At 39.4% G+C, this 72089-nt stretch overlaps 2 protein-coding genes across 5 annotated transcripts; one reads left to right on the forward strand and one right to left on the reverse strand.

Moving 5' to 3' along the window:
- Positions 1-12600: 12600 nt before the first annotated feature.
- On the reverse strand, positions 12601-49238 carry MAPK6 (mitogen-activated protein kinase 6). The gene is made up of 6 exons (XM_077764391.1): positions 49035-49238; positions 28515-29704; positions 27190-27334; positions 20875-21039; positions 16865-17066; positions 12601-14855 (listed from the first exon to the last, which is right to left on the reverse strand). Exons 2-6 carry the CDS (start codon positions 29067-29069, stop codon positions 13754-13756), a joined length of 2169 nt encoding a protein of 722 aa, XP_077620517.1. The 5' UTR covers positions 29070-29704; positions 49035-49238; the 3' UTR covers positions 12601-13753.
- Positions 49239-49251: 13 nt separating this feature from the next.
- On the forward strand, positions 49252-51741 carry LOC144231829 (uncharacterized). Of its 4 annotated transcripts, none has more exons than XR_013335206.1 (3): positions 49252-49548; positions 50378-50722; positions 51538-51741. XR_013335206.1 is itself a non-coding variant. In XM_077764392.1 (3 exons), the coding sequence occupies exons 1-3, from the start codon at positions 49266-49268 to the stop codon at positions 51574-51576; spliced, it is 474 nt and encodes a 157-aa protein (XP_077620518.1). In that variant the 5' UTR covers positions 49252-49265; the 3' UTR covers positions 51577-51741. The 4 variants fall into 4 exon arrangements, 1 of the variants encoding a protein (XP_077620518.1); XR_013335207.1 differs by having other exon boundaries at positions 50378-50601; XR_013335205.1 differs by having other exon boundaries at positions 50378-50542.
- Positions 51742-72089: the final 20348 nt, after the last annotated feature.

The following is a 72089-nucleotide window of genomic DNA, read 5'->3' on the forward strand; positions in this document are numbered from 1 at the left end:
TTTGCAATGGGTAGACTATTCAGTATATGGTGTTAGAGCAATTGGCTTTCTATTTAGAAAAAAGTAAGAGTCCCACCTTAACATCACACACAAAAATAAATCTGATAATTAGTAATTAATTTTAAAGTTTATTTCTTTATGGGGTGGGGGGGCAGAGAGAGAGGGAGAGATATAATCCTGAGGAGGCTCCATGATCACTGTGGAGCCTAACACAGGGCTCGGTCCCAGGGCTCCGTCCCATGAACCATGAGATCATGACCTGAGCCAAAATGTAGAGGCTGACTCTCAACCAGCTGAGTCACCCAGGTGCCCCAGTAATTTATTTTAAAACTTCCCATAAAGAAAAGCTTAGCCCCAAATGACTATACTGATGAATTCTACCAAACATTCAGACAAGATCAGGCACATTCAAAGTGGTGTGGCCATAGGCTGTAACAAACATTCAAAGAACAAATACCAATCCGTTCCAAACTCTCCTAAAAATAGAAAAGGAAAGAATATTTTCCAAGTAATTTTATAAAAAGACAACCCATAAAATGAGAGAAAATATTTGCAAATCATATATCTTAAGAGAGTTGTATCTAGAATAAGTAAAGAACTTTTACAACTCAATAATAATAAACACAACTTAAAAATAGGCAAAGGATTGGGTGCCTGGGTGGCTCAGTTGGTTAAGCGTCTGACTTTATTTAGCTCAGGTCATGATCTCACAGTCCATGAGTTTGAGTCCCACATTAGGTGAGCTCGAGCTCTGCTTTGGATGAGTCCTGCTTCTCTCTCTCTCTCTCTCTCTCTCTCTCTTTCTCTCTCTCTTTTTCTTCCTCTTCCTCTCTCTTTCTCTGCCTCTCATGGGATTCTCTCTCTCTGTTACTCTCTCTCTGCCCTTCACTCACTTGTGCCCTCTCTCTCTCTCAAAATAAAATTTTTAAAAAAGGCAAATGATAGGTAGACATTTGTCCAGTGAAGATATACAAGTAGCCAATTATAGACATGACAATATTTCAATATCATTACTTATTAGGGAAATGGAAATCAAAATCACAAGGAAATACCACTTCATACTTACTAGGATGGTTATAATAATTATTTTTAAAAACAGGCAATACCAAATATTAGCAAGGATGTGGACAAATTGGAACCATCGTACATTGTTGGTGGCAAAATGGTGGAGTCACTGCAGAAAAGAATTTAGCAGTTCCTCAAAAAGTTACACAGAGAGTTACCATATAATCCAGCAGTTCTACTCATCTGTAGATATCCAAGAAAATTAAAAACATATGTCCACACCAAAAAGTATGCAGCCTCATTCCAAATAGCCAAAATGAAAACAAGCCAAATTGCCTGTGATCAATGGATAAACAAATGTAGTATATCTTCTTATTTAAGGAAAAAAGGAAATGACGTACTCGACATGCTGTACCATGTTAAAACATGTTGTTAAATGGGGGGTACCTGAGTGCCTCTGTTGGTTAAGCATCTGATTCTTGATTTCCTCCCAGGTCATGACCTCATGGTTCGTGGGTTCAAGCCCTATATGGGCCTCTTTGCTGGCAGTGGGGAGCCTGCCTAGGATTCTCTCTATCTGCCCCTCCCTCACTCATGCTCTCTCTCTTAAAATAAACTTAAAAAAAAAACCATGTTAAATGAAACATAATGTAAAACATTATGCTAAATGAAAGAAGTCATTCACAAAAGACCACATACTGCATGAATCCATTATATGAAATGTCCAGAATAGGCAAATCTAGAGAGACAGGCATAGATTAGTGTTTGCAGGGGGATGGAGAAGGGGTGGAGGCTGGGGAGTGACTACTAACAGGAACTGGTTTCTTTAGGGGAAATGAAATGTTCTGGAATTAAGAGTGTGGCAATGGTTGCCCAGCCCTGTGAATACAGTAAACAGCATTTCATTGTACATTTTAAAAAGGGTGAATTGTATGGTATGTAAATTCTATTAAGCTACTAAACAGATTAATAAATCTGAGGTAGATTAAATATACAAATATAAAATAAGCCTTAAAAGTTAAAGAAAATAGAGAAGACTGGTTTAATAATCTTGGCATGAAGAAAGCCATTTCAAGTATGATGCAAAATCAGAATATAATAAAAGACAATGTTGGGCCATCTGCTAGCTCAGTGAGTGAAGTGTGTGGAACATACAACTCTTGATTTTGGGGTCATGAGTTTGAGACCCACGTTGGGCATAGAGATTACTTAAATATATAAGACTTAAAATTTTGGGGTTTTTTTTTAGAGAGAGAGAGAAAGGGAGAGTGTGGCAGTGGGGGAGAGAGAGGGAGAAAAAGAGAGAGAATCACAAGCAGTCTCTGCAATGTCTGCACAGAGCTGATGTATGGCTAGACCCCATGAACCCTGAGATCATGACCTGAGGTGAAGTCAAGAGTTGGGTGCTTAACCTACTGAACCACCCAGGCACCCTCCAAAATTTTGTTTTAAATAAATAAAAGACAATGTTAACAGACTGGGTACTTTGAAATACACAATCTTCAGTGAAAAAAAGACACAATAAATTCTAAATATGTATATATAATATAAATATATATAAATCAGGAAAAACTTTTGCAACATATGTAATACATTTAGAGAAACGGTCTTTAAAATCATTATGAAAATGATGAACCCCCCAATAATATGCAGCACTGGCCAGAGTGAGGAGAAAGGGGCACTTGTATGGAGAAATTTCACGGTGAGTGAAAATTGGTGAGGCCATTTGGAAGGCAGTTTGGTACCCCGGAGTGATCTGCAAAACATTCTAGTCCTGATGCTAGCACTGCCCAAATTTGGGCAGGAAAATTTGCATTTTATCTCCTTATGTATCCTTCATTTGCAGATGGGGATAATAAATCTGCTCTACTTGACTTTATACAGTTGTTATGAAACTCACACAAACTATAGAAGTATGTTCTAAAAATCAGTAAGTACTATACACAAGTCAGAGAATTGTGATGATGGAGGAGACGTATACATTGTCTTGATGAGCTCAACAAGAGACAAGCCGTTGGAACTAAAGCCTGGAGGACCCCAGTGGGTCCAGTTGGACAAACAGCACCCTTCAGAATGGTTGAAAGGTGAATAAAAAATAAGAAGAATGAGATAGTTGATCACCATGTATTTCAGAGACATTTGGGGACAGCCATTTAAACACAACTCTCCTCCCTGTCTCCCATTCTCCATCAACAAGAGTTGATTCTGGCAGTAATGTTTCCTCAACACCACTCTACCACCTGTCCATAGTTGACTGGACTAGGGGTGGACCACTATGATTTCCTTCTGGAGAAACTCTGAACTGGAAGAGAGAAACAGAGGAATAGACAGCCAGACAGAAGACTTCTATACAGCCAGAACAGTTGCACTTGAATTTGGAGTTATGAGCAGGCATCTTTGGGCGAGGAAGCCCAGTTGGTCTAGAATGAGGCAGAGATGAGAACAGCCCAAACTTTTTTGGGCTGCCAGTGTCCTGTGGCCTGGTTCTGGTATTTCCTAAAGCCTAATTCTTGGGCTCCCTTAGTCACCTTCGAATTCTGATAAATTTCTCCTTTTTTCAAAAGCTAGCATGAGAAGGTTTCTGTCACCAAAGATCCTTAACTAGTATACAATCTAGGCCTGGCTCATTTAGAAGGGTTACAATGAACAGGAATAGTACAGAGGCAGTTAAGAAACAAACCACCTTGGACTATCTTAACTGGGTCATGAACATATTGTGCAAGCTGGACAGGTATAGTCATTCCAACAAAGGGAACAGGGAAACAGGCAAGCAGCTGAGTCAGGAGCAATACACTCATTATCCTAAACTGCACCCACAGTTTACAACACAATTTAGGATAATAAACCTGCCAGACAAGACAACGTTTTGTGAGAACTTCTAACTACTCTTAGGACTGCAAACTTAGAGCTTGCTGGTTTGGGAGAGTCACACCTAAGGAATCCAAAATTTATAGACACCCGCTGCAAATTTTAGAAAGTGGGAGAACTATGAAGACTATAACTTAAACTCAAAACTAATAGGCAAAACCCCAGAACTCCTGCTCACTGCTCCTGAGCCCCCATCAATCCAGAAGGAATTTTTTAAACGGCAGTTATCATTTGTTTCCTTCATGCCTTCATTCAACAAATACTGAGTGCTTACTATGCACCAAGCAGTGTGTTAGGGGCTGAGGATACAGGAGTGAACAAAGCTGATGAAGTTCCTACCTCAAGGGGCTGATATTCCAAGTGGAGGGAGAGGAATAATATAGATAAGGGATATAACATGTCAGTGTATGTAATGGAAAGAAAAGTCAAGCAGGGCACGTGTGTAGGAGTGATAGATCTGTTATTTTATATGCACTGGTCAGGCAGAGCCTCTGTGATGAGGTGACATTTGAACACAGACTTCTCAGACTTTCTCAGAAAGCCAAGAGCTTTCCAGCCAGACTGAGGAGCTAGCAAGTGCCCTGAGGTGGGAGCAACACTGGTGGCTGGAGACCCATGAGCTCAGTCAAGAGTAGAGGAGAGAGACGCTACAGGCCTCAGTAAGGACTTTAACATTTACTCCAAGGAAGTCATTCAGATTTTGAGTAAGTGGAGGAGTGATCTGACTTGATTTACAAGAATCATTCTGGCTGCCATATTGAGAATATGGCCGGGGTGCCAGTTAGGAGGCTATTGCCATAGTTCAGCAAACATATGATGGTGGGTTAGATCATGTGGCAGTGGTGGAGATGGTGAGAAGTGGCCAGATTCTGGATATTGCCACAGGATTCACTAAAGGACTGGATGTGGGTTTTCAGACCAGGGAATACAAGATGAATCCCAGGCTTTTGTATCCCAAATGAACATGCTTGTTTGGGGTGTGGGTGGGGTAAGGCAATGAAATCTTTAGGTATCTGAGAGCTGCCTCAGCTGAAGTACTTCAGGCAAGGTTATAGGCTGGAGGAAAGACCAAAAATTGGAGCCAGGAGTTGGGCAGAGCTGCGGAGCACTATGGCTAGAACAGGAAGCCATCGTAGGTTAAGGCCGGAATGAAGATACTTAGATAAGGGCATGCAGTACTGAAAGCAAAGTCATGGATCGTCAGATTTTCAATCCAATTTGGGAGACAATGGCAGTGATTCAAACAGGGCAAGAGTAGTGATAGTTTATAAAATACTAGGAATGATGCTAAAAGGCTTTGTGTGAACATCTCATTTAATTCTTACAACAGCTGCATGAATTAGGTGTCATGAGCCCTATTTTACAAATGAGGAAAACCAAGAGGCTGAATAACCTATATGAGGCTGGTAAGTAAAACATAGTCGTAAGCTAGTTTGGAGCTGCTTCTGAAACATGTTTGCTTAAAGACTATGCAATACTGCAAGGTTCAATGTCTCTCTTGGCAGTGGAAGTCATCTCAGAGGTTCAAGTTAGGTTGGTGTGGGAGTGGTAAGGTCAGGGGAAAGCAGAGTCCAAGCATACACACAAATATGGATCCAAGTTTGTGGTTAAATCTGGGTATGATGAAATAGGCTTGGGCAGGAGTTGGAACCAGGAGCCCAGGACCTGGCACCCCACCACACTCACCCTACTGCGGCAGCACCAGGAGCCAGGCGAGGCATGGCAGATGCTGGTGGTTGTAATGGAAGGGGGCTATTCTGTGCGGCTAGGTTTGTAATATAGCCACTGCATTATCCCAAGACATCCAAGATAAACACGCAAATCCAATGGAATTTTGCTTGTTAGGTCTCTGCGCTTGAACTGAGTTGGTGCTGCAATATGGGTAATCAAACATCCCTCTCTCCTGTAAGGTACCTGTTACATACCAACCATTGCAAGAGCTCACAAAGGCCCCTCTCTTTGCCTGGCTTATTTAAAGAGAGCCCTCCAGGCAGTAGGAGGAAAGAGCAAGGTGAATTCGCACTGCTCTTTCAAAGGTAAACCACCTTGGTGTTCTGATATTTTTGATTCTTCTTTTCCATCCAATGGTTAAGTGTGCAGTGAACAAAAAATTTCATTCTCGATCTACTTAAAAGACATATTAACACGCCCAGTCCAATACAGCTGTTATAGAAATAAGACATATCGACAGTATATACTAGTACAGGCTAATGTGGCTATTCCGGTGGGTTAGAATTAACTAGGCAATGTCCTGTTCAGTTGTCAGGTAGACTATATTGTTAGGCTCAGTAATTTGCATCATCTAGTTAATAAGAAACTTAGGCTCATAGAAGTAAGAAGAACCAAGTGACAAAGAGTGAAATCAGTGGTGAAAATAGATTCAGAACTCAGATGTCCCAACTCCCAGTTTGTCCTTTTTCTTCTCTATCCAGAAGATTTCTTTATTATTATTATTTTTAAAATAATTTTTAATGTTTATTTTGATAAGAGAGACAGAGCACAAGAGGGACAGAAAGAGGAGACACAGAATCTGAAGCAGGCTCCAGGACATCGGCACAGAGCCTGACACGGGGCTCAAACTCACAAACCGCAAGATCGTGACCTGAGCCAAAGCCCCGACGCTCAACAGACTGAGCCACCCAGGCGCCCCTCTCCAGAAGATTTTAATGTAAGATACTAGACTTGAATGATTAGCAATCCTAATATGAACAGGCATAGGGTAAAACTACATGATATATGATAAACTCATTCAGGGCAAAGCCTCTATTAGTTTTGAATTCAACAGGAAACAGGAACTGAAAAGGCTGACATTAGGAGGTGAGCAATTCAGATAATACGACCAGCCACTAGTTAAACACGCTATAGAGTATTCACCACAGCATCTGATAGAAAACAGTACTTTTGAATAAAACAGTAATTTTATAAGGAGCAATACTGTGCAGAACCTGCATTATTTTAGCCTTTCGAAGCAAAAGGTGATACCAGGCTGAATTTTATTTTGAAGACACCATTTGAGTCACAATGCTCTTCTTTTACTCTTTAGGTATAGGTCCCAGTGTAAATCAGGTAATTGGCTCAGCCTTTAAGATGTGAACCACCTGTTCCTCAATTACAACAACTGCAAAGGGAAGTAAGAAACAAGACTATCTCGTCATAATTGAAGCAGCTGCCTAAGGGTCCCTAAGGTGTCAGCATGGCCGTCATGCAGTTGTTTGGAATTAGAAATTTCGATTCTATTGTTGTTAAAGTAAACTAAACACAGCAAGCCTGCTAGGGTTAATTGAATGGAAAAGACTTGGTTTCTTGTGTGGGAGGGTGTGGATGGATAAGAACTCTCATATACTGCTGGCAGGGTGTAAATCAGTACATTTTGGACAGCAATATGGCATCTCATAGACTTGAAGATATGCATTCTCTGTGACCCAGCAACTAGATCTATACCCCAAAGACACTTATACATGTTCACAAAAATTTTCCCTGCAAACATGTTTACAGGAGCAAACTTTTGAAAACAAATGTCATTTTGAATAAAATGTAAGTGACTAAACGTGGATTAAAAACATTGCAACACAGCAATTAAAATGGAATTAGAGCTACATGTATCAACAGTTATATTTCAGAGACATATTGAGTGAAAAATGCAAGTTGAAAAAAGATGAACAATATGCCATATGGAATTTTAAAACATGCAAAATATGTTTACAAAACCATATATAGTAAAAGTATAAAACTGCATGAGAATGATAAAATTCAGCAAAGTGTCTGCCTCTGAGGAGAAGCAGATAAATGTGATGTGGGGGTGTTAAGCAGAGGGGTTCAATGATATCGGTAGCTGTTTATCTGATGCAGATCAACACTAGATGAACAAAGCAAGTGATGTATATATGTTCATTAAAAATTCCAGGGGCACCTGGGTGGCTCAGTCCGTTAAGTGCCTGACTTCGGCTCAGGTCATGATCTCATAGTCCATGGGTTCAAACCCAGTGTCTGTGCTCTGCGCTGACAGCTCAGAGCCTGGAGCCTCCTTTAGATTCTGTGTTTCCCTCTCCTCTGCCCCTCCCCTGCTCATGCTCTGTCTCCCTCTCTCTCAAAAATAAACAAACATTAAAAAGTTTAAAAAAATTATATACACCTTTTCTATATGCTTGAAATTGCATTTAAAAGATGATCAAAATAGCATAGGGGTGGGAGGGTGCTGAGGGAGTGTACTGGCTCCAAATTAAGCCTAATATCGAAGCTTAAGAAATAGTTCTAAAAATGGTGATGCCATCCATGCCATCAGTTCAGTGACATGACAAATCTACTGACATACATCATCCCAAAAGTCTGAAAGTTGCACAACAGGTAAAACATTCTTTTAATTCAGAATAAGTCACTTAAAAATTATTTTTGGGGGCGCCTGGGTGGCTCAGTCAGCTAAGCATCTGACTTCGGCTCAGGTCAAGATCTCACGGTTCGTGGGTTTGAGTCCCACGTCGGGCTCTGTGCTGACAGCTAGCTCAGAGCCTGGAGCCTGCTTATGATTCTGTGTCATCCTCTCTCTCTGACCCGCCCCTGCTCACGCTGCCTCTCTCTGTCTCTCAGAAATATATAAAACAGTAAAAATTTTTAAAAAATTATTTTTGGACAGAAGATGGTAGAATAGGAAGCCCCAGAACTCACTACCCCACAGAAACACTGATTTAACACTATATGGTCCCAAAAGACCTCCAGAAACCAGTTAGTAAGTCAGTACCCCAGACAAGCTCAACACCAAAAACAGGTACATTGAAATTGGAAAGGAAAGTGGTTTCATTTCAACGATGTCAGTCCCTCCCCCATGCCAGCAGAGCTCATGATTGGGAGGAAAAGGCCACCTCATTGCTTCTCCCTTGGAAGGGAAAGAGAAGAAAAGAACGATCATCCAGTGTTCCACGTTGAGGCGCTACCCAAGAGACTGGCTCCAGTCTGACTCAAAGCACTATTTGGGATGTGTGGGGGACCTTGAGAACAAAACAGAGCTCATGGGTTGTGGTGTGCCAGAGACCCTACCATACTTCAGCCAGCCAGCCAACGGGGCAAGAGACCACTAGAACCTCCTGAGAAAGAAACTGTCAATCCTGGGGCGAGGAGGAGGCTGTGAGAGATGACACATCCCCATAAAAAGTTTGAGATGGCCCCAGAAACTCTAGCTGGGATGATAGGGGAAGATCTTCTCCAGTACAAAGCCAGTTTATAAAACGAGGCAGAGGTGGCTGTTTCTTCAAATGCAAAAATCACAACACATAACATGGTACATAAACAGGGAAACAAGTCCCAAAGAAATAAATCTCCATAAACTGACCAAAAAGAAATGGGGATCTATAAATTACCTGACCAAGAATTCAAAATAATCATCTTAAAGAAGCTTAATATGCTACAAGAGAACACAGATGTCACAAAATCAAGAAAACAATGTGAACGAAATGAGAAAACAACAAAGACCTCAAAACTATAAAGAACGAACCAAATAGAAATCCTGAAGCTGAAGAATACAAAAACTGAATTGAAAAATTCACTAGAGGGGATCTTCAGATTCAGTCAAGGAGAAGGCTCAGTGAACTCAAGGATAGTTCTTTTAAAATGATCAAGTCAGAACATAAAGAGAAAAGAATGGACAAAAGTGGAAAAAAGCCTAAGGGAGTTAATGAGACACAATTAAGCAAACCAATGCATATGACTAAGTAAGAGAAGCCAGTTGAAAAGGCTGCATACTGTATGATTCTAACTCTATGACATTCTGGAAAAGGCAAGAGTATGGAGTAAAAGTCCAATAGCTGCCTGGGGTTAAGGGAAGGACGAGTCGGCAGAGCACAGAGCATTTTCAGGGCAGTGAAACTACTTTGATACTAAAATGGTGGATACATATTATTATACACTTGTCTAAATGTAGAGTATGTACAACACCAAGAGTGAACCCTAATGTGAACTATGGACTTTGTGTGATAATGATGTGTCAATCTAGGTTCATCAATTGTAACCTACGTCCCACTCTGAATAAGAGATGTAGATAATGTGGGAGGCTATACATGTGCGGGGGAAGTAGGTAGATCAAAAATCTTTGTACACTCTTTTTAAATTTACATCGAAGTTAGCATATAGTGCAATAATCTCAGTAGAGTCCTTAATGCCCCTTACCCATTTAGCCCATCCCCCCTCCCACAACCCCTCCAGCAACAGTTTCTCAGTATTTAAGATACTTATGTTTTGTCCCTCTGCTTGTTTTTATATTATTTTTGCTTCTCTTCCCTTATGTTCATCTGTTTTGTATCTGAAAGTCCTCATATGAGTGAAGTCATATAATATTTTCTCTAATTTCACTTAGCATAATACCCTCTAGTTCCACCCCCATAGTTGCTACATTCCCCTTATTTTGCTAATTTCTCTCTCTGCACCTCCCTCACTCGTGCTCTCAAATATTTAAAATAAAACAAAAAAAACCCCTCAATTTCTTGACTCAACACCCTGTCCTTTGTTCCACTCTTCAGGGACTCTGTTGGCAGGACTTCCTAAGGTAGAAAAGCCTGGGGACATAACAAGCTATGTATTTTGGGATATGGAGGTTTGCTTATTTAAATATTATGACACTAAGAACAGGTTCTAGTGTTGCACATGAACACTCAAAATGGATTATTTTTATTTTACTTTATGCTCACCTAGCATTCTACTAAATCCAAAGCTGCCACCATTTTACTATAACCACCCATTCATTCTATAGCAGATATTGTATATCCCTTGAAAGCAAAGACTGACTTGTTCACCTTTGTATTTCTATCAGTAACCATGTAATGCTTTCCATATCCAAGATTCCTAATAAATATCTGATGGATATGTTAATGGTTTCTTTAGAAAATCCTTCTAGATAACTCATTTTAATTTCTTTATGTTTATTGTTATTTTTGAGAAACAGAGTGTGAGCGGGGGAGGGGCAGAGAGAGCAGGAGACACAGAATTTGAAGCAGGCTCCAGGCTCTAAACTGTTGGCACAGAGCCATTCCAACTCACAAACTGCATTATTATGACCCGATCCCAAGTTGCACGCTTAACTGACAGAGGCACCCAGATGCCCCTAGATAACTCATATTATTAAAGGAATAGTCTACTTGGTGTTATAGCTTACTTGCAGATTTGCATTTTTAATAAAGCAGGAGATTCATGGAATAAATAATAAAACATCAAATCAATAATCTAACTTTACATCTTAGGAACTAGAAAAGGACAAAATAAAGAGTCACGAGAAAGGAATAAAAATTAGAGCAGAAATGGAGAATAGAAAAGATCAACAAAATCAACAAACCATTAGCTACACTGAGAAAAAGAGAAAAGACTCAACATAAATCGTAAGTGAAAAAAGGACACCACAACGGATACAGAAATAAAGAGGTAAGAGACTATAATGAACAATTATATGCCAATAAACTAGATAACCTAAAAGAAATGGATAAATTTCTAGAAACATGCAACCTACCAAGAGTGAACTGTGAAGGAATTAAAAATCCAAACAGACCTAGAAAGGAGATTGAATAAATAACCAAAAATCTCCCAAAAGCCTTGGAACAGATGGCTTCACTAGAGAAGTCTACCAAACAGCTGAACAATTCTTCTCAAACCCTTCCAAAAACTTGAGGGAATACTTCCAAAGTCATTCTATGAGGCCAGAATCACACTGATACCACAATTAGACAATGGTGGTGTAAGAAAACTACAGGCCAATATACCTAAGGAGTATTGATACAAAACCCCCTAAAACAAACACAGCCAACCAAGTCCAACAGCACATCAAAAGGATTACACAATCATAACCAAGTGAGATTTCTGGAATACAAGAATGGCTCAACCTATAAAAATCAATGTAAGTCACCACATTAGGGACAAAAAACACACTATCATCTCAATATATGTAATAAAAGCATTTCACAAAACACCTCATGATCAAAAAAAAAAAACACTCAACAAAATGGGAACAGAAGGAAATTACTTCAAAATAACAAAAGCCATATATGAAAATCCACAGCTTAACATCATATCCAATGGCGAAAAGCTGAAAGCTTCCATTCTAAGAGCTTGCCTTTTTAAGGTTAACTGGAGTAGAAGATTCACAACATGTGACCGTGATATTCATCCAGGAAATATCTGTATTTTTAAAAAGCTCTAAATGAAATAAATGAATAAGTCACTGGGAAGGTTGAAGTCTGGATATTAATAGAAATAGCATTATTTATAAATAAGGAAGACACCTGGAAAAGGGAAGTTAAAGGAAAAAATGGTTTTATATTTCGATAGGTAAATAGTAAGTTCTTGAACAGGGAACATGATGTACTGTAGAGCAAATACATTTAAAGGAGGTTCCTCTGTGTACTCAAAGCCTCCACATGCATCTAATAGTTTTGAAATATATAAAAGCTTATTCCATTTTAATGTGGGAAGGTAAATCAACAAGGTTTCCGTGTGGAGACAAAGAACCTTTTTCTCTGAAGCCTTTTAGCCTAACACAGCCTAAAGTAAAGCCACAATTTAAAGATGCTGAAAGGTGGGACTAAATAAGAATTTGCTAGTAATGTTTATTCTTCCTGCATTACCTAAAGAGTTCAACAGGAGCCATATTTGTTGGCCATGTCTGTCCTTTGAATAGGATAACGAAAGATACAGACAATATTCAATAAAATAAAATAGATGAAATGAATTCTAAGAGACTCCAATACCACATGCTATATTTAACCTAATTTTATTCATGCTTGCCTTGGGATGGGGAACAGATCATTCAGTAAAAACATACAGTAAAAACAAAATATGTCTTATCATGTACAACTTTTAAACTACAATAATGATGTACCTTAATTACTTCCATGCACACAAGTCTAACATTACAATTTTTGTTTTTTTTTTTTTTAAAAATAAACACAATTAAGACTTCTAGGAGCATTTTATAATAAAGTAATTCCTAATGTTCTTTGTAGATAGATCAAGCACCTCCAAAATACAAATTCCTATACACAGTGAGCGCTTTACTTAAAATGAATACGTAAGTAAATTAAGTACGTGGACAGCCTTAGGATGAGTTGACAATATATATTCAGCTAAGTAGGCAACAAACCATAGTGCCAAGTGGAAAAAGTGTATTTGCAAATAAATTTCAAAAACTAAGTCAACTTTTTATAATTAAATACAGAAAATATACTGATTTGCTAAAATAAATAAGATGTGATGTAGGAACACTTCACTATAAAGAATGCATACCAGAACATTTACAAACGGTGCGTGAATCTTATTAATAGTTTACTACAATAAACGCTGGCTAAATAGAAGTGCATATGTGAAGCACTATGGATGGTATATGTTTTGCCACATACTTTTGTTACCTTGAGGTAGATAACACATGTGTACCAAATTCGGCATTCATTTTCAGTTGCTGCTGGTATCATGTGTTTTAAGAAATGTGTACAGTATGAAAAACTTGAAAATACTCATGAATGAAAAATGTTTTAGGAAAAAAATAGATATTTTCATGCAATTATGTACAGTCTCACTGTGTAAATTTCAAGGCAAGATTTTTGTTTCCTGTAAAACAGATCATTGTTCTATGAGAGAATGTTTTTTACTTGTCTTAGTGCATTTCTTTTGTCTCCTCCTGCATTGCATTATTTTGCTCTATTCTTTATTTTTGTGTGCAAACGACATGCCAGTTAAAATGAAAACCATCTCACATGTAGAAAAAAAGTCTGGATTTTAAAAACCAAGAACTAATAAAATCCTTTCTAAATGACACCATATGATTCAAGTAAAAAAATGACTTAAACACTAGTAATAAAAAAGACACAACACATTTCATGAAGAATACAAAGAGAAATGTCTGCTGAGTGTTTTAGTTCAGATGTTTCAGAATGCTGCTGTACGTCTTATGAGGAATCTGAGGGGAAGATTTCATAGCAGAAGGTGTTAAGGTGGCCTGGATTGACTTCAGTGGGGACCCGACAGGACTGTGAAACTGCGGGATGCCTATGGATTCGAGCTGCTTGTTAAAGAGGAACTCCCCACTGTTGTTCAGAAACCCTTCCTCATTTCCTCTCTCCCCAAGCTTCCCATCCTCTACTGGCTCAGTTTCTAGCATTTCAGTATCTTCTTTCCTGCTAAAGAACTTGTCCAAGTAACTGGTGTAAGTGTTTTCCTTCTCAATTTGTTCATCCCTCCTGACCTCACAACAAAACTGATTTATGAGAAAACAATCCTCCCCACCACCCACAAACTGGCTATCCCAAGAAGATTGGTACAAGGCTTCTAACTGAGCCAAATTTGCCATGCCTTTTTCCTGTTTTTCTCGGCTTACTGACTTTGATATCAAACTTTTCAATTCTAGTTGGGACACTGAGCTATTCAAGTCATTTAATTTATCAACAACATCAGTAGGTTCATGTTGTGAACTAAGTTGAATAGTTCCTGCAATAAAGGAATCAAAGTCAAATCCCTGATTCTTTTCCCTTTCTTTTTCAGCCAGTTGCTGTGATGCTTCCTCCAGCGCTATCTGGGCTTTAACCAATCCATTCCTTTCACATTTTGACTTGCCTTTCTTATCAGACTTTTCTTTGCTTTGTTCTTTCCAATTGGAAAGATCTATAATAAGCTTGGGTTCATAATAATGGTTAACTTCACTCTCCCTCCAAACTAAGTTATCTAAATATGATGATGACCTTGTTTTGTAGTTACAAGTATGGCTACACTCCAGATCACAATATTTGTTTTCATGATGATCTGGGTACTGCCAACAAGGCTCGGTAGAATAATTGGTATCAAAAGCAGGATCCTCCAAATACTTCTCACGATCTCCATCCAAATATTTTCGAGGATCAACTTGTACTTCTTCTTCATCAGTGACATCAGACAGAGCTCTTGGGTCAAGCTGAACTTCATCAATATCAAAGTTGTTATGGATAGGCCAATCATGCTCTGAAAATTGACAATCATGGTACCTGAAAAAAATGAATCATTACTGGTTAGTCCAGGTGTATGATTTCATTTTCAAATTCACTGAGTGCCTTTTAGGTGAAAGCACTCTTCTAGGTCTATGCAAGAATAATCATGTAACTCATAACTTTAATTGATTAGTAAGATCTGTTACTACATAAAGTAATATAAGGCAATTTTGGTAATTAACAATGAAGCATATGATTGTAATAAAATTCTGAGCCCTCCATTCTTCAATTTAAGATGAAATACCATTTTAAACTTATTCCATCTTTTCTGTTTTCAGATACCTCAAACACAATTGAAGATAAACATCTGAGTGGCTGGCATGCCTACGGGTCCAGTCCAATAGTTTCATACAGAGAAAAGACAGTTTGTGGACACAAAATGAATATCTCTAATCTCAATCAGGTCTCTTACAGATTTTCACACTACTGGTAACAAGTCAGACTAGACAAAAAGGAAGGCTTGCTACAACTCATAATGAATAGAAAAAAAAAAACCTTTCCGTGTATATGCACTACTGAATATGGTATCATCTTAGTGACATATCACAGCCAGGTGACCATTCCATGCCCAAGTAGAAGCAGACGGGGAGTGGAGGATGGGGACGAGAGACCAGGAAAGAGATTGGAAGACATGGTTATGGTTATGTACCTACTGTACACACAGGTAGTAGAAATGTCCATGTGGACAAAAAGGTCGTTGGCAGATGTGTATAAACAAATACCTCAACATTTTAGGAGGAAAAAAATGCAATGACTAAACAAACTCGTTTAATGATTTTTCTTTTAAACACAGCAATATATGAAACTTTAAAGTTTTAAGACTGTCATTAGTGACTTCACATCTAGTGGCTAAATATCAAAATTACCTGAAGATTTTAAATAATATTGATGCATTACTATATACTACAACCTTACTTTGAAGCAAAATTGTATCTAAATTGCCCCAGAAATTTAGAAATCCTAAAAGAAAGCTGAGGGAAAAAAGTCTTTAACTCAAATGTATAATGTTATCCATTTTGATATTTTATACTATTCAAAATAGAAAAGTTCCTTATGTTGGACCTATGTTAAGCATCCCAAGGTTAATTTTATGTCATTAGGAAAACATATTTGAATAACATGTACCATGAATCAAAATAATTTCTATCCTAAGATACAAGAGATTATATGAAAGATTTGAGACGTTATGGAGATACCTTATTGGATTAAGGTTGAGTATTGTCATCCAACATCTTAAAATTTGTAACATTTATAAAAGCGATAGTTTAAAATGGTTCAGATTTCCAACCTTCAACCCTCACGTTTAAAGGAGCTTAATGGCTTTGAAACATGCCTTAATGGCTTTGAAACTGTTTCAAAGTAGAATTTACATTTTCCCATTATGTCTATCTATTAAATACTTAAATTACATAAAGGCCATTCAAAGATATTATGTTTAGCAGACACCCCAAGAGACCATTGCTAATTTTTTTAAGTTTATTTATTTATTGTGAGAGAGCAAGTGAGCAAGAAAGGGAGGGGCAGAGAGAGAGAATACCAAGCTGACTCTGTATTGCCAGTGCAGAGCCCAATACGGGATTCAAACTTACTAGATTATGATCTGAGCTGAAATCAAGAGTTTGACACTGAACCACCCACCCAGGCACCCCTCATTACTAAATTTTTAAGACATCTACATTACTGAAAATATAATAAGTGGGCTGTGGGGCACCTGGGTGGCTCAGAGAGTTGAGCTTCCAACTTTAGCTTAGGTCATGATCTCACGGTTCATGGGTTTGAGCTCCACATCGGGCTGACAGCTCAGAGCCTGGAGCCTGCTTTGGTTTCGGTGTCTCCCTCTCTCTCTGTCCCTCCCCTGCTTGCTTGCTCTCTCTCTCTCTCTCAAAAATAAACAAAACATTTTAAAAAACTAAAAAAAAATAAGTCGGCTATAATCATACAGTAGTTAGTACACGGTGTTGTGAAAATATAATAAATTATATTTTTCTAACTTTGGATCAATTTACCTTTCCCAGTTATAAATATGACTATGAGTTTCATCCATAAGCAAAATATCATCAACTTCATCTTCGATATGAAAAGGATGACTTGAAATTGGCTCATCCATTGGAAAAGAATATATGCTCATGTAAGGATGGGAAAGCGCTTCCTCTGCAGTCAACCGATCCATTGGGCTAAATGTCAAAATTTGTTCCAGGAAATCCAGTGCTGCAAAAGACAGGGATAAAATACCTTAACTATACTGAAGGTCTGCCAACCAATGTAGGAAAAAAGAGGGATTATACAATTAAAAGGTAAATTAATTTATCAGAAAAATAAAGCTAATTTACCTGATTTACAGATTAAAAGGAAAAGACACTTATCCAATAATCACAGTAAATACTTAAAATGTACCCCAATTTCCTATTATGGTCAGTTACCCAAAACAAAGAATATATTAAGTTCAATCATCTGAAACTTCTATTTTTGTCAGTCAAATAACAGCAATTTCATATGGTTCAACCTAATAGTAAAGGTCATAATCTCAGCTCTGCAACTCACTAGCTGTCAAGGGCTAGACAGATTACTTGAACTTCAGTTTCTTCGTGTATAAAATGGATATACTGACATATCTCATAAGGTATTAAAATTAAATGTAAAGCATAGTCTCCGCTGCTTAATAAAAAGCTCTTTCCCCTTTCCTTCCCTTATCTCACTGACTAGCTGCTGTATTAATTTGCTGATCTCTGTCTCACATCATCAATCACTAGGCCTTCCTAAGTTGTTAACTCAGCCTGAACCAAACTGTCACCAGCCTGAAGGTTGCCCTTATACCACCCCACACTGTACGCCTTATGATTTATTCCAATCTTCAACTTTGCGTGATTTCCCCCATCTACTTCTCTGCTCCATAGCCATACAGGCCTGATGAAACCTGCATGTAAAATCACACACACGGCTCACTATAAATTTATACCATGGAATTGCAATTTGGCTTTTGCTATTGCTCAGCAATGTTTCACACCATCTCTTTATGCTCTTAATCTTTATCATTCTCAACAGATAGACCCACTTAACATTGATCTCAGTCTCTAGTCTTCACTATGGCCTGTCACACACCCTCGTATCCTTGCCTCTGTCTCAAAAGATAGTCCTTCTATTTTCAATTCCTAATGTCTTATGAATGTAAATAATAGCTGATTTTTACAGCCTTTTATATTTTACAAAGTACTTTCACATACATTATCTCATTCAGTACTCAATCACTCCAATAAAGATTAAAGAAACTAAGGCTTATTGCTACTCAGGCCCTTCAGTGGCCCCGGGCTGAGGCCTCTTCCTCTCCTCCCCCTTGTCCCCCTCCTATCATATTACCCTCATTAAGGAAGTCATTTCACAATACACAAGCTGTTCTTGGTTCTCTTGCAAAAGAGTCCATCTTAATTAGCCCAGGGCCCATGTGTCTCAAGGCAAGAGAGACTCTAAGGCACAGAATTACGAAGGGCTGACACAGCACAATCACCATTCTCAGAGGGAAGGGAGATATACATCCAACCACACAAGAGGAATATACTCTAAAACCTGGAGCATTTGGGAACTGTAGGCAGCAGGTGGAAAGAGGAAGAGGTAAGAAGGAAGCTAGCTAGGCTGAGCTCCCAAGTGCATGCAATGTATACATATATAGACTATTTCCATAATTGCAGGAATTTTGGACAGCACTGCTCTAAAGGAAATCTATTTGCTATGATGGTATTCAAGTGTGCTAACATATAAAAATAAAATTGATGTGAGACAGAGCAAAAGGGAGGATGAGAGGTAAGGAAGAGGGAAATGAAAAAGGAGTATTTCACTGAAAGATGAAAGACCACTAGGGTTCCTAAGTGTCTTAATGTGTTAATTCATATGTACTTAATCTTCTTTGGCTTTTTCCTCTGAAGATCATGAACAGAGTGGGAGAAAAGAACATGTATTATTCTCCTGAAGTCCCCATTGCCTCAGAATGTGCTCTGTTCCAAAAATAAAACTCCATTGTTAATCAAGAAGAAACTGGTGTAGAGCATATCTACACAACAAATCTTTAGTCTCAGGAAATTTAAAAACTCTGCACTGCACTTGTGTATGAACATAGTTCTACTACTTGTGAATACCAAGGATGTTTGGCTGATGGTTAATTAACCCATTATCAAAGACATACATTCAACACATTATAAATAAATCCCAGCCATCAGTCAAATATTCAAGTTGGTTCACAGCCAACTAAGACATGGTCCCAACCCTAATGAGGGTAGGGAAAAAGAAGATTCCAGTTTGACTAGCCTGCAAATGCTTCAAAAGCAATGTCCTACATTACTAGCTTGCCTCTTTGGATAAGACACAGCAACAGCCACAATGACTCAAAGCCAATCGAGGTTATTCCTGAGCAATTCTCTCAATATGGCTGAGGGGCCACACCTGTAGAGGGCTTTAAAAACAGACACCTGCTCTACTTCTCACCTCACCTCACCTCTGGATTCTGACCTAATAGTCTGCATTTTTAAAAAGCTCCCACTTGGGACACGTGGGTGGCTCAGTCAGTTGAGCATCCAATTCTTGATTTCAGCTCAAGTCATGCTCCCAGGGTCGTGGCATCAAGCTGAGTATAGAGCCTTCTTCAGGTTCTTTCTCGCTCTCTCCCACTGCCCCTCTTTCCTGCTCCTGTTCTCCCTCTCAAAAAAAAAAAAAATTCTCCCACAGGATTCTGAGGCACAGTCAAATGCTATGTGACTACTGCTGAGTTATGAACAGGGATGTCATGACAGTGGCTACAAGGTCAGAAGCAAGACAGCCAGCACTGGAATCTGAATGTGAAGATAGACTTGAAGAATTGTTAGGAATGTAGAACTACTGAAAAGGAAGCTTATAAACCCTGCTGAAATTAAATACAGCTGCTTCCTGTTTACTTAGGTATTTACTATAACGGTTCTAAGCACAAGTGAGAAAAACAAAATGTCATTATGATTTTGCCCTCCAGTGCCTATTTCTCAAAACATTCGCTCCTTAAAGACACTTTGATGCACACTTACCCAAACCACATATAATAATGCATGATCAGAGTGCGTAATATGAATAATGGATATGTAATTAAGAAAAACTATATATCCCTAACTTGTTGATTCATGAGAATATGATAATTCTTAAAGATATTAAGACACTTTTAAGAAAGATTTTTCTTATGTCTAATTCTCTTCCTTAAAAAAATGTTATCCTGGGGTACCTGGCTGGCTCAGTCAGTAGAGCATGCAACTCTTGATCTGGGGGTTGAGTTCAGCCCCACATTGAGTGCAGAGACTATTTAAAACTAAAATCTTAAAAAATAATTATTCTGTGTAATCACTACAAGAGTTAAAGACTTTTATATATTATTTATATGAAGAAATCCTAAAGACATGTCACTTTTTTGAAACATGAAGTTATTGTGCTAACGGTCAACAAAGTCTTGATTCTCTTCAAGTTCCTACCCCTTTTCAAGCTTGCACAAACTCTCACATTTAGCACCTAATATTCCTAACATGAATCTGCAAACTCTTATGGAATGTGTTTGCTCATATGGAGTTTTGCTCTTTTCCTCCATCTCTTCTCTGCCCAGAAGCCTTTGCTTTCCCCCAACTCAATTCCCTTTCATATGTAAATCATATTCATATTCATACCCAACTTATCATATAACCCTCAAAGAACATTCTAATTTAATGAGGTACAGTGATTCCAGATGCCCACCTATGGCAAAGAATCAGAGGTATAAGCTGAAAAAGGTGGAGTTAGAGAGGGGTACACTTTTTGGAATCTGAAAAATTATTCAGAGGAACAAAGAAATAGATCCCACCCTAACAGCCAGGAAAAGTAAGGGTTGAAGTTTTAGATATATATTAAGTGTATAAAGACTTTTTGGGGATACAGAGATCCTGCCTGTGCATCTGCTCACGCGCACACCCACACACACACACACACAAACACACACCACTCACTCCATTACATGATGGTTACTCTTGAGTAACAATACCTTCTCGACTAATTCCTGGAAGCAGCTGAGTTAAAGGTTTGTGTGGCTCAGTCATGTCATTTCTAATGTAAACTGGAATTACGCTGAGAAGCTCCTGACGATCTTCCTCATGTACTACAGGAATAGATTCTAAAATCAGCTGCATCTGTTCAAGTTCATGTGCACCTGAAATTAAGTAAACATCAAATACAACATAAACAAACACATTCCTCAATGCTTACTTATTTTGCAAAAGACATTCTAAAGTTATAGGAAACTCGGGACGCCTGGGTGGCTCAGTCGGTTAAGCGTCTGACTTCAAATGAGGTCATGATCTCACAGTTCGTGGGTTCTAGCCCCGCACCAGGCTCTGTGCTGACAGCTAGCTCAGAGCCTAGAGCCTGTCTTCGGATTCTGTGTCTCCCTCTCTCTCTCTGACCCTCCCCTGCTCATGCTGTTTCTATCTCTCTCTCAAAAATAAATAAAACATTAAAAAAAAAAGATAAAGTTATAGGAAACTAACAAATACTGTAATGACCACTGGGAGGAAAACGGTTTTAAATGAATCCTTAATCAGCATGTTTCTTTACTCTGAATATCATCAATCTACTCAAAAAGCTTATCTATTCCGATTTCTGCTCACTGACATACTTACTTTTGGCTGCTTTGTTTCCATAAGAAACTGACCCTTTATGTTCAGCCTCATATTAAGGCATCACAAAGTTGTGAAGAAAGCAATGAATTGGGATTCAAGACACATGGATTCTAGTCTTGGCTATACTGCTAATCAACTGGATGTACCTTTGGGCATACTTAACATGATAAAGGCTTCATTTCATCATCAGTAAAATGGAAGGTTGGACTAGATTTGCACAACAAAAAGTTTTATAGGTTAGACACAGGTAGCATTTCAGAACTACTATTAAAGAAATAAAAGGGGAGGGGCGCCTAGGTGGCTCAGAAGGTTGGGCCCCCAACTTACGTTCAGGTCATGATCTCACCATTTGTGACTTTGCACCCTGCATCGGACTCTGTGCTGATGGATCAGAGCCTGGAGCCTACTTCAAATTCTGTGTCTCCCTCTCTCTCTGGCCCACCCCACTAACACTCTGTCTCTATCTCTCTTTTTCTCAAAAATAAATAAGCATTAAAAAAACAAATAAAAGGGAGAACTTGAAGCTAAATGGTGCCTAAAGAAAACCAGTTTGCCAATTTTTCTTGGGTCCCTCCTATGAGCAAGGCACTTTAAAATACAGCTATGAGGGGTGCCTGGGTGGTTCAGGCGGGTAAGTGGTTGACTTAATTTTAATCAAAAATTTAAAAAAAGTTTTAAAAAAGTACATCTATGAAACAGAAAAGACCAAACCCGTGTCTTCACGGAGCTTACAATCTAGTGGAGAAAGATAGATAACAACACTCAACATTTATGTCAAATCATGACAAATGTCATGAAGAAAACCAGAGGAAGCAGGCAGGATAAATAACACTGTTAGGGGTAGGATGATTAATTTATACAGGATGACCAAGGAAGGCTTCCTTCCTTGAAGATGCTTAAAATTAAGGAAGTTGGGGAACACACACACCATGCATTCATATGGAGGAAGGGAGTTCCAGAAAGATGAGGAAAGGCTCAAAAGCCCGTAAGAGTCAGTGGGCTTGTCCAAGAAACAACAATTAGGTAAGTGTGGCCGGGGGGAAGTAATAGAAAATGAAGTCAGAATGGTACCAGAACACAAAGGGTAAGCTTTATTCTGAATTTGATAGGTAGACATTACAGAATTTCAAGCAGAGAAATGGCATGTTCTGATTTATGTTTTCAAAGAACTACAATGGCTGCTATGTGGTAATTAGGCTATAGACAGCAAATATTAAAGCAGGAAAGACAGTATAATCCTGCATTAGACCAGGAGAGATACAGTCGGTTGACTGAACCATAGGGAGGAGGGCAGTGATAGAGATAATAACAAGCAGTTAGATTCTGAATATATTTCAAAGGAAGAGTCCGTAGAATCTGTACTGATAGAAGTGAAAGATGAAGCCAAGATTTCTGCCTTAGCAACTAAAAAGTGGATCTGGTTTATACTAAGATGAGGAAGACAGCAGAAAAAGAAAGTGTGAGGGAAAAATATCAGGAGTTCAGTTTTGGATAGGTTAAATTTGAGATGTGGGTGTCTTTTATTGCTCTGTTCATTTGAAGCCTATCCCTAATAAATAGATCTCCCTCATGCTCCTTTTGTTGAGTGGCTCACAAATCTACCAATAGGGAGAAGAGAACTAAAGTGGCATCTTTCAAATCATTTCACATGTAATTCTCATTAACTGTTTAAAGTTTATATGGGTTTAAGATCAAAATAGTATTATTTAAAGGTGTGGTTTAATCCAATTATTTTTATTGCTATATTTGAATAATTCTGAATATGCTGAACATTTTAATATATTAACCACCTTGTATAATCAATATAGCAGTAAGTTCTGACCCCATTTCAAATGGACTTAGAGCATGATCTAACAATTTTAAAAAAATTAGTTTTCCTGCTAAAATATTCATTATTATGGCAGCATTAAAATATGTCCATAAATTTGGGTGCCTAGCTGGCTCAATCAGTAGAGCATGCGACTCTTGATGTCAGGATCCTGAGTTCAAGCCCCACATTATGTGTGGAACCCACTTTATAATTTTTTTTCACACATATTTATTTTGAAAAAGAGAGACAGACCGAGTGTAAGGGGAGGAGGAGCAAAGAGAGAGGTAGACATAGAATCTGAAGCAGGATCCAGGCTCTGAACTGTCAACACAGAGCCTAACACGGGGCTCGAACTCACGAACTAGGAGATCATGACCTGAGCCAAAGTCAAAACACTTCACCAAATGAGCCACCCAGCTGCCCAATGGAACCCACTTAAAAAAAAAAAAAAAAAAGTCCACAAATCCTTTGGTATGCTTCCCTTCAAAAGGTGGAATCCAATTCCCCTCCCCACGTGTGAGGTGTACTTAGGTGACTCATTTCTAATGCATAAAATAAAGCTGAAATGACAGTGTGTCACTTTTGAATCTAGGTGATAAAAAGATGTTCCATTTAGGGTTAACTGCTTTTTGACAAATGGGGCAAAATAATTCAATCAGGAAGAATAATCTTTTCAGCAAATGGTGCTGAGATAAATGGATATCCACATACAAAAGGATAAAGTTGGAACTCTACCTCACACCATACACAAAAATTAGCCCAAGATGGATCACAGACCTAAATTTAAAAGCTAAAACTATAAAATTCTTAGGGTCAGGCAATAATTTCATATATATGACACCAAAAACAAAAGTGACAAAAGAAAAAAATAAAATGGACCTCATCAGAACTAAAATCTTTTGTGTTTCCAAAGATACCATCAAGAAAGTAAAAAGAGAATCTGCAGAGTGGGAGAAAACATACTCAAATCATACTTCTGATTAAGTGATTTGTATCCAGAATATAAAGAACTCTTATACCTCAATTATACAATACAAATAAACCAATTTAAAAACAGGCAATGGATCTGGGTAATTCTCCAAAAAGGATAGATAAACTGTCCATAAACACACACTCCACATTATCAGGCATTAGGAAAATGCAAATCAAAACCACAATAAGATACTACTTCATATTCAAAAAGAATTTAAGACAGACTACATTTTAGTGGAAAAATGGAAACCTCATACACTGCAGGTAGGAATGTAAAGTATCACAACCACTTTGGAAAATGGTCTGGCTTTTCTTCAAAAAGTTAAACACAGAGTTATCACAAGACACAGTAATTCTACTCCTAAGTATATACACATCCAACAGAATGGAAAACATAATCCACATAAAAACTGTACACTGATGTACACAGTAGCATCAATAACCGATAAGGACTAATAACCCAAATTTCCATAAACTGGTGAATTGGATAAACAAAGTGTGCCATACACACAGAATGGAATTATTTGGCCATAAAAAGATGACATACTAATACATGTTATAACATGGATGAACCTTCAAAATATTACACTAAGTGAAAGAAGCCAGTCACAAGACCACCATGTTATGTGACTTATTTATACGAAATGCCCGCAACAGGCAAATCTAAAGAGAAATAAAAGTAGATTAGTGTTTGCTAGGAGCTAGAAGGGGGAAATGGAAAGTAACTGCTAATGGTTACAGGATATCTTTTAGGGGGCACAAAAATGTTCCAAATTTAGATGGTTATACAATCCTGTGAATACATTAAAAAATACTGAAGTGTACACTTTAAATGGGTGAACTGTATGGCATGTGAATTACATATTGATAGGATTTTTTTTAAAGATACAGAAGCTTTCTCCTTGCTCTCTTTTAGATCTTTCATTCTGAGGAAAGCCAGCTTCATGAAGCCAGTGTCATGGAGACATTCAAGCAATCCTATAGAGAAGCCCACATGATGACAAACTGAGGCCTCCTAATAACAGTCATGGGAGTAAGCTACTACAAGTGGATCTTCTTGCCCCAGTCAAGCCTTCAGATGACTGTAGACCCAACCACCATCTTGACTAAACAAATCTGAGCTAGAACCACCCAGTGAAGTCACCTCCCAATTCCTGACACACACAAAGTATGAGATAATAAATGTTTGTTATTTAAGCCACTACATTTTGAGGTAGTTGGTTATACAGCAACAAATAATAATTATTTTACATATGTTGGAAGGTACTTGAATATTAGGAATATAACCTCCAATTACAGTCTTGTTTCTAGGAAAAAATATAATCCACTCAACCATTTAGTTTCCAGGAATAACTGGTATTTTCTCAGTTTTCTAAATTGAAATGCAATTACTATCACACACATCAGAAGAAATTTCAGATAAATTTACAGGGGAAACTACAAACGATTCGTCAATGTTACTAAGCTGAGTGGTGCAAGAATCAGCATTAAAAAAAAAATTAACAGCACTTATTCATACCATCTTTCTTCAATAGTGTTCTCTTAAGTACCCTTATCTTTCTTTTACTGATCCTTCTTTTGTAAGCAGACCCTGCTCCATTCCCTTTCTTCTGCTCTTAGCACAATCTGGGAGTGGTGGGAGGGCCGCTCTAAGATTGGTTAGAGAGAAAAATAATATTGTCAAACGACAGAAAAAGACCTAAATCACCATCATGTCACTTCTCTAACTAAAAATTCTTTAGTACCTTACTATTTCCTAGTTTTCCAAATGGAAATTCTTCTACTTTCTGAGTATTCTGGCCCCATCTTAACTGGTCATAAGTATCTTCATTATTTGACACCTTGCTTTCATTCAACTTTTCACACTAATTCTTGCAAGTACATGATTTCTTTCATTAAACTTTTCTCACTGATTCAGGATCATACCCTCATTTCTATAATACACTTTTCTCTCTCTTGCTTTCACCAAAATTCTTCACTATTTCTACGTAGTAGAAAATCTCATAGCATCAAACTCAGCAAAAAATTACTTGTTTCTGAAAGGTCAAAGGAGTTAAGCAACAGGACACGGCAGTTCAGACAACAGGGATGATAGTGGACAAAGAATTACTGGATTTTCAACAGTAGCTAAAAATTTTGACTAAGAGTGACAAACACAGCACTATGCAACTCACATATCATTTACCACAGATTTCCAACAAGTATTCTAAATCTACAAAATACAAAATTATGTTTGGGGTGCCCCAGTGGCTCAGGTTGGTTAAGTATCTGACTCTTGATTTCAGCTCAGGTTTCTCATGACTCATGGGATCGTGGTCTCTGCACTGCCAGGTGGAGCCTGCTTGGGATTCTCTCTTTCCCTCTTTCTCTCTGCCCCTCCCGTGCTCATGCTATCTCTTTCAAAATAAACAGACATTAAACAAACAAACAAAAAAACCCCACAAAATTATGTTTAAGAAGGTAAATACAAACAAACACTAAAACAGACTAAATTTGCTTTGTGAACAATTCAGTGAAGTTTTTAATTTTTTAAATATTAAAATCATTTTATCTTTTCATTTTAACATTCCAGACTACAATAAATTGTTTTAAATATTTTTTTTAATGTTTATTTATTTTTGAAAGAGACAGAGCACGAGCTGGGGAGGGGCAGGGAGAGAGGGAGACGCAGAATCCAAAGCAGGCTCTAGGCTCTGAACTGTCAACACAGAGCCTCACATGGGGCTCAAACCCACGAACCATGAGATCATGACCTGAGATGAAGTCAGACACTTACCTGGTTGAGCCACCCAGGTGCCCCTAAATTGTTTTAAATCTTATATAAATCTTGCTTCACAGATAAATGCAAAATTATTTCTCTTTCAGATAATTTTTTTCCATATATTTTAAAATCTCTAACCTGCAAAGAGGGTTTTACCAGTCAGCATTTCAGCAAAGATGCAGCCTGCAGCCCACATATCAATGGCTTTAGTATAATTATTAGGAGAAAGTAAAAGACGTGGAGACCTGTACCATTTAGTAACCAATCCTTCAGAAAGATGACCCTGAAAAAGAAACCGAAACATACTTCAAGTTTTTTCTTTAGCTGAAGAACAGTACAAAACTTGATTCATTAAATAATCCCTGATCTTAAAAAAAAAATTGTGAAATCCTAACAACATACTGTTGATACCTATACCTATTTTTAAGGCACTTGCACTTTTCGGGCTGAAAAAGAGCTTACACTCCCCTAGGATATATCATCTATAAGATGATGTTCACATGAAGTCTGCTGACCAAAATATACTGTAAGAATTTAGTGTTGATTCTAGGTCACACTTTCAAAACATGTTTCAAAAGAGGAGCTATTTTTCACTTCAGGTCTTAATTAAGGAGCAGGCATGTTTCAAATCAATGAGGGAAAGGTAGAGAAGAACACCAAAGGTGCTACTTATAAATCAATGCCGACCTCCTTACTGACAACTCAGGGGACTGGCTCTACTATATATCCCCATTCCTAATCAATTTTGCTACTTTACATTTATAAAGCATTTAACAAAAGCAGTTATACATATATTGCTTTACTTCATCCTCAAAACAACCTTGAAAAATTATGAAGGTGGATGTTAACTAGGGGTTCTCTATAACCAAAGCAGCTCCACTTTAATATTTTAAAGATTAGGATCCCACAGATAATTTCATTTGAAAACTAAAGTACCAAAGTTGAGCTCAGAAAATACTAACTTCTTCTATGAAGGCAAAATGTTACCTAAAGTACAGTTACTATGAATCCCTTTAGCTATTCTTACTGCCCATTTTATCTTTATGCAAATTTAGACAGCAAACTAAATTAAATTTGCCTAAATAAGGAATAACAGAATACTAGAAACTCAAAGGGACAAAAGAAGACCTAAAAGTTGAAATAGCATTCCCTCTTACCTTCAGATAGAACCACAATTCTGCCCTAAACACTTAAGAATATACCCCACTTTTAAATAAGGGAGCGTTTCAGTTATAATAAATAACCATACACTTTAAGAATCTGTATGTAATTAGGATCCCACCCCACCTTTTTAAACACAGAGAGATTCTGAATGAAAGATCTGTTTTCAGGAAAAAAGGTACTATGTACAATTTAATACAATTAAAGAAAAAAACCTGTCACGACATACAAAGAAAAAGAAATACCTATTCTTGATGATACCCATCAGTTTAAAGGTCTGTCTCAGCTGGCTTTGCACGTACCTTATGGGAATAATGGGGATCCATGATCCGTGCAAGACCAAAGTCACCTATCTTCAGCACCAAGTCTTCAGTGTTAATGAAAAGATTAGCTGGTTTGAGATCTCTGTGCAGTACGTTTGCAGAGTGAATATATTTGAGCCCACGTAGCAGCTGATACATGAAAAGCCTGGCATGCTCTTCCAGTAAAGGGCCCTGCTCCAGCACATTAGCCAAGTCTGTCTCCATGTACTCCTGAACAATGTAAACACTGTTCAGTTCGGTAAGAGAGCCCACATCGTCTGTTAACTGGCTTCCACTAGGACCAAGAATTTCAAACACTTTCACAATGTTATCATGGTCAAGTCTTCTAATAATTTTGATTTCACGTAGAGCATGTTTGACACTTTGGGGATCAGTAAGGACAATTTTCTTGATGGCTACTCTTTTGTCACAGTCATTGTCTACAGCAGAAAAAACCAAGCCATTGCCTCCACAACCCAATGGTTTTAAGTCCATATACCTAGAGCCCAGATCAAAACCATGAATGTTCATGAGACTTTCAAATTTCTCTGCCATTTTGAAACCTTTACTATTGCCTTTTCCTTTCGAATTGTTGAACTTGTGTAAACAAGGAAGAAAACTGACATCAAAAGGAAAGATCTTTCAAAAAAGGAAAATTAAAATAAGTTTGCTTCCAGAGCAAGATGATTTCTTGATGTTCATTGCATATGCCAACCAGGCCCGTTGAGTTCCCCTTAGATTTAAAGCTCAAAGAGCTCTACTCATACTGAGAATTAAAAAGATTGCAGTACTCATAGTTCAAGAAAGGGTCAGCAACTCTGCAGACATTTACAGAAAACACTCAAGAAACTCAAACGGAATGAAATGACATACTATGCACTCAGATTTACTGTGCTAAACAATTTAACATTTAACAAAAATGTGAATAAATATGCACACAACAGGCTTCTATGAACATTCTCCTCACAGTGCAGATACATTCAGTGTTGGACTGGTCCTGAGCAGCATCATTCTAAGGTGCTCGTAAGCACTATTTCCGTTTTGCCTCCTTTCTTCCTTTGTTGCTGTGTATTTCAACAGGAAGCCCTGGTGGCTGTTGGTTAACAGAAGATGTCTTTTGTTAGTGATCAGGTGGCTCCAGCTCACCACAATCACAATCAAAGCTACCGTCCATCTTACTCTGATACAACCTGGAGGATGAGAAAAAAAGAAGAGTCACCACTACAGGAAATGCTCTGCACCTTTGTTAAATGTCACGAACGGAGCTATAAACAACTACTTAAGCAATTCACATGAACTGGGCTCAAACTCTAGACCCCACCATACTAGAGTCTTTATAGTATTTACAGTCATTAAACACAAGAAGGTTCATAACACTTTTAATATAACTCTTTCTAATTTTTTGAGTACGTAACATTTCCATCCATCCACAAATAAATGATAATGAGCCTGCAATGTGTTAGTTCATTAAAGAACATGTGTACTTATTAACTCTGCTGATCAATAGCCGATGAACAAAAATACAATAGTACAAATAAGAAATCTGCAGAGCATGATCTTCAACTTACAAAAGAGTGAACCTGAACAGTGAATAAACCAATAAAGGTGTTTAACTTTACCGATACTTAGACAAATCAAATTATTCAAGAAGATAAATTTCAGGTCAGAAAAACATTTTTAAGAGTCTGCTAATATCAAATCTGAGGAGGAATGTGGAAAAACAAGAACTTTCATACAATACTGGTGAGTTTAAATTAGTAAAAGAATGACAAAGAGCACTCTGGAATAAATACATAAATGAGTAAGTAGCATACCTATGACTTGGTAATTTTTCTCCAAAAAACAACTCCCAAGAGAAATACTTGCAAACGAACAAATGCCCATTTTTTTGGAGTGGCAAATTAAACACAGTCGAACCTTTCAGCAATTGGAGAATAAATGAGCTATATTCATATAGTGAAATACTATTTAACAGTAAAAATGAATAGATGATTGAAATCACCATACACTAAATTTGAAAACAGAAATGGAGAATGTACATGCTGAAACCAGTTATTTCAGATTCATAAACAGGCACAATGTTACTTTATGAGTGCATATATTTTTATATACTTGTGTGTGTATATATATATGGCAAATGTATTAAAAACATCATTAGTAAGTAACAAATTCATGATGAGGGAAAGGACTACTGTTAGGGTAGGGTTATACAATATGCTCCAACTATTTCTTTAATGTGTTATTTCTTTTTAAAAATATATAGAAGCATGACAAATTATTACAATTTTATAGAACTGGGAGGTATGTATGAGAAGAGCTCATATAGTGGGGGAAGACAGGCTGACAAATAAACAAAACACAGATGTCAGATGGCAATAAGTGATGTAAAGAAAGTAGAAAAGAGACAGGGAGCGTAGTCAGGGAATGCCTCTAGTGAGGCAGTATTGACAGCAAAGCTCCAAATGGGTGGGCCTTACGAGTGTTGTGTGGAAATAAGGGCTAGCACATCAAAGCACATCAAAGCCACTGTCTCATGTCTGAGACACAACTAGGTGGCCAATGTAGTAGCTCATTTAAATGTATATGCCTATAAGCACGTAATACAGGCTAACTCTTATATGGAAAGGCTTCCTGTTGCTGCTTTTTGGTCTAATAGCTGGCACAGATGTAGCTACAGTGTTATTTTCTGAATAGGTCTGAAGAAATTGGAAGTGGGACAAGTGCAATATTCATTTATTCAAGGGCTAATCATTTAAAGGCAATGAGAAACTATCAATACATGAAATAAAGCAGCCCATTCTGAACTTGAATTACATGACCACTTTCAATCACCTTCAGCTACGGCTTAAAAGAACTGCTAGGCGTCTCAAATACCTGAGGTGTTTCACAGCAGTGAAGATTCTGTAAGATAGGGAATCTGCCTTAATGTCCTGCTTGCTTCATATTCCCACATACCTTACATGTGGAAATATAAGATTCTGAAACATGTAAGGTAGAGACTTGCCACAATCTGAGCAAACCACATTCAAGAAATCCACAGACATTCAAACTGTGTGAAAAAGAAACTGATGATACTGATAACTCAGAGTCTAAACAAAGGATCCTTATGGCAACAACTTTAATAAAAATTGATATTTACTATCACGGAGTTCTTTTATTAAATATGAGCACTTCTTCTATCTGCTTAATGTTGTATAAGACCTCAATAGCATAACATAACAGCTTTGTTTACCTCTAACAGATAGTTTCTTCTCTTTGCAAGTTTTGGTCTGCTTTTCAGAAATAAAGGAGAAGGAAAAAAACCAAGCTGACTCCTAAAAATTCTGTGCCTTATCAGTTTGTGTGAAACATTTAAAAGTTAAAGTTTGCAAATAAACTTTTGAATTAAAGACTATTCCAATTTTTAAAAGGCTTTAATTAATACTATCTCCCCTTCCTCTCACTTTTTTCTATTTGTATACATCTTGATACTTCCAGTTCTCTACCAAATACCCTTTTAAAAGAGAGTATTTTTCTAATTTATTTTTTTAGAGAGAGGGAGCAAGAGAGCACATGTGAGTGAGGAAGAGAGATAGAAACTTAAGCAGGCTCTGCTTAGCCCAGAGCCTGACACAGGGCTTGATTCTACGATCCTGGGATCATGACCTGAGAGCCAAAATCAAGGATTGGATGTTCAACAAACTGAGCCACCCAGGAGCCCCTAAAAAACAATGTTTTTTTTAAAAGTGCCAAAATTTCTGAAATTTGACATTTCTAGTCTCTACCCAAAACAGAATGTTTGTTCATACCTCCCTTCTTGCCCTTATATAGACAATTCCTTAAAGCTCAGCAAACTTTTAAGTTTTTGGTAAATGTACATTTTAAAAAAAAATTTTTTTTAATGTTTTATTTATTTCTAGGAGAGAGAGAAAGAGACAGCATGAGCAGGGGAGGGTCAGAGAGAGAAGGAGTCACAGACTCTGAAACAGGCTCCAGGCTCTGAGCCGGCAGTCAGCACAGAGCCCGACGCGGGGCTCGAACCCACGAACCACGAGATCATGACCTAAGCGAAAGTCGGACGCTTAACCAACTAAGCCACCCAGGTGCCCCGATAAATGTACATTTTAAAGTCAGTTCTATAGACTTGACATAAGAGCAGAAAATGTGTAAGTGCTCTTAAGCTTCTACTTCACTAGTAGAGCAATCCTAATCAAGCACAAATAATTTAGCTTTGCTGTAAGTGACACCACTATTATCAGACAGAATAGCACTATAATAGAACTGTAGCCACATTACTGGAGAGAGTCATGAAAATGACAAGATCTCTATTCAAGACCTCAAACTCACATCTGCTCCCTTTAAATTGTAGTGAGAACAAGAAGCATCCCAGACCAAAAACTACAAGGATGACAATGCCTTTTCGGACATCTGTGACTGGTCAGCACTTACAGGGGTAAACAGTGGGTAAAAAAATAAAAAATTGGGGGCGCCTAAGTGGCTCAGTCAGTTGGGCGTCCGACTTTGGCTCAGGTCATGATCTCACGGTTCATGGGTTCGAGCCCCACATCGGGCTCTGTGCTGACAGCTAGCTCAGAGCCTGGAGCCTGTTTCAGATTCTGTATCTCCCTCTCTCTCTGACCCTCCCCTGCTCACGTTGTGTGTGTGTGTGTCTCTCTCTCTCTCAGAAATAAACTTTTTAAAAACGTTTTTTTAAAAATAAAAAAACTGTACCTAGGCGGAGAACTGCAGAGTCCTCATTACAGATTCAGATGATGACTATACTGAAAGACTTAAACAGACTTTACACAAATGAGACCATTCTAATGAAAGAAAGGAATGTTAATCACCAAAACTGTAATCCTACAGTGAGGATTACACTAATAAAAAATGGGAAGGGGCATGGGGGCAATAGGAGTTCTTGCCCAGTGATCTACCTCACTGCTCTATACTATTCTTTAAAATCCTTAAAAAATAAAAATTTTTAAAAATAATAATAATTTAAAAAAGGGGCGCCTGGGTGGCTCTGTCAGTTAACCGTCTGACTTTGGCTCAGGTCATGATCTCAGAGCTTGTGGGTTTGAGCCCCGCATCGGGCTCTGTGCTGACAGCTCAGAGCCTGGAGCCTCCTTCCAATTCTGTCTCTCTCTCTCTGGCCGTCTCCCACTCATGATCTCTCTCAAATATAAATAAAACATTAAAATAAAATAAAATAAAATAAAATAAAATAATAAAATCCTTCAATATCCATTAGACCAAAAGCTATTGGAGCAGGTTTTCATTCAGGAGCTTGGAAAGTAAGCCCACCTTAATCAGTAAGTTGGAGATAATGCTATACTTACTTCTGCATGACAAAGTGGATCCAGTAAATGATTCTAATTCATTCATCCTCCTTTCAGTAAGTATTTACTAATTATATGCTATGTACCTGTCAATATACTAGGTACTGGGGGTAAAAGAGTAAGTAAAAACAGACTTGTGCCATGCCCTCATGGGGTTTACAGTATGACTGGAAACAAACAATGATAAACTAACAACAGGAAAAAGAGGGAGGCAAAGGGGACAAGTGGTACCAAAGAATGGTACAGGATGCTATGAGAACCTGCACACTGGGGGATCTGACCTAATTAGGGAGATCTGGATGTATGCCTCTAGAAGCCATAAGAAGGCAGAGGCCTCCCATGCTCACTCTTAGTGACCGTGAAGACAGTTTCCTCCTTATCACCCTGATACAAATCCTGAGGTCTCCAACTACCTCTATCTTTTACATCAATCATGGAGTTCTTTGGCTTGAATAAAAGCATGCAGATACAACTCCACTGGACCAGTGGGTTACTGGTCAGAGCACCCTCCGTCCATATCAACAAACTCTAGAAATGCCCCATTTATACCATTTCCTCTGCCATCTTTCATGTTTAACTTCATAAAAGTTCAAGGCTCAGACTCAGAAAAATATCTGGGGTTCCTTCTGCATTTCCACATACTTCAAAGGAGGAAAAGGAAAACTAAGATGGGACAGTAACTAAAATAAGCCTTTCCCAGCATTCTTCTAATTTCTCCACCTCCACAGGTTACCTACTTCTACCAACCCCAGTGCTGATACTGTGTTGTTTGGAGAGAGACCCTTAACTAAATTTTAATTAGTTGGGCCAATGTTTTGTTTTTAACAACTAGATAAATAAAATGAATTACAGAGAATGATTTACAAGAATAAAGATGGCTTCATGCTTTACCTGTGGTCTTCAGTGATCCACCATAAAATGGAAGTAAGTTTTCTGTGATCCCAGTCTGGGTACCAGCTTCCTACATTTCCAAGACAGTTCCCTGAAACTGCCATTAGCCACACCGATGTCCTCAAGCACTCCTTTCTTTCCTTAATCACCACCTGCTTTCTGTCACTTAGCCTACAGCCAAGCCACGAGAAATACAGGCACTCTGAGTCAAGCCTAAGCATATTCAGTAAAGTTATAAAATGACAAAGAAAGAAATAAAAGGCAGTTAAAGAACTTCACTCTGCCCCATCTCCCCATTCTATAGAAACTAGATTTTCCTTCCCTTCCTATATAAGAACTTGGCCCCACATCAGAAAAGGAGTCTGGATGTGCAAAGCAAGTTTGAGGTGAGAGACTTAAACATAAAGATTACTTATCTGGTTTTCTCTTACATCTTCCATTCTGCTGCTTATCAGGGTAAATGTTGACATAGGTCATCTGGCCTGATCACATGCACGGATAACTCTCCACCTCCCCCCTCCTCAACCCCTCTTGCCTACTTTGCTCTTCTCTAGGGTCAAGTGAGTAACTTGAGTTACCTGGAATCCAGCCAGCCTCACATCTCCTCAGCCAAAACCTAGCTGCCTTTGGAGAGAAGGGAAAGGTTAAGCTCTATTTACATTCACCTAGGACTATCTCTTAACCCTGGCACAGAGAGGTGTTGTTATAGCAAATTCATCCTCCTCTAAGATCATATCTCAAGCTCTCATCAAAGCTACTAAGTTTCTAGGGCAGAGAAGGCCAAAGGCTACAGCTTAACTGCTTGTTCATATGCATTCTTGACAATGCCCTTGCTCCTGATGAAGCGGAGTCCCAAGAGCTATTATGAATCCCTTGTCAGCATCTGGACCTCAAGGAGGTCTCAGCCATCTGGGTGGGATGAAGGACCTTAAAACTAAAACACCAAAGCCTTAACAGGCCTTGCCTGCTATCAGTAACTAATGTCTCCTATAGAGCAAACTTAAAAAGTCAAAGATAGATGATTCTTTGGCTTCTAACAAAGTATCCAGTTTTTAAAAAAACAAAACAAATCTCTTCTACTCCCTACTTCTGTTCTTAAATTGTCTGATTCTTTGCCTGAATATACTTTAACATTAAGAATTTGCATTTGCCTTTTTCTATTTAAAAAAGCCATTATAAAATAAATGTCATTATATTCATTTTGATGCTCATCTCTACTTGGTATATTTATTCTAGGGTATCCATATTAGAATATAAAAACACAGACCAGATAACTTGGTCAAAGAATCTCTAAAAGACCCTTCCAATTCTAAGTCTATGATCTATGAAAGCACAGATCAACAAGACTTTTACTTACATGGTCTTTGTTCCCAAGCACATATCATGATGGGATGCCCAAAATGCAGGAAATGTGATTGAAATTGCTATATACTAAACGTTAAACAAATACAACCCTTTCTACAAATTTATGGTTAGAAATTTTAAAATAATTCTAATAACCCTTCATCTCCTCTCCTATCTTTCTCCTGCCTGAGTCCTCATTTCTAAAACTCCTCTTAACTAATGTTAAGGCAACATCGGAGCAAATATATAAAGAAGAGACATGTGGGCAGCCTCCTTCTTCAAGTATCTTTGGCCATATGAGGATTCCAATCAGATGAAAATGAATATAAATTTCTGTAGTCAAGATACATTAGATAACCGTATAGTAACAGAAAATCCCCAATATCTCATTGACTTACAATAGATTTTTTTTTAATTTTTAGTGCTTTATTTATTTTTGAGAGAGAGACAGACAGCATGAGCAGGGGAGGGTCAGAGAGAGAGGGAGACACAGAATCCAAAGACAGGCTCCAGGCTCTGAGCTGGCTGTCAGCACAGAGCCCGATGCGGGGCTCGAACCCACGAACCATGAAATCATGACCTGAGCCGAAGTCGGACGCCTAACCAACTAAGCCACACAGGCGCCCCACTTACAATAGAAGTTTTAAGTCATGCTCATGCAACAGGTCCAACGTAGCTGTCATCCAAGTTGTTGAAGCAACTACCTGCTCTGGCATTGCTACTTGACGGTGCCAGAAGGAAAGAGAATGTGGGAATACCTCACTGGTCTAAAGCTTCCATCCAAAAATGACACATTTCACTTCTCACATTTTACTGATCAAGGCAGGTCACATGGTCAAACTTGCTTCAAGGGAGCGGGGAAATGCAATCCCAACATGGTCCCAGGAGCAGAGAACCAAGATGTTTTGAACACCTTTGAAGAAAACAGCTTTAATTCTACTATCCATTACATTTTTATTCAACAAAACCTTACTGCATGCTTACCATAAGCCAGACATTGTTTTAGGCATTAAGATATAGCAGAGGTCAAAAGAGGCTAAAAAAACAAACACCCTAACCTCATGGAGCGTACTCCTAGATCGTTGTAGTAGATTCCTCCCTATCCCACTAACATTTCTCCCCCCTCTATTTACTAGCAGTATTCTCCTTCCCTTGTTGTAGGCCATCTTTCCCCAATCTAATCTAATCTCTACCCTTCAGATCCCTCTACACTTCCAGGCACCATTCCCCTTCCCTTTGTTGCATGTAGCTCTATTTTAAAATAAAAGGCTTGAGATTCAGTTGCTTTATTAACACTTTCTGAGCATAGTACCTGGCACTTAGTAGGTATTTTAGAAACCGTACTGAGTGGGCACACCTGGCTGGCTCAGTCAGTTAAGCATCCGACCTCAGCTCAGGTCATGATCTCACGCTTTGTGAGTTCAAGCCCCACATCGAGCTCTGTGCTAACAGCGCAGAGCCCAGAGTCTGCCTCAGATTCTGTTGTCTCCCCCCCGCTCCGCCCCTCCCACGCTCATGCTCTGTCTCTCAATAATAAATAAATGTTTAAAAAAAATTAAAGAAAGAAACTGTACTGACTAAATTAATGTAAATAGCATATTGTATCTGATATTAGGAAGTTTTGGAGATGGTAAGTAAGTTCTACCCTCAAGTTTTTCAGAATCTGATCATACTCTGACCTACCACAGGGGAACATCAGTGGTAACTCCCAGATCTGGTACTTTCCAGTCATTCCCCCTGAGGAGCCTCACTCTATAGTAAACACACAGATTTGTCAACACGTGAAAAAAGCTCACTCAGACTGGGGGTGGGGGTTGGGGAAACTTTGTTATAATGCCTTTTTTGTTGTTGAGGTAGTAAGGGGTTGTACCAGTGAAATAGTGTCTTATATTAGTAGACAAGCAGGATTCTGTAAAAAGTCCCATTAGTCCATGTGATACCAAGTAGGCATCATGAAGGTATGTGAGACCTTGACATTACTCTGATTTCAGTCCATCCTAGCAGGCTCTAAGGCATTTAGCACCAAAGCTTTCCAGATTGCACGTCAAATATAACTGCTGTCACTTTTCAGCTAACCCTGGTGAGGGTATGAAGAAGGCCGTACAAAACACTTCTGGACTCCCATCAAATGGACAGAACCACAGGCTTGATCAAAGTGTACCCAATTGTTTTAAAAAATGCAATCAGAATGGCATATAACGTTCCTAGAATATCCCTCCTCCTTTTGTTTCTCATTTTCTCCAAGGCTGAACAAAGCTTACAAGATTAAAAAACACAGTGTAAGTTTCCTATCGGATTCACACTAAAGTTTGGAACTACTGAAAAATTCCTGTCTGGGTTTGCTCAGCCCAAATTAAAAGAACAAACAATGAATTAAAGAGATTTGACATCTAGTTCAGGATTCAAGGCTAAATTAGCTGTATATCAAAGTAGTTCACATTTCTAGGCCTCAGTTCCTCATAAGGAAAATGATATAGGTAAACTACATGACTACTATGGCCTCTTCCAGCTCTTAAGTTTTATAATGTTTTTAAGTTTATTTATTTTGAGAGAGAGTGCGAGTGGGGGAAGGGCAGAGAGAGACTCCCAAGCAGGCTCCATGCTGCTAGTACAAAGCCCAATGCAGGGCTTGAACCCATGAAACCGTGAGATCATTGCCTGAGCCGATATCAAGAGGTGGATGCTTAACCGACTGAGCCACCCAGGGGCCCCAAAAGTTTAATAATTTTAATTTCCACTTCTGCTTAGAATGCAGAAAATTACAAGACACCATTACTCTCACCCTATAAACCATGACAAGCTGAATAAGCTACAATACTGTAGTTTTTTACAAACCCAACAGAAAAGCTAAAGATGCAAAGAAGTCTGAATAAATTCTAAAAAAATTTTAATATTTATTTTTGAGAGAGAGAGGGGGAGAGAAACAGAGTACAAGTGGGGGGGGGGGGGGGGGGGGGGGGGGGAAGACAGAGNCCACCCAGGTGGCCCAAAGAAATCTAAATAAATTCTAGAAAAATATTAAGCCCTTCATAAGAGACCATGGTATAACTAGTCTCATTCCTGGCAAAGTAAGCTAATTTATGACTAACAAAATTGAGAAGAAACCAAATTTATACCCAACTTTAATAGCTGCATGTGGTTTCAGATAATAGATTAGCATTCAGAGGAGGCCCAGCTTCAAGTTCCACCTGCCAACTCTTCCCCACAGGTCCTCACTGAGAGCAAAAGTGTGAGGGCAAGGCAGGAAAGCCGAGAGAGAATCTCATGAAGCATATGGGCCTCCACCACATCCAAGGCAGCTGCCCTCTGAGGGCGGTGGCAGGGGACAAGTTAGGAAGCAATGCAATCTGAGTGTAAGGCAGATGTTCTTCCTTAAGTAAATAAATAGGGCAAAAACACAAAGTAAAGAAAACCTGAAGTGGTACTAGAAAGCAACGTCCAAGCAGTCCAAAGAGCTAGCAGCTAGGCTGAACAGATTCAGAAAGCTGATGGGGTAGAAATATATGAAGAGAGAATCAACAAAGACTTTCCAAAACTGACAAAAGACACCAATTCACAGACCCAAGAACTCAACGCACTGCCATAAAGATAATATAAAAAAATCTATACCTAGGCAGATCATAGCCAAACTGTGGAAAGTGGAGGGGGAGAAAAAAAGAGGAACTCTTAAAAGCAACCAGGTAAAAAGTATATATGAGAGAAGAATGGATATGATAGCTGATTTATCACTAGAAATGATAGCCAGAAGACGAGAGAACATCATCTTTCAAGTGCCCAAAAAAAAAAGGAAATATTAACCTAGAATTCTGTATCTAGGGGAATACATTTCAAAAATGAAGATGGGGGGCGCCTGGGTGGCTTAGTCGGTTAAGCGTCCGACTTTCGCTTGGGTCATGATCTCGCGGTTCGTGGGTTCGAGCCCCGCGTCGGGCTCTGTGCTGACTGCCAGCTCGGAGCCTGGAGCCTGTTTCAGTCTGTGACTCCCTCTCTCTCTGACCCTCCCCTGTTCACGCTGTCTCTCTCTCTCCTAGAAATAAATAAAACATTTAAAAAAAAAAAAAATGAAGATGAAATAAAGACATTTTCAAAGAGACAAAAAGAGGGGCACCTGGGTGGCTCAGTCAGTTAAGCATCCAACTTCGGCTCAGGTCATGATCTCACGGTTCGTGGGTTCGAGCCCCGCATTGGGCTCTGTGCTGACAGCCCTAGCTCAGAGCCTGGAGCCTGCTTCGGATTCTGTATCTCCCTCTTTCTCTGACCCACCCCTGCTCACGCTGTCTCTCTCTCTCTCTCTCAGAAATAAATAAAAAACATTAAAAAATTTTTTTAAAAAAAGACAAAAGTAAAAAGAATCGGTCTTGTTCAGACTTTTGCTAAAGAAATGCTAAAAGTTCTTGGGCTGAAGGAAAATGACAACAAATGGAAGCTGCAGAAGGAACAGAATCTCCAGAAAGGGTAAATAACTGGAGAATATTTTTAAAAAAATCTCAAAACAAAACAAAAAACATCTACATGTTTAAATGTCCTTAAGAGACCATTGATTATTTAAAGTAAAAAAAATCATGGGGTTTACAGCACATGTAGAAATAAATTATAAGACAAGAGCACAAAGTGCTGGAAAGAGGTGAACTGAGACTGTGATAAGTATACAAGGCTCATGGGTTATCCTTAAACACCATCTTCTTTTTTGGTCATTATGTTTACTTAATACCATGCCCATCAATGGAGTGTGAAAGGGAGGGAAAAAAAACTAAATAAATCACCAATTGCAAGTAATGACTTATTTTGTCAAGTGGTTTTTTTGTACTTTACATCAATCATAACATAAACCAATACATTAACATCACAGGTTCACTGGAAATTCCAAAGGAAATGAAAATTAATCGTGTTAATCAAGATAAATGTCCATATTTTAGCTGAAATAACAAACGTGATTAGGAATGTATTACGTGGGAAGTATTGTACTGGACATATACTCTTTTACTAAATCCTAACAATGCTATGTAATGGATTTTAGAATCTTTATTTCAGAGAATTTAAATAATGCATTCAACATCACACATCAATGAAAGAGCCATGATTTGAATCTCAGGTTGTAAACTAAAGCCCATGACCTCTCAACTAATGCTTTTTTTTTTTTTTTTTTAATTGACCTACACACTCCTCCACCTCTTTGAGAGTACCATAGATTTCCTATAGACAGGACACTCTTCTGTATAACTAAAACATAATCAAGATCAGGAAATTAACACTGATATAATATTACTATCTAATACTCAGATTCCATTTAAGTTTCTGCAATTATACCAATAATGTACTTGACAGCTAAAGGACCTAGGCCAGAATCACGTTAAAGTGACAACACAATCTTTAATGTACTTTTTCCCTTTAAAAGCTTAAAGGAATCAAACATTTTCTATAGTCCACAAAAATTTACTGAGTACCTGGCATGTGTCAGGCACTATTTGATAAGACAGCCAAGGTTCTACTTCCAATGAGTTTACATTCTAGTTTACAATCTAGTGAAGACAGATTATCAAACAAATAACACGACTCCAGATTTATCTAAGGGCTATGACTGAGTGGCTGGGAAATGGCCATCTAAGAAGCTGAAATCTAAATGAGACGGTACCAGCACTGCTGAGAGGTAGGCAAAGAGCATTCCAAACAGTGAAAACAGCAAATACAACCTAAAGCAGGACAGAATGCGGTATTCTGGAGGAAACGATGGCAGTGTAGCCCTACAGCATCCTGAGCAAAGAAAGAGGGGAGTGACATGGAGTTAAGACTAGACAACTAGGAAAAAAAAAACCACATGAGGCAAGATTCTCAATTTTATAATAAGTGTAAAGGAAAGCTATGAAGGATTCAAGCAGACAACTGGCACAGTTTCATTTACATTTTAAAAAGATGAATTCTGGCTACTGGTAAGAGAATGGACTGAAGATAACAGAGGGAAAGTAGAACCAGTTAAAAAGCTATTTCAGTAGGCCAAGTAAGATGACAGTGGCTAAAACTAGGATGGTAGCAATAAAGACGTAAAATAGGAGAGAGATTCAAGTAATATTCTGGAGACCAAGAGAACTTGGTGATGGATTAGATTTGGGAGATAAGGGAAAGAGGATTTAAGGACAGCACCTAGGTGTCAATTACTAAGATGGAGAAGACTGAAAGAAGAATATGGGAAAAAGAATTCTATTTTGGATATGTTAAGCCTGTTTACATACTGTCTGTTTAGGTAACTGAGTGGTAATATCAAGTACACAACTGGAGAATGCGTCCGGAGCTCAGGTGAGAAGTCTAAATGTAAATCTGAGAATTATCCACCTGTAGGTAGTACTTAAGAAGTTGAATGAGACCAGCTGGGGAAAGAATTTAGAAAGGGTGGGGGGAGGCCCAGAACTAAACTCTGGGATATGCCAATATGTGGAAGCCTGTAAAAAGTTATAACAAGGTGTGAGGTAGGAGGAAAAACAAAAAGAATGTATGTCTCATAAGCTAAGAAAAGTAGATGAATATGCAGAAAACAGTCATCAACTACACTGAATTCTATCACAAGATCCAGTAAGATGAATTCGGTAAAGCAAAGTCACTAGTATCTTGATTACAGCAATTTCATGTGGTTAAGATGGTGACAGAAGCCAGTCTAGAACAGGCTGAGGAGCAAAGGCGGGAGAGAGCACACAAAGACAACCATTGAAAATTTGCGTGAAAGAAGATCAGAGAAATGAGAAATTAGACAGTAGCTGGAGGAGAATGTGGGATTGGGAGAGGGTATGTTAACAGATTTATAGACACACTGTTCAGTATGGTAGCCAATCAGCCACATATGGCTACTAAACAAATATGGCTAGAGGGCTGAGAAACTGATTGTTTTCCTCAATACATTTTTATTTAAGTAGCCACATGTGCCCAGTGGCTACCACATTAAATAGTATAGTTCAGGACACATTTATATTTATATACTAATAAAGATGACCCAGTAAAAAAGGAAAAATTCATGATACAATCAAGAGATGAGTCCTTAAGAAGTCAAGAGAAGGAATCCAGAGCTCAAGTGGAAGAATCTACAAGGGATATGACATGAGTGAAGCAAAACATGAAGTTACAGCAACCACCGGGAACCAGTAAAATTTAAAATCAGAGTATGTCTTAAGCCTGGTTGAAATCTCAAGTGTAAGACTAAATTACAGAAGGCCATAAAAGCTAAGTAGGAGGTCTCAGGAAGGCAATTTATATCTACTAAGTATGTATTAAGTGCCAAGAATTTTCTAAGTGATAAATTATTTCTACTACTCAGAATGAGTACTGCAAACCTTATTTTACAACAAGAGTACTGGTACTCTTGTAGAGGGAAATCAACTTCACTGAAATCATATACATAGTAAATGTCCAGATTTGGACACAGGCCAGTCTGATTTACTTTAGGGTTAGATTCTTCCCCCTGCCGAAGAGGGGAGGTTGAGAGTCAATGTTTCTGCACCTGGAAATAACATACAAAATAGCAGGGGTGCCTTGGGTGGCTCAGTGGGTTAACCGACTGACATTGGCTCAGGTCATGATCTCGTGGCTTCTTAGTTCAAGCCCCATGTGGGGCTCTCTGCTGTCACCCCAGAAACCCCTTCAGATCCTGTACCCTTTCTCTCTGCCCCTCTTCCAACCTCTCTCTCAAAAATAAATAAAACATTAAAAAAAAATGGCAGATCAATCTGGCAGCTATCCACAAGTGCCAACAAGCCTAGAGGTACTAGGCCAGAGGCAAAAACTGCCCCCTCAATGTTATCTACAACATAGTTAAGAAGTATTTATTTAACAACTATTTTTAATTTTTTTAATGCTTATTTTATTATTTTGAGCGAGAGAGACAGGAGGCGCCTGAGTGGCTCAGTCAGTTAAGTGTCTGACTTCGGCTCAGGAAATGAATGATCTCACAGTTCGTGGGTTCGAGCCCCGCATCGGGCTCTGTGCTGCCAGCTAGCTCAGAGCCTGGAGCTTGTTTCCGGATTCTGTATCTCCCTCTCTCTCTGACCCTCCCCTGCTCATGCGGTCTCTCTCTCTCTCAGAAACAAAACATTAAAAAAACCAAACAAACCAGTCCTTTGAGCGAGAGAAACAGAGTGTGAACAGAGGAGGGGCAGAGATAGAGGGAGACACAGAACCTGAAGCAGATTCCAGGTTCTGAGCTGTTGGAACATCTGAGCCTGATACAGGGCTCGAACTGAGAACCACAAGATCTTGACTTGAGCCAAAGTTGGATGCTTAACTGACTGGCCCTTTAATTTTTTTAATCTAAGTGAAAATATCTTTACTGAGACAAACAGGAAAACATACATTCTTGCAATTTAAGATTATCTACTATACAAGAGTATCAATCAGAAAACTGGCAGTGCTTTAAATTAACCGTTAAAATCGTATCTGGGTATAATGAAAAAACAGGCAGTTAGAAACCATCTTTCCAGGGGTGCCTGGGTGGCTTAGTCGGTTGGGCGTCCAACTTTCGATCAGGTCATGATCTCGCAGTTTGTGGGTTCGAGTCCCGCATCGGGCTCTGTGCTGACTGCCAGCTCAGAGCCTGGAGCCTGTTTCAGAGTCTGTGACTCCCTCTCTCTCTGACCCTCCCCTGCTCACACTGTCTCTCTCTCTCTCTCCTAGAAATAAATAAAACATTTAAAAAATTTAAAAAAAAAAAAAGAAACCATCTTTCCAATTTGTAAATGAAGAAAGAAATTATTTTTTAATGCATATTTATTTTGAGAGAGCGAGCAAGTGGGGGTAGCAGGGGAGGCAGAGAGGGAGAGAGAATCCCAAGCAGGTTCTATGCTATCAGCACACAGGCCTAAACGGGCGGGGCTCAATCTCTCCATGAGATCATGACCTGAACTGAAATCAAGAGTTGGCTGCTTAACCAAGTGAGCCATCCAGGCACCCCAGGAAGGAAATTATTAAACTGAGCCTAATCAATTATTAAATTAAATCTTAGGTTATTTTAAATTTAGTACAGGAAAAAATCATCTAGATCTGAGCTGTCCAATATGGTAGCCACTAGCTATACACAGCTATTTATAATTAAAATTAAAATTCAGTTCCTCAGGTGCACTAGCCACTGTAAAGTGCTCAATAGGCACATGTGGCTAGTGGCTACCTCGCTGGACAGCAAAGAATAGAACACTTCCATCACTGAAAGTTCTATTATACAGTGAATAATTAGACCTTCAATTTTCCTTTGACCTTTTTCAGGAGAGTCAATAAAAAGAGCAACTCAGAAGACCTGAAATTTCCAAATCAGTCACTAACCAGCTAAGCAATTAAGTATGCATCATTTAGCAGCACTTCTAGAAATGAATGTGCATTTGAATCACCTGAGAATCCTGTGAAAAGGTAGATTCTAACTCAGTAGGTAGTGGGATGGGGTCAAGAATTCTGCACTAACAAATCCTTGGGTGACGTTACTACTGCTGGTTCAGAAATAATACTTTGAGTATTAGGATGTTAGTTCTCTCTGGGCCTCGGTTTCCTCAGCTATCATTTACCTGGGGTAAGATAATGGCCATGACCCCTCTGTAAACATTAATATTTTATAGTTTGTACAGAACTAAATGCAGAGATTTCACTCTCAGCAGAGGAAGTTTCTTCCCTCAAGTACTCTAGCAACCAACTTTTGTGCTACCATTTCTTCCCACGAAATGACATACTAAATTGAAATGAAAATCAATGGAAAAATCTGATTTGCCGTATAAACATTCCATCTCTGTACAACTCTAAATCCTTAAATAGATTTAAAGGGCTGACGTTTATGAAAGACAAACTTTTTAAGAACCATCAGCGGGACACACTATATTTTCTAAATACATAGCTTATGGAAGAAAAAAAATGATGGCTGGACTCAGCCCATACCACTGTAACCTTAAAAGCATCAGCTCCACATGAAAAACAACTCCCTGGAAAAAGCCATTAACTACAATAACATTACATTGTTTTGTTTTTGTAAAGTTTTAGTCCGGTCTCTGAGCAAGAATACTGACCAAAATCCCCATACCAGGAGCAAGCTACAGAGTAGCAGCCCACAAAACCCGGTGAAGGAGCTGATAGGGGCATCCAACAAGGCCACAAAGGACTTACTTTTGAGACATCTATTTTAACTGGAGCCGTAGAGTAACACATGGTTCAAATGGGCAATGTGCACAATCAACTGGACCACAGTGGTGCAGCTCACCATTTCATAAGGATCTCATAGAAAGGAGACGGGCTAAGATACCCATTTTGTTCATAAATTCTGAATTATGCATGACAGGTAATTACTTATGCTCTTAAAAAAAAAAAAGAAGAACTGGGGGGCGCATTCGGTTAAGCATCTGACTCTTGATCTCAGCTCAGGTCATGATCTCACATGAGTTTGAGGCCCACATCGGGGCATGGAGCCTGCTTAGGATTCTGTCTTCCCCGCGCTCTCTGCTCCACCCTGCTTGTGCTCTAAATTTAAAAAAAAAAACCGAAAAAAAACAAAAAAAAACCCTGGAAATGCATGTTCAACCTCTAGGTGATAGGATGTCTTGAAAATCTACAATACTCTTTTACATTTGTATTTTTATATTTCCTTTAGGAGGAAATATAAAGTTTAAATTAAACTTTATTAAACTTCTATATAAATCATGCAAGGATCTTCCAAAATCTTTCCAAAGATTTAATTCGTATTAACAATACACTTCACTACCCACAAAACTCTTCAAATAAATTCACTTTGAGATGAAAACCTAGGGGATGGGTAGTTTTTTCTTCTCTTTTTTAAAACAAACTGCTATTCTCAACCTTTTTACCCCTCAATCTTATTTTAAGCCAATCTGCTAAGTGGTGGCTTTAAAAAATCCGTCAAAATATATTACCAGATTTCAGTTTGAGTCCTAAATTTGGAAACTTACTTTCTGCTTTTCTTTAAAAAAGACTGATGGGGGGCATCTGGCTGTCTCAGTTAGTGGAGCATGGGGCTCGTGACCTCAGCGTTGTGAGTTCAAGCCCCACAATGGGTGTAGAGACTACTTAAAAATTAAAAAAACAATAGACTTGGAAAAAAAAGGGACTGATGAAAAAGTGCCTATAATAATACATACACAAGTTGTCTTTATTCAAACAGAAAAATCATGTAGATCAGGAGAAAACACTATGTATAATTCTATCAGAGTGAAATGCTCATGTCCAGAGCTTTATTTCCGATTAATATTTCTGCACCTTTATAACACTTAAAACTAATTTCTAGATATTAAAGATAACTTTTACATTACCAATGAGAACATAAGGTTAATTTCTACCCACACCATAAAAGTTATGTCTTTTTAAAATAATCCTTAACAAATCTTTCTTAATTATAAAGAAAGAACTGCGAGTATCAAACATTTAATGGTAGCAACTGACCAGCAATTTATATTACCTTTCCTCTCAGCAAATGTTATAAAATTCCACCTGTAGGTTATATGATCTTCTTTCAAAACACAATTTAAGAAGCCATTACTCTTAGAGAAACTGTGGCTCCTCTTGAGAGAATTACGATGTGGACAGAAACATTTTAGCCCTATCATTTAAAAAAATACAGTGTATAAAAAAAAGGGCCACGTAGCAGTCCGTGGGCAGTATGAGTCATCACCCAACTCAAAACTTGCCACACTTCTAAGCTTCCTCCTACCAGACCCCATCCCCTTCAGTAATGTACCCTGAGTCAGCAAACCTTACTATTTTGTCAGTTATGAATTCTCACGATGCTTAAATGAACTTATGCAAAACACTGCAACACATTTAGTACTAACACTTGTCATCAGAACATGTGCTGTTTCTATCGCAAAATTAACTCATCTTCAGATCTTCTTTAGATTCTTTCTTAATCACAAAGAGTAGCCAAACACTATGTTTAATCCTCTACTGCAAGTAACCAAACTACAAAATATGATCATATATAAAGGTTTTTATAAACAATTCCCTATTTCCCAGAGATTTTTTTTCTTAACAGAAACCTCTAAATATTAAATCATGTCCTGCTCAAATCTGGCATATTTCCTCGACGGCTGCAATTACTGAATTTAGAACACCAATAAGCAATTTTACAAGTTTCACCAGACAATTCTTACTAAGTGATGTAACATATATATGTGAAAGGACTTTACACTCCTGCCACATAGCAAGCAAGCCGTTCATAAGCGTGTCTGAACAACTACTCACTCGTCAGAGATGTTAGAGATTCTTCCACCCAATTCAAAATTACTTTTCACATATTAAAATCTGACATTTCTAAGAAGAAACTCTAGAAGCTGTTCCTTTTCAGGGCCAGGCCCCTGTTTGGACCCTACATTCTTCCTGTCAGATTACTCTTTCCATCTCCGTTTCCCAACGTTGAAGAAAGAGAATATGTCCAATCAGAACTTTAAAACCTAAGAAGACTAAAAGAATGAAGCAATCAGAAAATTACTCTGAAGCTGTTTGAGCTCCATTTTGTCCCCCGTTATTTTTTTCCCTTGACACAGCATCTTGTATCGTTAAAAAAAGTTAATACTGACTTTTAAGAGCATTGAAGAAAACGCCATGAATTCTGCTGCAAACGCAGTAAGACTTCTAATTTCACCACTTCACCGGATCTTTGCCAATGAGCAAGCAAAAGAAAAAATACAACAGGAAAGGAATCAAAAAGATCCTGCCTCACAGAGCTCCCACATAACACCTGAACCAGTTGAGTCTCACTAAGTCCAAGAACAAAGGAGGCCAAAAGACCTTTACTTTTCAACGCACCTCACCAAGTCAGATAAAAACGCACAACCAAGTGAAGAGGCCCTTTTCAGTGAACTGACAAAACAAGTTTCCATTTGGGTACTTTCACAGACCAAAGCTCCCAAGTCCCGAACGCAGCTAAGAAAGGCTGCAGTAGGGCGGGGGACGGGGAGTGGGGAGAGAGAAATTAGGAATTCCGACTCAGACAAGTTTTCTGTACCTCATTTACAGCAAGGACTCAGAACTTGGGCAGAGGACTTCGGGACTCTGAGACCAGCCGGGTGAGCGGTGCGCGCTACGCAATTCGCCGAGTCCACTGGAGACTTTGCCCGGCCGGAGTCAGCTGAGGCCGAGTCACCGGAGTGGGATGGGGGAGGAGACGCGGGAGCATTCTGAAGGCAGCGTGCCAGGAAGGCGAGACTCCGCGCCANGGGCCCGCGGACAGCCCCCAATGTCGGCTCAGGTCTCCGGCTGTGGTGGCGGCAGCGGCGTCTCCGAGGCTCTCGCTTTGCCGCAGTCGCCGCCATGTAACCCCGACCCGCGAGAGAGGGCGAGGGAGAGGGGGCGGGGTATCCATGAGCAACGCCCCCTCGCGTCACAGGCTCACTCCACGGGTTCCCCCGCCTCCGCTCGGCCCCGAGCGCTTCACGCGCCGGAATTTCCAACGCTGGTGACTGGGTTCCGGGCGCTGCGGGGGCGGCGGGAGAGGCACGGGATCTCATCAGCAGCCTCAGGTGGGCTGGGCTGGGGGCTGGCTGGGAGGTGGGCAGACGGGCCCTCTGTCCTCTTCCCTTGCCACATCTCCACAGCACAAAGTGACTAAACTCCTTGCTAGTGTTTATTGCGCACCTACAACGGGCAAGCCACTGGGCCGTCCAAGAGGAGTGAGCCTTCGTCCATGTGCTTAGGGATGGGCCTTGAAGATGGGTTGGCTAGAAGGCAGCAGCCAATGTGCGAGACCAACGCAGTTAGCGGCCAAAAGCCAAGAAGGTCATTAATTCTGCCTTAGGGTATGAAGGAGGGCTTCTAAGTGAGGTGGTCACGGTGATCTTTCAGCTGGATCTGGAGAAACAGATGTAACCAGAGTAGGCGCGGGGGAGGGTGTTGAGGAAGGAACAGTGAGAACGAAAACAGGAAAGGTGATAAGAGTTTTCACCTTCAACAACAAGCACCTGGCTTGTTGCTGCGCTTTGGACTAGGCCTGAATCAGAATTTGGGAAGGGGTGTACCGTGCGAGGTAATGGAAAATGTAGATTGGTGCCTTCTCGGGACTACTTGGATGAAAGCAAACTTAATTTTGTTTACCACGACTTCCTTGGTCCAAGGATCCTTCCCAGCATTTATGGGAAATTTATGTAGGTATTTATCAGAGACGCGGGTCAGCATATTTTTTCAATGACTTAATCAGTCCTGATGAGAACCAAACGTTTGGCAACCCCTTATCCATTTTTATGCACATCTTCAAGCTTGGGGCAAATAACCGCTTTAAAGATTATATAGTAGCTTGAAGTTAAGTGGTTGGGTTGGAGCTTGAATATTCTATATTTTTTATATTTAAAACAGTATCATGTCAGTACCAGGTGTGAAGAGGTTGAGCACAGAAAACCAAGAAAAAGGGGAGGCCTGTTCCAACAACAAGAGTTCTAATTTGTGGATGCAGCCCCTCTGCAACAAGAGCTCTTTACCTGTGACCGGTTTACATCCCTACTGCCCTGGCAATCGGATACTGTAAGATCCCTGAGACACCCTTCCTTCCTTGTCCATCAATGTTTGATCACCAGCAGGAGGTAGGAGGAAAAGAAATACTGTGTTTTCCCTTGAGAGCTTATAATGTAGTATCAGCTCTTGAGTTCCAGCAAAGACCACCAAAAGAACCTGTTGATCAAACCAAGTTTATTGCTCACAACAGTAAGTGATAACACTATGCTGACAGTCTTAACATCTCGAAGAGGGAGGTCATGTATAGAATAGTTCTAAGATTCAGGGTATCTGGTTTAAGACCAGTCTTTCAATGAAAGCATGAGAGAGACTGGACTGAATTTATAATATCATTTAGGACGATTACAGGGAGAAGAAAGTTTTGAAGCGAGCCAGGAGAGTAAACAATTGTTTGACGAATCCAAAGATAATCTGTTGAGGAGCAGGCTGTTTATCCTGATGAAGGCTTGATCAGTCAATAGTCTGTTGTTCAGATAAATAGACTTTGAGGAAGTTCCTGAAACTGCAGTTAAGTTATTTGCAACTTCATCTTCTTGGGCAAGAATTTCTTGGAATTGAAGTCATGTTTCTGTGAATGGTGGAGTTGTAAAGGCATGTTAATGTCAGTCTTAGATCTTAATCCTATTGTGTGGCTGTAAATAGTTTCAATTCTAAGTAGTCTTTCAAACTGAAGGTTACGATCCAGTAGTGAGTAGTGAAGTGATTTTGGTGGATCATGGTCTGCATTTTTTCTTAAGGAAATAGAGCAAAATACTAGAGAGCATTGCCCATAATAAAGGGTAAATATTGCTTTCTGAGACTTATGTTTCCGTTATGTACGATATTTCAACAAATCTGAAATGTCATTAATCATGGCATGCCATAATTTTATGTACTATTAAGAAAGTGAAAACAACAAAAATAAATGAAAACTCTTTTCAAAATATGATACTCTATTGCTACATCCTGGTTTCAGAAATATTAACATAGAAGACCTATTTTTTTTTTTAATTTTTGTTTTTGAGAGAGAGAGACGGAGAACGGAGACACAGAATCCGGAGTAGGCTCAAGGCTCTGAGCTGTCAGCACAGAGCCCGACAAGGGGCTCGAACCCATGAACCATGAGATAATGACCTGAGCTGAAGTCGGACACTTAACCAGCTAAGCCACCCAGGCGCCCCTAGAAGACTTCTTTCTTAAAATTGATGAAATAAAATATATATAAATGAGCCAATTGGATAACAATGTAAAATGCATTTCTGCTTATCTCTCATTATTGCTATGAATTATGCTATTGTTAGAAGAGTCTGAAAGCCACTGAAAGCCACTGTTGTAGTGGAGTCATGCAGGAGAGATCGAGTAAGTACACCATAAAGCAGCATGAGATGATTCCTTCCAGAGCAGAAATGCAAATTACCTGCCCTTATTGGAAGGAACAATTAATGAGAACATCAGGAAAGCTTCAACTGGAAGAGGGAATATCTGAGCCTGGGCTTGATTCCATCAGGAAGGATCAGGAAAAAAATTTTCTGAATGAGAGAGCAAAATGTACAAAGGCATGAATGTGCCAGGCACACTTTGGAAGTAGAAGAAATCTGACAGGCCTAGCGGAATGAAGACAAGTTAGCACCAGACTGAGAAGGCCTTGATTGGATGCCAAAACTTATGGATTTATGTTAAAGGCAGGAGAAGCATTTAGATGATACAACTAGTACTTTAGAAAGATAATTCTGACATAAATGGGAAGGGTAGGTTAGATGAATGAGAAATTAGAGGCAGGGAGAGGGTAGGAGAATCCATTGCTTTTTCTGCCCTGCATCCTTAATCTGGTAATGATATTCTGGTGTCCTCTGAGAGCCACCCTTTCTTCGGTAAGTCAGAATTCTGTCACAGTGATGGAAACCTCAATCCAAACTCTGGTTTAAACAGTAGAGAAAAAGAAAGGGAAAGAATGTGTCTAGTGGGCACAGACAGGGATGACAATACAAGCGATATTCTTGGGGCAGAATCCGCTGGACTTGGTGAATGCTTAGATGAGTGATGCTTAGGTAAGTCTTGTCACCCAGTTGTCCTCACTTCACCTCTTTGAATTTAAATTCCCTCATTAGGCTGCTTGTTTTATCTTTTTCCAATTCAATTACTATCTTCCTATTAAGATAAATTGCCAGTATCGTGATTTGCAAGATGGAGGGAAAAACAGATTTTGAAAATACAGACCACTAAGCTTAATGCCGATCCCTGGAAATTTCCTAATATAAATCACAGAACACATTAGTGTTAGGGAAAATGTAACCATTAGTAGGAGTCATGGAGTCTTTTCAAGTAAATCATTACAAAGACATACCACTTCCTTTCTTGATAGGATTATTACATTATTGAACAAATATGTTGGTCATTTCAAAAAGTCAAGACACCTTTAGGTTGGGATGAAGAGATATGGGCTTATATTATTGCAGAGATAGGTTGATTGAAAGAATGTTGATTAATGGAGTGACACAAATTTTGAAGCTTTGCGTTCTCAAAAACAGCAATACAGGTTTTTCTTTCCCTTTTGCCCAGTCCTGAGTAATGTTTTTGTCAATGTTTGGAGTTACAATACTTAGCAAATTTAAGAACTCAGATCAGAATATGATAGACTACAATGTAATTACTCAAGATCATGGTTTTTACAGAGATGACGTTTAACTGTAGTAAAGTATACAATCTTTGTTCAGAAAAGATTTGGAAGCAAATCAGAGAACTCTCGATGCTGGAGAGGATGTGGAGCAATGGGCACCCTCCTACACTGTTGGTGGGAATGTAAACTGGTGCAGACCCTCTGGAAAACAGTGTGGAGGTTCCTCAAAAAATTCACAATAGAACTCCCCTATGACCCAGCAATAGCACTGCTAGGAATTTACCCAAGGGATATAAGAATGTTGATGCCTTGTACATGTACATGTACCCCAATGTTCATAGCAGCACTCTCAACAATAGCCAAAACATGGAAAGAGCCGAAGTGTCCATCAACGGATGAATGGATCAAGAAGATGTGGTTTATATATACGATGGAATACTATATGGCAATGAGAAAGAATGAAATCTGGCCACGCGTAGCAACATGGATGGACCTTGAGGGTGTTATGCTGAGTGAAGTAAGTCAGGCAGAGAAGGACAAATACTATATGTTTGCACGGATTAGGAGGAACTTAACAGAGGACCATGGGGGAGGGGGAGAGAGGCAAACCATGAGAGACTCTTGAATGCTGAGAACAAACTGAGGACTGATGGGTGTTGCAGGGGGAAGGAGGAGATGGGCGTGGAGGAGGGCACTTGTGGGGATGAGCACTGGGTGTTATATGGAAACCAACTTGACAATAAACTATTTGTTTACAAAAAAAAGTCATTTGGAAAGGTCCAGGACTTGGGAGACTGAGCTTGACTTGATAATATGGCGGTAAGTTACGGATACTCATGCAGTGTGAGCAATCATTAAAAAAAAAATGACGTAATGTAAATTGCGTTAGAGCGGTACAGCTTTCAAGTCACAGGGTTACCAGACCTAGGCTGTTGAGCTCATAATTTCTGAACTTTTATGTTCAAACATAGATATCACATAAAAAGAACTACCATACATAAGTTAGGGTTCTTTCAGAAGAGACATCCAGGAAAAGTATGGAAATCTTATACTCTGAAAAACAGATGAGGGAATTGGGTCTACTTAACCTGCAGAAAAGAGATCTGCTAACCGGTTGTTACGCAGAGGAGAGAGTAGATGTGTTCCGTGCTGCTTTCGAGTTCAGATCTAAACCATCAGGAGGGCTATTTCCAAGAGGAAGATTTTGGCTCAGTATAAGAAAGGACAGTTTTGGATATTGGAACTGAACCATAGTGGACAGGACTTTCTGGTGAAGTGTGAGCTACATCGCTGGAAGCATTCAATCAGAAAACAATGGCCACCTGTCAGGGTGCTATAAAAGGAAATGATGGAGGGAGGAGGAGCCTGCAGAGAGGTAACATCCAAGGTCTTCTCTAACTTGAAGCTTCTATGTATCTATGTTTACACTCAACTTAAAATGATTGCTCTCTTAGACATGGTTTCTAAAAGAACACATTGTAATTTGATTTGTAAATAAAATAACTTTTCACTGAAGAAATGCATTGCCAAGTAAAGTTGATCCTTTGTTCAGGGTAGCTTTGTTCTATAAAGTCACCAAGCACACTGAATTAGTGACTGCTGAGCCATTGCTTCTAGGGGAAATACAAGATTAGGATCCTGAAAGCCTCTGGTCTCAACATTTTTGGCAATGAGTCAATATATAATTTTGTTTTATCTGTGTTTCTATTTAAAGACACCTGATTTAATATATACTGTTGATTCTTTAACATGAACTCATGGCCAAAAGTACTATAACTCATGCTAAATTAAGATTATCTAACATATAATCTCTCAAAGGCATATCCCACTTTTCTTATCCTTAGGGACAGTAGCCAGCACATCAGTATTATCTTAGGGACCATTTTAAACAGCTAAATCACTACCACCACCATCACCACCACCAATAACAACAAAGCAAAAAACATGGCACTAAATGGACCATGGAAAAGATAACTTGCTTATAGTATGGGAGATGATACAAGAAGGTAGACTGTTGCCTTGTTCAACCTCCATGGGAACATAGACATAGGGCAACCAATTTTTCACTGCTCAGTGCATATCCATAAATGACTGAAAATGCTGAGTATTGATTTTGTTTTTCTTGTGTTCTTAGTGGGTTGGCATCTGGTTTACAGTGTACAGTCTTTGGGACAAATAAATTGAAGCAAATAGTCAAATTTGCAAACAGAATCTGCGAATAATGAGAATTGACTGTAGTTAAACATTATGAAGAAACTGCCTTCAGTCAAAATCCATTAAAACTGTATGTAAAGTTCATTAAGAGGCAAATCAGTTGAATGCTTTTATGAGGTGAGAGCACCTATAAATGAAAAGCAAACCTACATTTAACTTGATGGGACAACAAAGAGCTTACCCCTCAGGAGAATGGTAATATAGCATCATTTGTCAAATTCCTACCAAGTAGCATGTTTCAGGTGAACATTTTATAAACATTATATCATTCTCTTGGGCTCTGACAAATGGGATTTTGTAGAAAAGCTGCAGTAAGTAAGCTACTTAAAATTTTTAGACAAACCCAGGCTTTCTGTGTTATAAAATTGCTTTCTGAAACAAAGATTTGTACACGTCTTAAATGGTTATGTAACTAAGCACTTGAATGTACTGGGAAATACCTATTGGAGTAATTTTGAGAACAATACAGCTTCTGCCACATAACCACTGTAAATAAAAGGAAAGAATACACATGATTTCCTTCAGCCCTCCACAGGGAGTGATAAATATTTTCAACTGTGGGGATAAAGCAGCTTTCACTATACAAGGTCATTCCCTTCCCATTTGAATTCCAAAATAGACAAGCTATCTGTCACTTGGGGAAGGAGGTAATCACTATCTGTAACTCTAAGTAAACTTGTATGGAAGATTTGTTTACATTGAGCATTCTGAGTACTCAAGTTATCAACTAGTATATGGTTGGATTTAGCATTCCACAATCCTACCTCTCACCTTCTGTTTGACAGATATTTTGCTAGCTAATAGTTGCCGCTACTGGAATCCCCTCGCCTGAAAATATTATAATCCCTAGAGGTCCATGCCCACCTCTGGGGTCTTGACTGAACTCATCACCACCTCTAATAATATCCTAGGTACAGTGTCCTAAAACAAAAATGGCCAGGCCCTCAGGAAGCTTAAGATCCATCTGCCCACCCTGGGTAGCTCTATCTTTGTGAATGCCCAAGCTACGCCGCCAGAGGCCTCTTTCCACCCCCTTCCCAACCTCACCCCCATCCCTCTCATACTCAGAGAGGACCCCACATTCAGAAAGACCCATGCTTAGTTTAATACTCTACTGTTGTCGTCTTGAAACTCCTAATCTATACTTTTTTTAAATTTTTATTTTTTTTTTTGGAGAGAGAGTGCATATGTGTGTGCATGAGCTGGGGAGGGGCAGAGAGAGAGAGAGAGAGAGAGAGAGAGAATCCCAAGCAGGCTCCTTTTTGGCAGTATAGAGTTGGACTCGGGGTTTGATCTCACAAACTGAAATCATGACCTAAGCCAAAATCAGGAGTCAGATGCTTAAATGACTGGCCCACCCAGGCACCCCAGCTAATAATTTTGCCTTTGAACTTGTGTTTTACAGTGCAATTGATGGGACAATGGAGCATGTATGTGAGCAAGAGAAGCAATATGCACACCCACTGTTCCTTGCTGCCCTGTTCACATAGAACATTCTCAGTGCCCCACAAGCACAGAATACTCACAGACCCACACTGTGCTGGAGTTCAGTGAAACAAAGCAAATAAGTACAGGGTGTGTTATGCCCACAGCTGAATAAGTGGAGGGGGCTGATATCTCCGAAATGCCGTGCTTTCCATTGAAACCAGAACTTGCTTTGAACCCAGAAAGAAGGCAATGGCATTCTAAGAAACACAAAAGACCAAGGAACCCTATTGTACCCTCTCTTGTGTTTCTTCCCTGTATTAGCTAACTGCCTATGCTGAAAATATTTCCTTTCCCTTTCAGTCCTTTCTTCCTCCTCAGTAAGGCAAAGGTAGATAGTACTGGCAGAATGTGTATCAAGAAGTGAGGTAATAATGGTTAAGTTAGTTTTCTGCAGTGTTCTCTCTGCTTTGGCAACAACAAGATATACATGCATGTATGAGCTACGAAACAAATTGTGTCATTTTGGTGACTTTTAAATGCTCCTGTATTTCAAACTGACATTGTTTATGACAATATAAAAATTAATTATGAAATACATGCTAATAACAAAATACTTCCTCACTTGGCATGATATTAAATAGTTAAAATAAACTATCTAAATTTAAAACACCAGGACAACTTGAGACCAGAAGGAAGGACAAAATCTGTATGTTTTAGTACCTTTAGCTGCATTTTTTTCTTTTTGAACAAGGGGCCCCAGAAATTATGTATCTGGCTCTGAACCCTTCAAAAGAATCCTGACAGCCCTATTCCGAAAAAGGTGGGTTGGGGAAAGACTCCCCACCTAAGGCCACTCCCCTCACTGGCTGGCTTAGGACAGGAGAGGTGAGAGACTATCTGCGCCAGGTGGATAAGGCATTCCAGCCTGCCACAGTACCCGGCCACCCACATTAGGAGCTGCATTTCCTTTAGTAAACTCACTGGCTTCATTATTCATGGAGGTAGGAAGTGGGGAAGGAAGGAAGACCTTGTTCCTCTGCTGGGACACACTTTCCCAGTAGAAACAACGCCATGGTGTCCGTTCTCATCCTCTCACAGAGTTGCATATGTGCCAAGTGGGGTCCTACTATTGGGCCTGAGAACCTAACCCAGGTTTGTCACATGGTTTTTCTGAGAAAAATGCATTTTCAGTTTCAAACAGCCAAGTTAGAAATCAACTTTGGGGAACATATCTTGGTCATACAGGGGCTGTCTGTACCTTCCTTGCTCAGGAATGCTAACCACAGACAAGGATGGTGTCTGTCAGACCTAGGTAATTACACAGACACAGCTGTTTTTAAAAAAAGAAAATGGGGTGTTTTTTAATATTATAATTGCTCTCTGTGACATAAAATTCAGAAACATAAGGATTTCCTCCAAATGTCCACTTATTTAATACTTTTTTTAAAACATCTTTCTTCTTAGGAAATCTGATTATTTTAGTTCCCCTTTATTATGACCTCATGTATCTACTAGGCTCTTTTTTTAAGGGTTTGGGGCAGATTTAGGTGCATGATTCCAGGTATAGCTTCATTATCATTTCATCAAATGTAGGATAAAATAATGCTTTCAGTTTTATTTTCCACATCCTTAGCAACAAGAGCTAACATCATTTTATATGACTTTAGGAAACAGTCAACAGTAACTCAGAGTTCTCTTTCTTTCTTTCTTTTTTTCAGTAGGCTCCATGCCCAACATGGGGCTTGACCTCATGACCCTGAGATCAAGAGTCTCAGATTCTACCGACTGAGCCAGCCAGGTGCCCTTCTTGGTTCCCTTCTTGAAATAAAGCATAGCTCCAAGCTCATCTTCTTTTAAGTATGCTTCAGACTAACAATCCTAAATACATTATCCAAAATTAGTACAGAATGAAACTCATTTGTTGTACTTCTGTCCACTCACATAGCTTTGTGCAATTGATCTTTTCTTCAGTTTAGATCCATCTGCTTGGTGTTTACTACTCTGGAGAGCCTAAGGACATCTCTGCCCAGTGACTTTTTTTATATATGAGCCTGCTTCCAAGCAGTCCCTAAAAGTCTTAAATAAGACAAGTCTTAGCAGTAGTTTTTGAGGGCTCCACTCTGAAATCAGAAGAGGGGCTCCTGGGTGGCTCAGTCGGGTAAACGTCTGACTTTGGCTCAGGTCATGATTTCACAGTTCATGGGTTCGAGCCCTGCATTGGGTTCTGTGCTGACAGCTAGATCAAAGCCTGGAGCCTGCTTCAGATTCTGTATCTCCCTCTCTCTCTGCTACCTCTCTCTCAGAAATTAAAAAAAAATAAATTTTTTTAAATGAAATCAGAAGAATCTGTCTGGTATCCTGGCACTGACAGTGGACAGCAGACCTGGGGACTGGCCCCAATTCTGCCACTTATTACTTGTAAGACTACAGGAAAATCATTTAATCTTATTATTTTTTTAAAGTAGGCTTTATACCCTACACGGGGCTTGAACTCATGACCCTGAGATCAAGGCAGGAGCTGAGATTAAGAGTCAGAGGCTTAACTGACTGAACCACCCAGGTGCCCCTAATCTTACTTTTTTTTATGATATAAATAACACCTGCCTCACCTCCCTCCCAGGATAGCTTCAAGGATTACCTAAAGCACTCTGAAAATGCTAACCAACTGCATGAATAAGAGGTGTCATCAATATCTTCATTCAGTAGCTCGCCTGGTTAAAACACAGTTTCCTGAAGTTAAGCCAGCTCTCTCCTTTCATTCAATTCATCCCACAGAAGTTCTTCTAAGTACCTACTTTATCCAAGATAGAACTTTTTCCCCACTTTCTTGGTAACTTGGGTAGGATTTCTTTTTCAATGTTTATTGTGTAAATTGGTAGACATTTTTTAAAAAGTGCAACGTTCACTCCATGCTTCTTTTTCTCTCAAAGAAATGTGGTCAAATGGTGAAGCACGAGACATGTTCAAGCACGTTGGTGCAAAGGTGGAAGGCCGGAACACAATCTCTACCCGCATCTCCCCCCAGAAAGCATGAATGCCTTCTTCTACTCTCAGGCTAGGAGAGACAGAAAGGAAAACTTGGAGGGGGTGCAGCAAAGAGGACAGTGAAGAGAACATGAGGAGTAGATCAACCTCTCAGATCCCAACAACCAGTATTATAATAAATAGATTTACTTACATGAAAGCAGCTTTAAGGCAATCTCCTTTCATTTAGACTTTGGTCCATTCAGCAAAGAAACATTTCTTCCATTTTTAGAAGCTTCTGATGGAGATTTATAGATACCGTTTCCAAAGGAATAATAAAAGGCAAGTGATTCTTAGGGAAGAGGGAAAAACACAAAATTTTTAAGTGATTTAGCTGTACAGCAGGTTATGAAGGAGGGAAAAGGAAGAGATTAAAATGGTTCTCTCCCTCCTCCCTCTGTGACTCAGAGATTCATCCTAAAAATAATTTTCATCCCAGTTTGGGGAAGCTGAGCAAAGACTCACATCTCCACATTCCAAGTTCCATGATGGCCTTGGAGAGGGAGTAACAAAAGGAATAGGAAAATGGGAAACAGTAACTATTAAAGGTAATCTGGAAGGGACTTTATCTACTCAGAAGAGGTGAGGTTAAATTAAAGGCCAGGCTAGCTGTGATGAAACAAGCATTTTCTGTTCTTGCCCTAGTCTAAGGTATGTTGTGTCAGCAAGGATGAAGCCTCAACTTGTCTTTCAGCCTTCTTTCCCACCAGCTCTTCTGGTGATCAGTGTTTTACTCATTCAAATGAATTTTTGTCTTCCAACGTCATTCCCCTTTCTTGTTTTTTCAGTTTTACTGTTTAACTTTGTTATTTTTTAAATTTAGGTATAATTGGTCATTCCTCTTTCTTTGTATCAGCAAAAGGAGGTTCTTTCTGAGGTGTTTCCTTCGTTATATTTAACTGATATTAGTACATTCATTTAAAAAAAGATTTTTTATCTTGAAGGTATTTCAAACTTACAGAAAAGTTGTTCACATAGCATAGTGAACTTTTCTTTTTTAATTTTTTTTTGCATTTTTTAATTTTATTTTTGAGAGACAGAGACAGAGCGTGAGTGGGGGAGGGGCTGAGAGAGAAGGAGACAGAATCCGAAGCAGGCTTCAGGCTCTGAGCAAGCATTCAGCACAGGGCCCGATGCGGGGCTCGAACCACAAACTGTGAGATCATGACCTGAGCTGAAGTTGGACACCTAACCGACTGAGCCACCCAGGAGCCCCTGAACTTTTCTTTTAACCTGAACAATTTGTAACCTGACATGATACCTGTGGCAGATACCAAGGTGCATTGACCAGAAGCCCTTCAAGGACGGACTTGTTGCCCAGTTGTGGGGACTGTGGTCAGCACACAGCTGTCAACTGTCATTCCTTCAGGGTGTGCCTCATCTGCATAGAGCCACCTTGCCCAAGGAGATGCCCCTTTCCCAGGTGGCCCAAGTCCAAAGACTGATCATGGCAAGGATAGAAAGGTCTGGCTATTTTGGCCCCATGCAAGACAATTTCAATGGGCTATTTCCACTCAAGAGCTCCCAGTGGGGTTAAGCTGAGGCTATCAGCTTGCAGCTCAGATCAACTGCTGCCTCTCCCTACTCTTGTTTGCTTCCCCTCCTATCCACAAATGTTGATCCCAAGAGCTCTCCCTAATTATCCTGAACGCTAAAGTCTGCCTGAGCGTGTACTTCCTAAAATGCCCAAACTGCTACAGGTGGAGCCAGGAGAGGTCTGAGAAAACAGACAATAAAATGGAGTTTTGGATCTGGATCACTCACATGTCAGCTGGTGGGAAGACGTCGTCACTGGTGATAGATGGAGTTCAGACAGTGCCTGGCAAAAGGTGGCAGCCCAGTTATGAAGATTTTCACCAGTGGTGAATTGGGGTAGTATACTAGTGAAAGAGAATGTATTAGCTTGTGTCCTATGTGCAGAAAATAGTAACTACAAGGGGATTGAATGGTTATTGTTTAGTTCTACTGAAGCTCTAGGCAAAGAAATGAAAAAGCTGAGAAAATGACTAGCAGAGAGCTGAAAGCCAAGTGTGAGAACCAGAAGGTTTCTTTCATAGCAAGTCAAGAGGCTTTCATAACCTGCAATGGAGAGGACCAGATTGAGCTAAATCATTAAGTAACCAAGCACCAAAGGTTAAACTACCAAGTAAACTAGATCTTCCATGCTAAAGACCGTGCTGTGGTTGAAAAACAATGAGACCCTTGCACATGGAATGGGGACATCTGAGTTGACATCCCCCAAAATCTTGAATTCCCAGATTTCTCTTGATCCTTGGAGCCTGAAGAAGTGAGCTACCCTTCTCTACTAAAAGCAACACATTCCCTTTGCTTGTGAAAATAATGCCAACGCCTCTCCCTGCAAAACAACATGTGACTTCTCAGTATCTACCCCCACCTCCTCTCCTGTCCACTAAATCTGTAACTAGGGTGAAGTGGCAGCATAACCCAGTAGGGGACATGTGAGGCGTGAAAAGGGAGGAAAGGAACTAGACCCCAAAGGAGCAAAAAGATCTAACCAGCATGGACTGCAGGAGGTGGGGAAAGCCACATGGGGCTAGATTCTTAGGGTACTTGATCAAAGGGGAATAGAACTTGAGATTAGATAACAATTTGTGTATGCTCTCCCAAAGTACAAGATTTACACTCTGATGTAAATCTTACTTGCTAGTAAGATGGCTTCTGTGAAGCATGGTAAAAGTGATGGCCCATGCTGAGTGAGATCAACATACCATACATGTCTTAGCAGGTGGGAGAGGAAAGAATTAAAATGCTAAGAGAAATAAAAAATAACAAAACATCTTGGAGTGAATTTAACAATAAGACTTGTACACTGAAGTAAAAAGAGGGAGGTATAAATTTAAGAGGATCTATACACTGAAGACTATAAAACACTGTTGAAAGAAATTAAAGACCTAAATAAGTGGGAAGACAGAAGACATTCCATGTTCATTTATTGGAAAGCTTACGGTTGTTAGAATGGCAATAATCTCCAGATTGATTTATAGACTAAATGCAATCCCTATCAAAATCCTGCTTGGACTTTTTTTTTTGTAGAAATTAACATACCAATCCTAAAATTCATATAGAAATGCTAGGGACCCTGAATAGTTAAAATAGTCTTTGAAAAGAACAGAGTAGAGGACTCAATTCCTAATTTCAAAACTTACTACAAAACTCTTGTAATCAAAACAGCATGGTACTGGCATAAAGATAAATACAGCATAAGAGAATAGAATTGAGAGTCGACAAGCAAGCCTACACGTTTATGTACAGTGGATTTTCAGCAAGAGTTCCAAAACAATTCTTGAGGAAAGAATCATTTTTTAAGCAAACGGTTCTAGGGTAACTAGACATCCCTAAGCAAAAGAATAAGGTGGGACCCTTATCTCACACAGTGCACAAAAATTAACTCAAAATGAATTATAGACCCAAATGTATAAAACTCTTAGCAAAAAATTAAGTAAATTTTTGTTATCTTGAATTAAGCAACAGTTTCTTATGACATCAAAAACATAGCCAACCAAAGAAAAATAGGTAATTTGGACTTCATCAAAACAAAGTCTTTGTGCTTCAAAGAATATCATCAGGAGGGGCGCCTGGATGGCTTAGTCAGTTGGGCGTCCGACTTTTGCTTAGGTCATGATTTCGCGGTTCGTGGTTTCGAGCCCCGCGTCGGGCTCTGTGCTGACTGTCAGCTCAGAGCCTGGAGCCTTTTTCAGAGTCTGTATCTCCCTCTCTCTCTGACCCTCCCCTGCTCATGCTGTCTCTCTCTCCTAGAAAAAAAAAAAAAAAAAAGAATATCATCAGGGAAGTGAAAAGACAGCCCACAGAATAGGAGAAATTTTTGCACATCATATAGCTGATAAGAGTCTAATATCCAGATATGTATCTATAGCAGTATGTATGTATCTATCTCTTTTCTCAATTATAAGAGGAATAACTCAGTTTTAAAATAAGCAAAGAATTTTAAGGGGCACCTAGGTAGCTCTGTCAGCTAAGCGTCCAACCTCAGCTCAGGTCATGATCTCACAGTTTGTGAGTTTAAGCCCCACGTCGGGCTCTGTGCTGACAGCTCAGAGGCTAGAGCCTGCTTCAGATTTTGTGCCTCTCTCTTTCTGCCCTCCCCCGCTTGCATTCTGAGATACCATTTAGCACCAATAGAATGACTATAATTAAAAAAAAAAAGGAAAATAACAAATGTTGGTGAGGTTGTGGGAAAATCAGAGCCCTCATGTTATCAGTGGAAATGTAAAATGGTGCAGCAAGTTGAGAAAACTGTGTGACAGCTGCTAAAATATTTAAACATAAGGTTACCATTTGACCCAGGAGTTCCACACTGAAGAGAATTGAAACATATGTCTGCACAAAATTTATATCCAAATATCTTTAGCAGCATTATTTATAATAGCCAAAAAGTGAAAACAACCCAAATCTCCATCACCTGATGAACAGATAAGTAAAATTAGCTCTATCTGTACTGTGGAATACTATTCAGTTGTAAAAAGGAATGAGACTCTGATACATGCTACAACATGGATAAACTTTGAAAACATTTTATCTAATGTTAAGTGGAAGAAGACAGACATAGAAGGCCACATATTGTATGATTCCATTCATATGACATGTCCAGAAGAGGCAAAACCATAGTGATATAGTGAATTAACGGTTACAGGGGCTGTCGGTAGGGGAGAATAAGGAGTGACTGCTAACTGGCACAGAGTTACGTTTCGGTGTGAAGAAAATATTCTAAAAGTGATTGTTGTAATGGCTGCACAGCCTTATAAACATACTAAAAACCATTTCAAAATGGAGAATTTTATGTATGGTTTATGTTACCTCAATCTTTTAAAAAGGGTTCAGGAGAGTAGGAGTGCTGGTGTGGCCAAATTATGTAAGGTCAGAAAACCCACCAGATGACTGTTCCACAGGAGGACCTGGAGAACACAGTGTCTACGAAAGCAAAGAAGAATGTGTGGGTAAACAGCACCAGAATCATTGTGAAGTCTAGTGGTGGCTTGCTTTTGAAGGCTGGACTTATGGTAGGGGAAGCTGTTGCAGAACTGATCTCCTTATTAGCAAGGGAGATAATATAACCTAGAAATGACTGAGCCAGATGGCATTGCGCGACTGTCAGAAATCATGTGGTTGTAATTATGATAATGAGTGGCAAGATCAAAGTGTCAACCATGAGCACCTGACCTATGGAGAGTTAGTTATGGAGATAGTTAATAAAACATGGTGTCACTTGCTGGAAAATAATGGGCAGCCAATAAGGGTACTACTCAGTCTGTATGAGCAAAAGAAAACAAAGAGGATGAGGGAAATAGAATATTTGGGAGCAAACTTCTTGTATACTATTGCAATTAAATTGATGTAAACTAAGATATTAATTGCAATACCCCCCAAGCAACCACCAAGAAAATAACTCAAAATATACATATGTACTAAATGAATAGGAAATGACGAGGAAATTAAAATGGTACATTGGAAAGCATCCTTTTAGCACAAAAGAAGGCAATAATATAAAAATAAAGGAATAAAAAAGACATGACAGGAAAAAAAAAGCAAAGTGGCAGATGGGCAGATATAAATCCCTCGTGAATAAAATGATTCAAGCCAGTTGACTCTGCCTCTGTCACTGACCACACTATTGCTGCTATAATGGATACATGAATGAAGTGGCCATGATGGCAGAGACTGAGGCTATTCTGGGCCTCATAGCATGGGTTCCCACTTCTCAGGGCTCATCTAGCTACTGCCAAATGTCCAACTTGACAACCAAAAATCAATGCTGAGCTCCTGATAGAGCTCCAATCTTCAAGGAGACCGACTAAGCAGCTGGTGGCAAGTTGACTACTTTGGGACCTTTCCACCCTGAAAGGCCCAGTAATTCATCCTAGGATGAAGAAATATTCTGGGTTAACGGTTTAAATGTCTTACCTTCAGGCTTCACCTTGAGCTTACACAATGTTTGATCCACCAGTGGAGGACCTCCCATAACACTGCATCAGACCAAGGAANTCACTTATTTTAACACTCCAAAGCTTCTAGCCTCATAGAGCATCGGAACGCCTTGCTGAAGGCACAGCTGAAGTATTAGCTTGGATGAAATGCTCTGAGTGCCATCTTCCAGGATACATTAAACCTATTGGATAAAAGATCTTTAAGTGGTGCTGTGTCCCCAACAGAAAAAATACATGAGTCTGTGAGACAAAATATGGAAGTAGGAGTGGTCTTTCTTATCATCACTCCCAATGGCCCCTTGGGGAATTTATGCTTCCTGTTCCTGCTATTCTGTATTCTGCAGGGTCAGAGGACCTGGTTCCTAAAGGGGAATATTTCTACCAAATGGTACAGCAAGAGTCACTTTGATTTACTAGCTAAAACTGCTGCCTGGGCACTTTGGGTTCCTACTATTCAGGAATAAGTGGGCTGTAAGTAGAGGAACAATCTTGGCAGGGGTATTAACCCTGTTCATCAGAAGGAGTTAGGGTTGCTGTTATACAATAAGGGTAGGAAAAATATTTTTGCATTCAGACAATGTGTCTGAATGCTTCTTGTTAGTCACTTGCACAGTTGCAATGGTAAGTGAATAATGCAGCAAGGACATGGCAATTAGGAACTCAGACCTCTCTGGGATGAGAATCTAGATCATGCTTCCAGGTAAGCCACTAAGACTAAGAGAAGGGCTAGCTGAGAGTGAGAGGGGTTTAGAAAGGATGGTTGAGGAGGGAGGCTGGAAGTTTCAATGAGAGCCCTGAGACCAGCGGCAGCAGAGAGCTATAGCTTGTCCTACAAACCTTCCTCTTCTAAGTTTCCCCAGGAGGAAAGTCTCATCAGAAACCTGGAGAAGCTATTCTTCAACAAAATGAAGTGGATCCAAGAGCAGCATACGGAGTGGACATAGAGATAAGCCCCTGAGATTTTGCTTTGCAAGGCTTCTTGTCTCAGCTCCCTGGAGGATTGTCAGCAGGCAGCCAGCTCCTGCAGCTGAAGAGAGCTGCCTCATCAAAGCTCATGCCCTTTGGGGCCAGTCCATGCCCAATGCCTCATCCAGGTCTGGATTTTAAATCCAGCCCTTTCAGCCTGATTTGGGACAATAACAAAGAGCCATTTCAGCTCCAGAGCTCTTCATGGGGTCAATTAAGGCTGCTGGGCCTTCATTACACGTAGCTTGCTTTTTCCTTCTGTCTAAGCCTGTTTCCTGTCTCTTCCCTTCCACAGGTGTCAATCCGAAAGGCACTCCCTATAATAAACATCCTGGATACTAAAGTCTGACTCAGAGTCGTCTTCCTGCAAAGCCTAAATTGTGACCATGACTTGTCATCTCAAATACTTGAGTGTGTGTTTCTTACTAATGAAAACTTTCATCTAGATCACCCCAGTAGAATTATCATCAAAATCAGAAATTTAACATTGATATATGTGGCTATCTAATCCTCAGATTCTGTTCAAATGTTGTCAATGGTCCCAATATGCCCTTCTTAGAGGGAAAGGATCTTGTCCAGAAATTATGCATGGTATTTACTTGTCTCTTTAATCTTCAATCTTGAATCACTCCCTAGTCTTTACTTTCATGACCTTGACACTGTAAGATTACAGACCTTTTTCTTTTTTTTAAAGAATATCCCTCAATTTGGGTCTGTCTGAGTATTTTTCAAGATTACATTCAGGTTATGCATCACTGGCAGAACCAGTAGAGGAGTGATGCCATGTTCTCATCGTTGCATCCTATGAGTTGACACATGACTCTAATTTGTCCTGACACTGATGATGTGGACTTGTTTAAGGTGGTGTTTGTCGGGCTTCTCCACTGTAAAGCCACTCTTTTTCCCCTTTATAATTTAGTATTTTGTGGGGAATACTTTAATGCTCTATAAACATCCCATTCTTCATCAAATTTCCTATTTATTCTTTTATATATCCATATTAGTAATGGAATTCTTATTTTATTCAATGACTTATAATCCATTACTGTTATTATTTTGACACTGGGACTGTTAACCTGTTTGGTCAGTGGGAACCCTTCCAGTTTTCTTCTTTATCCTTTGACATATCTCCATTATTCTTTTTGCACTTCTTTGTTGGCTGCACAAGATAGTCCAAGCTTATTTTGTACTTTCCCTTCCCCAGTCCTAGAATCAGCCATTTTTCCATGGAGCCCTGGTTCCCTTTGGTGAAGAATAGCATTTAGAATCTAAGATCTCAACATTAGATGTGCTCATTGCTATTGAGGTGTCACTGTTCTCAGGCCCTTTCAATGGACAGAGCTAGGGGCGATATGAAATACATGAATGGATGTACGTAAATACACACACACACTTCTATAAACACACATTTGCATCTATATTTATTTCTATATCTATACATATTCAAAATCATGAGTTTACAATGATACCTCCAATTCCAATTTAACACCAACTAATTCATTCTAGCTTTTTTATATTTCATGTATTTAACTACTATCTCTACCAGTAAGAAACCTGATTCTCATCATCCGAATATGACTACTTTTTAAAATTAATCCTTCTGCACAAAAATAACCTCCTGTGATTGCTCCTTTCCCCCAGTGTGGACATGCTCTTCACCCTGCACTGGGCTGCTGCTCCACCCAAATAACTTCCATATCTTGCTTGGGCTTCAATGCCCCAAGATAGACCACCAGGATGAGGAAGGTCACCTTCAAAACCTGATCTGACTCTGACACCTGTGCCAGGTGGCCTTCCTTCATGGATGCCTTCCTCACCCAGCCGAATCTCTGCACCCACACTAGGCCTCCTCTCTTCCACTCCCCTTCCCTTTTACCATCTTACTGCCATTAGGCTCTAACACCAGGCACCAGGCTGCTCCTCTGCAGGAACTCTATTCCCAGTCTGCTCCTGATGTCCCCTTCTTTATGGGAACATCCTCCTCATCCCAACTAGGTCACCCTCTTCGCAGATGCCTTCTCACCCCTCCTGTGTTCTGACTCTTGTACCAGACTGACCTCTTACCCAGATGCCCTACCTATACCTCTTGGTATGACTCTCCACCATGACTCCACACCCCTACCAAAGACATCCACCTTGCTTAGCCCATGTAATGACTTTTGGATTGTTTTGTGGAGGAAGAAGGAGGAAGAAGAAGGAAGAAGGGAAACGGAGGAAGAAGCGACAAAACATTAGTTCATCTTTTTTTTTAAGTTTATTTAGTGTGTGTGTGTGTGTGTGTGTGTGTGAGAGAGAGAGAGAGAGAGAGAGAGAGAGAGAGAGAGAGAGGGAATCCTAAGCAGGCTCCATGCTCAGCAGAGCCTGACTCAGGGCTCCATCTCAGGACCATGAGATCATGACCTGAGGGGAAATAAAGAGTCATACCCTTGACCAACTGAGCCACCCAGGTGCCCCTCATTCATCTTTTAGCTAATTTTTAATAAAATAATTTTTCCGAGATTCACTTCCGTTTTAGTTTTTGTCTAGATCTATTTGTGCCATCATGTTTGTTAAATTTATATTTGTCAGGAAAGCCAAAGTTGCCTGCTCAGTGCATTCCTTATCTATGAGCCTACCGTCTACTAGAAATATTTGGGCACACACAGGCCAATACATAACTGAAAGTCCACCTCTCTACCATTCTTTTCAGTGGGGTTTTCAGGATAATATACAGTTATGGGCATACATATTTGAGGGGAAGGGCATCTTGCTTCAATACTTTCAACTTTTTTGTTTTCTTTTTTCCTCTTTTAGCCTCTGGTAATCCTGCTAGGTTAATTTAAATAGAACCTCAGTTGCTTTAACTTTCTGCTAGACTTTTTCTCATAGAAAGGTATTCCAAATGTCCTAAAGCTACATATACTCCAGATCCCAGTAAGAATGGATTATTCACCTCTCTTCAAATGTGTTCCAAGCTGTCCTACCTGTGCCTTTATTCATGTTCATGCTTCCACCTGGTCCACCTTCTCATTGCTTCTCCAAAGTCAAAACTGTACACCCTGCAAAGTACACTTCACATACTACTTCCCACCAAAGCCTTTGCCACCATCCTCAATCTGGGACCTCCACAGGGCTGTTTTTTTTTTTTTTTAACTTTTAATGTTTATTCATTTTTTTGAGAGACAGAGACAGAACATGAGTGGGGCAGGGACAGAGAGAGAAGGAGACACAGAATCCAAATCAGGCTCCAGGCTCTGCGCTGTCAGCACAGGACCAACCCACAGACCATGAGATCATGACCTGAGCTGAAGTCGTATGACCAACCGACCGAACCACCTAGGCGCCCCGAGAGCTTTGTATGCATCTGTGATATGTATCCTTTTCTGACATATTCTTTCATTTTGAAATATTTATTTATATTTGGGAAGGCTGCGAGTGGGGGAGGGGCAGTAAGAGGGGGACAGAGGATCCAAAGAGGGCTCTGTGCTGACAGGCTGACAGCAGTGAGCTCGGTGCAGGGCTCAAACTCACGAACCATGAGATTATGACCTGGGCTTAAGTTGGACGCTTAACCCACTGAGCCACCCAGGAGCCCCTTTTCTGACATATTTTAATTATCATTCTTAGAAGACCAGAAGCTAGTTCCTTAAGTACAGGTACTGTACTTGCACCACGGAGGCCTTGCACCTAGTAGAAGCTCTACATGTTTAATTGAAACATAATAAAGGTTTATATATTTTATATTATTTTTTCTTTACATAGTACAGTCTTCAAAACAATTAAGCTTCCTAGTAGCCCTTTCTGGCATGAGACTAAATTTTCCATCTTACAGAAAAGAAAGATGTTTACTTTTATCATCCAAAGGACAAGAAAATGAAGGTGTTCATCTTTTTTCCCAACATGATGCAATAGGTTGCATTAGTATATCAAGAGATAAAATCTACTCTCAAGGCAAATTCATACTTGCCTATGGACACCTGTATTTTTATCCTGCCCAAATAACACTCTTAAGTTTTGAAGTCATTAAATACTGACATTGTCTCTAGAACATATGCATTTACTTTGCATAGTGAATAAAATCATACTTTCACCTGCAGAGAGATGGCCCCGATTCCTCACTCCCCATAGGAATTATGTAACTACAGTGGAAGACTGACCTGCTTCTTTTGTGTTGGTCTCAGCCTGGATTCTCATAATCTGTTCCAAAGTAGGGCATTATCAAAAATCTACTTTGTCCCATATTTTTTTTCTCCATTTAACTGTTTATTGCAAGAACTGTTGTTAGATTGTAAACATTTTGACTCAGAGGTGACTTCTGACTCTTTTGTATTCTTTTGTTTATGATAATAGCCCACTATAGATGTGCAATGAATCATTTCACCAAATTACTTTTAGGGTACTTTCTTCCCCAGGCTATCACTACAGATCTCACTGTGTTAAACAATAAAAAATATGAGCTTTTGGTGGTTTTCTCCCCGTGCTTGATCCTACTGGTTTTAGACCTTGTGTTCATCCCCACTGGTCTGATAGATATAGAACCAAGATTTTAGAGTTGGCAGCTTGGAGAATTTTAAGCTCCTCTTTCTACATCATGCCACAAAATGGCAAAAACTTGGTGAAGGAAGAAGGGTTGGGGTCCATGAGGAGCTCTCCTGTATATTAATAGAACTCTACCCGTGGCAGGCTGAATCTTGGTACCCAGAAGACGTCTATGCCCTAATCCCTAGATTCTGTGAATGTTACCTTAGTGGCAAAAAAAGGACTTCGTAGGTGTGATTGAAGATTGTGAGATGAAGAGATTATTCTGGATAATCGGGGTGGACCCTATATGCAATTACATGTATCCTTTTCATAGGAAGACAGAGGGAGATTTCACACAAAGAAAAGAGAAGGTAATGTGACCAAGAAGGCAGAGATTGGAGTGATGGGATCACAAGCCAAGGAGTGTTGCCAGCCACTAGAAACTGAAAGAGGTAAGAAACCCATTGTCCTTATAGTCTCTAGAGGGAGACAGCCCTGCTGACACCTTTATTCAACCCAGTGGAACTGGTGAATTTCTGGCTGCAAGAAATACGAAAGAATAAATTTCTGTTGTTTTAAGCCACCAAATTGGTGATATTTTGTTAAAGCAGCCACAGGAAATGAATACTTATAGACTTAGTGGGTGGGAAGAACATAAGGAATAAATATAAATATGAGGAAGCAGTTTATAAAATACTATGACCCAGTGTGTGGTAGAATACAAAGATAAATGCCAAAGTCAGGAAGTACTGGAGAAATTCAGAAAAGTGAGTAATCTTCAATGAGGAGCTGGTGTAGATTTCTTGTACAAAAGAAAAAGAGTTTACATTTCATCATCTGGGCAGTGGGAATTCAGTAACAGATT

Source organism: Crocuta crocuta, unplaced genomic scaffold, assembly GCF_008692635.1.
Source record: "Crocuta crocuta isolate KB4526 unplaced genomic scaffold, BGI_CrCroc_1.0 scaffold102, whole genome shotgun sequence".
NCBI lineage: Eukaryota > Metazoa > Chordata > Mammalia > Carnivora > Hyaenidae > Crocuta > Crocuta crocuta.

Coding starts and splice junctions, on each gene's coding strand:
- MAPK6 (XM_077764391.1), bottom strand. CDS start 29,069: ATGGCAGAGAAATTTGAAAGTCTCATGAACATTCATGGTTTTGATCTG. Junction 17,067..20,874: donor TCCAGGAATTAGTCGAGAAG/GTATTGTTACTC, acceptor TGTCTTTTGCAG/CACTGGATTTCCTGGAACAA. Junction 14,856..16,864: donor CATATTTATAACTGGGAAAG/GTAAATTGATCC, acceptor CATTTTTTTCAG/GTACCATGATTGTCAATTTT.
- LOC144231829 (XM_077764392.1), top strand. CDS start 49,266: ATGTCGGCTCAGGTCTCCGGCTGTGGTGGCGGCAGCGGCGTCTCCGAG. Junction 49,549..50,388: donor GATCTCATCAGCAGCCTCAG/GTGGGCTGGGCT, acceptor GTATCATGTCAG/TACCAGGTGTGAAGAGGTTG. Junction 50,543..51,539: donor TGCCCTGGCAATCGGATACT/GTAAGATCCCTG, acceptor TGTTTTTGAGAG/AGAGAGACGGAGAACGGAGA.